This window comes from Papaver somniferum, chromosome 5 (assembly GCF_003573695.1).
Source record: "Papaver somniferum cultivar HN1 chromosome 5, ASM357369v1, whole genome shotgun sequence".
Classification (NCBI taxonomy): Eukaryota; Viridiplantae; Streptophyta; class Magnoliopsida; order Ranunculales; family Papaveraceae; genus Papaver; species Papaver somniferum.
The window spans coordinates 162,402,208-162,463,155 of NC_039362.1; the positions used below are offsets into that span (position 1 = coordinate 162,402,208).

Consider the following 60,948-nt stretch of genomic DNA (forward strand, 5'->3'; position numbering starts at 1 on the left):
GTAATTAATTGATTAATTCTTTCTGCATTATGTAGTTGGTAGTATGTCATTATAATAATGCAGTTACAAGCTAGTGACTGATGTTTAATGTTATTTTGATTCACTGTTAATTACTTTTTTCTTCTAGTATCATTAGATTAGACGATGTCAAAGTCTTAAAGGATCCAAACTGTGCAGCTGGGTTCCATGTAGCTGTACCCGCCGGGAAAAAAAAACACGCTTTATCAAGACTATACATTATCAATTATTTCTTTGACAAGCGAAGCAAAAATGGTAACCGAGAAGTCACAAGAGACTACACTATACGCAACTCATTTAAATATGCTGTAGTTTTAACGAGACCCCTGACCCCACGTAACTTTGGCGTCAAAAGAGCTGCCTAGCTCTATATATAACTCCAACAAGTAGGACAACATCTAGCTAGCTAGCTAGAGCTAAAGAAATTGGACGCGTGTAAACTAGGACGTCAATAATATGCATGGTTTTTGAATGATTTGGTTGGCGGTGCATGCACAAGCTCGTCGACGACTCAATTTGATTTTGCCATCCTTTTCATGATTAACAAACCAACAATGAAAACACCCATCGACCTGAAAAACCGGATCAGCTCATGAAGATATCCATGCAATTGGCTAATAATATATTCATCCAACAACTAATCCAATTCAGCAGAACGATTACGCGTATAAAGATAAGTCAACAAAGAATGATGAGATGAGGCTTATGACCTCGTGAACTTGTACACCTAGACTGTAGAGACCCATCCATCCATCCAATAATAGGACAGGAAGTATATATATCGCATCAAAATATACCACTTTACAAAAATGCACATTAAAGCTTCCGCATGCTACAACACATACGCCTTTAAAAATTCTTTTACTTTTCTTTTTCCATTTTTTCGTTTTTAGTCAATAATGCAGACAAATTGAAGGCGGCCATGAAAATAACCTTAAGATTATTTAACTAATTGTAAAGGAAGAACTTTTCATTACTGTAGATAATTAAAGATTCTAAAGCTAACTATAAATATATCATATTTTCATTTAAACTTTTCAATCTCATCATAACTCCCCCCTCCTTCATTTTTCTTTATCTCATATCTAAAAATTAATATATTCTTTTCCATTACAAAGATGGGAAAGTTCAATGGTTACTGTATAGTTATTTGTATGATATTAGTTTTGAATTTTGATCTTGGTTCAGCTCAACTCAGACAAAATTTCTATGGCAGCACTTGTAGAAACGTGGAACAAATTGTTCGTGGTGTTGTGAATACGAAGTTCCAACAAACATTCGTTACTGTCCCGGCTACTCTTCGTCTCTTCTTCCATGATTGCTTTGTTAATGTATGCTTAGTTCTTTTCTTTTTCTTTAAGCAATCATAATTCTTCGAATTCTAATTGGAAATAATCGTCTAGTATTGATTATTGATTGCTAATTATGTATATATCTTCAAACAGGGTTGTGATGCATCAGTAATGATTGCATCTTCTGGGGGAAATACTGCAGAAAAAGATCATGCTGATAATCTATCATTAGCTGGAGACGGATTCGATACAGTGATCAAAGCTAAAAAAGCTGTTGATGCTCAATGTGGTGCTAATAAAGTTTCTTGCGCTGATATTCTTGCCATGGCGACAAGAGATGTCGTAGTTGTGGTTAGTAACTTTGTACTAGTAGTAATTTATTAAAGGCACCGAATACTACCTAATCAATTAAGTAACTTTATATAATTGATTACGTACTTCTACTTTATCGGTCAAAAAAATAATAATTATGGCACTCAACTTTTTTTCGTATAATGTTCGAATTACAGTCTGGTGGACCGAATTACCCTGTGGAACTAGGACGACGAGACGGATTGGTGTCAACTGCATCAAGTGTTGAAGGAAACTTACCAAAACCGACGTTTAATCTAAACCAGCTCAATTCCATGTTCGCTAAACATGGTCTCTCTCAAGCAGATATGGTTGCTCTATCAGGTAACTACTAAAGTACTAATTTAACGCGCACTAATCTTTGTTTTAACAGGACTTCCATAGAATTATTTATTGTGAACTACAATTATTGACACTTTCTTTGATAAATATATATACCTCTGCTCTATCCTGTCATTACATGAACATATTAGGAAATATACGGCTGTCATGATTCGACCAATATATTGTATACTACTGTTTGTTAGACTCTGTGAAAGAGACCGATCTTGGTCTAGGATGGAGTATTTATTTGGACACAATCGTTTTATTCCAGGAGGAAGGATCCCCTGAACCTAAACTTTAATAATAGTCTGTTACACGTGTTTTTGTCGTCTAGTTTGTACGTACGGGTCTATTAACAGAGCAAGGATTTTACTTTGTACTGTGCTAGTTTAACTGACTTTCATACCCTGTTTGTCTAGACTTTTCTACTTAATTAGGCTTCTTAAATGTAGCCCACATTTTTATTAATTATAACAAATGAATTTCAATACAATTAACTCTACAAATTTATTGATTAGACCGATTTAGGTAATCGGAAACCTTACGAAAATTGTTCAAAATTATAAATCAGTCCTACATATTGTAGTATCTACACAAATTCTTGTCTATCAAATCTATCCTTTAAGGTCTAAAAACAATTTCAGAAAACCTTCCCTCTCGCAAAGGAGAGTACCAAACAAACAGGGCCAAACTGATTTTGAAAGCAAAACCAGAATGTGTCAAGGCACAAAGCGATGACTGGATCAGGTCCAACCCAATGTTCTCCAGATCATGTAGATAACATGTACTGGAGTTTTTAAAGTTTAGATTGCCTAGTGTAATCAAGGCAACAAAGACCCAACTAGTAGTAACAGTATCCAAAACGTAACCAAAGTGTCTCAAATAGTAACCAAAGTGTCTCAAGTAACGGTGGTAGTCTGAATCGATCTTTAGATGTCTGTAACGGATAGTATCGGGCTGACTCGGCATTCGAGAAGTGGTAACAGTTGAAGCAGAATATGAACCGGTTGATAATCTTGATAGAGGTGTTGCTGTCTATGTTTTCATTATTACGCCTAAAACAGGTAAAACTAAAACGAGAAGGGCTAACGAAATAACCATACATACTAAATCTAACACAAGAGATAAAAGACATCCTCTCAACACCAAAAACAGGAAATATAGCAGATATGGACCTTTTTGGTGTATTTGAAGTCGATGCATGATTTGTTGCTGAGACTTTGATTTGCTCCAAGATTAGAAATGAAGCTGATGACAAGCTTTGATTCTTTCTCTGCCAAAAATGCCCACCAAACCCATGAGGAAAGTAGAAGCAACCCACGACGTCTCAACAAAACAAAGGATGTTGAACCTAGTATTAACTCTAGGATTAACTCTACAATTAAGACCTAACATTGTGGAAAACAACCTTATGCTGAAATCAGACCTTGAACCTAGTATTAGCATACTCAAAAACACAAGAAACCAGCACCACACATAGCACTACACTTCATATGATTCATACTTAAAACAGATTGAGTACAAGGAAAGAGAAACACACAAAAGACACTTGACTTTTCATGAATTGTTATCAACTTCTATTTCCTCACATTACTTCATGATGGAATGAAAACAGATTTGCTTTTAAGGAAAACTTGTGAGGCTAGAAGAGAGTCCTAGTCATGCTTGCCACATGTCCACCAACCTTTCCATCATGAGTTGGATGACACCTCATGGCTACATTGGACACCTCATATGACATGTCAAACTAAAGGACTTGTCATGCTTAGACTCAACCTTATCTAGCATTAACCTTAAGCTAGTCTTTATGCATGATTAATACCATAAACATGCCTTAATGCGGATCCTGTCTTAACTTAATCTAAACAAGCATTACTTTAACCACCAAAAAATTTAAGTTAAAATGGAAAATCAAAGTTACCAAACATGTTTTAATCTTTTTACTAATAATCCTATTTCTTCCCCAAAATCAAAATATAAAACCTAACGTTTTCTCTTTTAGATCTAAACTAAGTTATACTTCAATTTATTTCTAAATGTTCTCTCATTATTCTTACAATTTGCCAAATTATAAACTATCATTTTTAGTTTTCCCTCAAAACAAACTACACCAAACTTTTTACCTTTTCTTTAAAATGATGTTATTTTTTCTAAATCATGATTACAATATGGATTGAAGTTAAATATTTATTCCCTTAAAAACTCTCCATAACAATATCAATCGGAAACCGAAATGAAATCAACTAAGATTTTGATTATTTTCCAAAAAATTAATTTTCAAAAACTCCATAAGCACTATTATTCTATAAAAAAAATCGAAGATGATGTTCATTTCTCCCTATCATGATTACATTAAATGGAGTATTCTTAAGAATCATCAATTATGCCATAGATCTTACATAATTTTAATTATGAAAATATATAATTAACTTTATTTTATTTTGTTTATTTAGGGATTTGATAATTTATTTTCCGTTATATATAAAAATTGTGCATAATTTAATGAGTTATGTTAATAATTATAAGAATCCGTTTGGTTAGATTAATAATTTATTTTATGTGGGTTATAGTTAATAAAAGCATGGGCTATGTTTAAGAGAAGCCCTTAATTATGTCGAAAAATTACTTTCCATGTTGTATCCAAACACCTTCTTAGTTGTTCTTATCCTGCGGTGTGTTTTTCTTTGCAGCTGCCCATACTCTGGGATTTTCTCACTGTACCAAGGTCGCACCCCGTATATACAATTTCAGTCCACAGAACGCAGTCGACCCTTCACTTGATAGAAAGTACGCAACTGAACTACAAGGGATGTGCCCCAGAAATGTTGATCCACGAGTGGCCATAAACATGGATCCAGTGACACCAAGGAAGTTCGACAACCAGTACTTCAAGAATCTTCAACAAGGTAAAGGACTATTCACATCCGACCAAGTTCTCTTCAGCGATGGTAGATCCAAATCTACTGTTAATACATGGGCTGCAAATTCCACTGCTTTTAATCAAGCTTTCATCACTGCCATGACTAAACTTGGTCGTGTTGGAGTCAAGACTGGATCACAAGGGAACATTCGTCGTGATTGTGGTGCGTTTAATTAGGACATTTTCAATAATCAATTAATTGGTCGGTCGATTACCTTAGTAAACTATTGGACGTGAAAAAGAGTTCATCTTTAAGTATGCAAAATCATTGGATGTGAAAAAACGTTCATCGTTAAGGATGTAATTACAATAGAAGATGTAAGGATGATGATGATGTGCTCCATGGATTTTTGATTTGTTATTCACATCTAATAAGGTTTTAAAGCATAACCTTCACCAAATTTTGTTCTTGTTAGGAGGGTATGTCATGCCATACAACATGTTATTCTCCATTTCACTCTCCAAATCGAGAATGTCCTAGATACGTATATTTGAGAACTATCGAGTAGTCTGATGGTTTTCATGCTCCCTTTCATAGGAGGAGGTTGGAGTTATAATCGTGTAATCACCTTTCAAAGCGGAAAATGTAGAAAATAGCCTTCAGACCAGTAATTTATGCTTTAAAAAACAGCTATTATAGGAATCATAAACAATAAACAACAATGTCTATGATCTTTTATTAAAACCAAATGAATTAGAGGGAAGGGGATATCTCACGACAGTTAACAGAACAAAGTGAGATACTTAACTAGAGAGCAAAAACCTTTTCACCAAATGAGAGTTAAAATAATGACACAGTACAAGATTCTTTTAATCAATTTTAAATATTATCTACTAAGAAAAGTTATCATAAGCAAGCAAGAAATACAACATTCCTAATTCCTATACGATTGGGTCTATTGGGAGGCCTAATTTTTCAAGCTGTTGTACTCAAATGATTTTCGTAAATATCTTTTTTTATTTTCGAATCAATCTTTTATCTTAGGAAAAAAGGAAAAAGAACCTATCCCTACCACGATCCGCATAAGAAAGGAACATTCCCGAAACAAAAACTGATTCCAGTTTACAAATTACAATGATATTATGTGTAATTATATGACTATATATTTTTCCCCTGAAAGATAGCTGATTATAACAACACACAGAAATTACAAATAGGGAAGAGCTTTCCTCAAAAAAAAAAAAAATCAGGAGGTGGATAAACCAAGACAATGTATACGTGAGTATCCCTAGCTAGCATAGCTAAAGTATATGACATTATTGAAATTTCTCTTAACATTTTACATGTTTCTCAAACTCCTTGTTTCTGTACCAGAAGTAAGCTTCAGTTTTCACTTGTTTAATCACTATATCTTTGCTAGTCTAGCAGTGGTAGAACCAAGATTAAATTGTAAAGCTAAAATAATTTATGTAACCGGTCGATCTTTTTTAATCAAGAAAAACACATATAATTTCGATAATTTTTTATTTGAAATCGATTTTTTAGAGTGTTTAGTTGTAACATACCACGGGTAGTACTATAGCATCGTAAGTTAAAGATATGGTACAAATACTTGGCCTAAGTGTGGTAAACTATAGAACAAAATGGTTAACATAATGATAAGTTTCTTATGAGGAAGAGCTGTAAATTGGACTGTGCCAGCGCAACATGCTAAAACTTTATCCAAGCTAAGCACGTGAGTTATCCCCCCAAGACACATCACGGTAATTTCGTGGACTATGCTGGGCCACACTAATCGACACAATGGAACACCACAACACGCGATATGGATAAGCACGTGGCACATCATAACATGTTAAGAAAACACGTCATGATATGCATAAAACACTACACAACATGCTAGAATACACCACATTTCTTATATATTTCAACAAGATAGTCTTTATTCTGGCCAATTTTTGATATTTTATCTTTGTTATGTTATACTAGTTTTATAAAACACATACAATACCTAAATATTTGGAAAACAATATTTGGAAAACATAAAGAAATGTGTCTGGCACATCACAACATGACATATTACATTTATTTTTCGGGCACAACAATGCACATAATGCCATCTAGCATGACACAACATGACACGCCTTAATTTATGGCACATCATAATACGACAGACAATATGCTAAGCACGTGAATTCGTGGGATGGTCTTTGCTATGCCGTCACGGTTTACACCTCTGTTGTGAGGTACAAAAGAAAACCAATTGAATACGTATGGGGTCTCATGGGAAAACATCTGCAAAGACAAAACTATTGAAGGGTTGGGCATAAAAAAATTGAGATTAATAAATAATACATTGCATTCAAAGTGGATGTATACATATACAAAGAATAAAAAAAAACTTTATGGAGAAAGGTTATCCAATAAAGAACAAGTAGGAAGGAAAACATTATCATACCTGTGGACATGAATATTTGTAAGGGTTAAAATCTCTGGAAAGATATACTAAACACAAACCTTCTCTATCATATCATATGAGTATTACTTTGGGCAAAAGAATTTCTTTTAACTTCTGGCATGATAACTGGAATGGGAATGATAATAATAATAAAAAAAAAATTCCATATGTATATTGAAAATCTAGAACAAAGTGACACACAATAAAATAATGCATTGATGTTCAAGGGAATTGAAGATGGAGTTATGCACACGTATGAAATAAAACAAAGTTAATTCAGTTAATAAGGACTCTCGATCCACCTCTAGATTCATTAAATAAACTTGTGCATAATTTGGAACCACAAATGTAAAATTCCCAGATAAAATCTGCTAGGAAGCTGTCTCAATTATCATCACTTAATTAACAATTACAGATCAAATTCATTTGGGGTTTTTTTCCCACCAAAGATATCTATACTGGTCTGCATATCATAACTCGTTACTTATTAGCAAGTTTAGGAAATTTTCTAGAGGTCTACCTTGAATGTTTGCACAACTGTTTTCTTTATGACCAAATATCAGACAGTGGTAACATAATTTAGAAGGGAGATTGTGATAGTAGAAGAAAATTTATGTTACATGGTACTTTTCTACCTTCACTAGGGGTTTATCACCTAGGGGTTTTTCCAAATTCACCCTCACCATATAACTATTGGAAAATAATCAGGAGCAGAAACTTCACTTCCTACACAGACGCTACTTACCTGTTTTATTTTACTTGCAATTAAATTAATCATTTGTTTGCCCCTGTCTTTATGCATGGCATTTAATATGCTAGCCCAAATGGGGATTTCTTTGAAATTTTTTGGTGAGATGTGCATTCCAGGATAAGCTTTTGTTTCCGGAAAAACATTACCAAATGGATACCACAGGCCATTTGTTGAGATCCACATAAAGTTTTCAGCAGAATGGAAAAAAGATTAAATATGTTGGGATCTACTTTTCTTTTTTGAAAGCTAGTATTTGGTCCCCAGAAGTGACTCGAAACTCTTATTACTTTCTATTTTTTGAGGTAAGTTAGTAGAGAAAACCCTTGCTAGAATACTATTATTTCTAATACGAAATATCTTATAAACTCGGATGGTGTTGGTAACAATCGTACACTACTATGATTTACATACTTTTGTGATAGAGATAACCCACTAAGATTCCTATACATATTTTAATTATTTTCGATGAAGAAATACCAGAGTTAAAGAATAGAAGAGGAGTCAGGTATGAGGTGGTAGGTTCGGAAACCTACAATTATATACTGCATGTGCACAACGTCTAACTAGTAGACAATGGCAAGTACAGGTTTTTCCCACGAGGAGTGTGAAATACTTTACCAACTGATTAAAGTTTTTGATTGTGGTTTGTAGTAATGAGGTTCAAACTCTCGGACTTGTGAAGGATAATTTCTTAGACTTAATAGAAAATAAATATATACAAAAAATATTAACAATGGGCGAGAGTACTGGGACTAAAGATTCGGCCAATTTTTTTTCTTCAAATGGTTCAGAAATTAATTCTAGCAATTATAGTTCAAAAACAAAACAAATATTAACTCTAGTTTATTGCCAAGATAGATTTTACAAAATACTACTTGTATTTCTTAAGCATGGTATATCAAAAATCCCGAGGACTAAGCATACTCCATCAAATGAAATCACAAGTAATTAAATTAAAATCTTAATTCAATTAAAATTAGTGCAAAAAGTAAATAAAAGAATTAATGAAATTACCACATGGATGAAATTCGACCTCCTCCGTCGTCCCAGTGTTGGGTTTAGATCATCATGATAAAAACACGCTCAAAATATTTATTTATTGATCAAAGGGTGTTTACAAGGATGAAAATGGAGATGAAATAATAAAACAGTGAATGTGTGACCCACAGAAAGCGTCCAAAATGAACGACACAGAAGAAGTGATATTGTTACTGTAGCTCTAAGACCCACAACTACGACCCACGCCTGTGAGTCTGTTTCACTGTTGATAAACGACTGCTGGTGCAGGTCCGTTCTTCGTGTTCTTCATGTTCATCATCAGCAGCAACAGCAGCAGAAACCGAGTTTGGGAAAACTCGAATTTCTTCTTCTCTGGCTCTCCTCAGCCACCCAGACTCTCGACACCCTCTCTACTCAACCCCAGCAACCTATTTATAGCCAACAGACCCATCGAATCTCGCTCATTCACTCCATATAATTCTCTTTAACTCGGCAGTAAAGAAAATATTTCTGGGAATATTTTCTTTCCTGTTTCATCTTCTCACGCGTTTTCAAGCCTCCAAATTACCATATTTAACTCCTTCACGCTCCAACAAGTCGTTCAAGTCATTACACATCATCAGAACACGTACAAATTCTTCCATAACCCGTGGATATCTTCTCCCTGTACGTGTTTTCCCTGTTTGCAACTCGTGGATTGCCTAGCCGATTCTAGCTATTTCTGATCGAACCAAAAGCCCAAAACGTGTTTGCTAGGCCATATCACAACTTCCTACCAAAAATCAGCCATTGAATCTCCCTAGAACACGTTCAAAACTTCGATCAAAAATCTGCCAGTGAAGAGGGAAATTTTCCCGCCAAAAATGAAATTTGAATTTTAGAAGAAGGACCCCCTTATCCAGTGGTCGCCCCTTATCCGTTGTTGGAGTCCGAATAACACATGTCCTTTGGGTTCATTAAGTAATTTTTCTGGGGTGTTTCCAGCATTTTTTCTGGGTTCCTCCGGCGCATTTATGGGGTGTTTTTAATCTCTATCCTGGGGTGTAAAACACCACTTTTCGAGCCAATTTCGCCGCAAGAGCTTATTTTTCCAAAAACATCTACAAAAACATAAAATAACACAATAAGTATTTAATCGAGTCTAACAATACAGAACATTGAGAACAAAATAGACACATAAATGCGTCTATCAAATACCCCCAAACTTATTATTTGCTAGTGCTCGAGCAAAACAAAAAAATAAAACCGAGTTAATCTCGGGAGGGTTTACCAGAGGTGTACCCACAAAAACCATGACTTCTGATTGGTAACAAGTATCTAAAGAGCTATGAGGACATACATATTCTCAACCTATCTCCAAGTAACCAGAATTCCAGAGAAATTAAAGGTGTCAACTCTAAAGCTAACTGAAGAAAAGGGGAGACACATCCACACGACTGCTAGATAAAGAGATATCCGCTACACAGCTAGATAAACATTGTAAGATGCGTCCGCTGCTTTACAGCAGGATAAGATTAGGAGAGAGATAAAAATGAGAGGGACATCTGCTACATAGCTGGACTAATTACGTGTGATGAGTTAAACCAGTGCTAGAAAGATCTTGTGCCATATTGAAAGCAGACTAACAAAGCAACCAAAACGCATCATTCTTACTCTCTCACAGTGCTCAGTAGAAACAACGCCTTCTTCGGTCTTGAACTGTTGATGATAAACTCTCGAGCCTCATAGAACCTTGAAAATTAACTCTTCTCTTCGATTTCTTGCTTGACTTATAAATTTCTTCTTCCCTATGGCCTTATTGAACAAAAAGAACGTAATGATGTTTCATTTTTTATTTTATTTTTTTTCATTTTTTCATTTTTTTTTTCAATTTTTTTTTTCATTTTTTTTTTCATTTTTTTTTCTTTGTCTTTTTTCCTTCTCTTTTAGCTTTAAGCTTTGATTCCAAGGTCTTTAGTATCCAACTTCAAACCTGTAATACAAAGACACAACCAAAGAGACGTAAAAAGAACAAATTGAATAATAAAAAATAATAAAAACCTAAAAATTCTACCTAAGCACAAATCCGCGTCGGCGGCGCCAAAATGATTAAAGTTTTTGATTGTGGTTTGTAGTAATGAGGTTCAAACTCTCGGACTTGTGAAGGATAATTTTTTAGACTTAATAGAAAATAAATATATACAAAAAATATTAACAATGGGCAAGAGTACCGGGACTAAAGATTCGGCCGTTTTTTTTTCAAATGGTTCAGAAATTAATTCTAGCAATTATAGTTCAAAAAAAAACAAATATTAACTCTAGTTTATTGCCAAGATAGATTTTATAAAATATTACTTGTATTTCTTAAGCATGGCATATCAAAAATCTCTAGGACTAAGCATACTCCATCAAATGAAATCACAAGTAATTAATTTAAATTCTTAATTCAATTAAAATTAGTGCAAAGAGTAAATAAAAGAATTAATGAAATTACCACATGGATGAAATTCGACCTCCTCCGTCGTCCCAGTGTTGGGTTTAGCTCATCATGATAAAAACACGCTCAAAATATTTATTTATTGCTCAAAGGGTGTTTACAAGGATGAAAATGGAGATGAAATAATAAAACAGTGAATGTGCGACCCACAGAAAGCGTACAAAATGAACGACACAGAAGAAGTGCTATTGTTACTGTAGCTCTACGACCCACGCCTGTGAGTCTGTTTCACTGTTGATAAACGACTGCTGGTGCAGGTCCGTTCTTCGTGTTCTTCATGTTCATCAGCAGCAACAGCAGCAGAAACCGAGTTTGGGAAAACTCGAATTTCTTCTTCTCTGTCTCTCCTCAGCTACCCAGACTCTCGACACCCTCTCTACTAAACCCCAGCAACCTATTTACAGCCAACAGACCCATCGAATCTCGCTCATTCACTCCATATAATTCTCTTTAACTCGGCAGTAAAGAAAATATTTCTGGGAATATTTTCTTTCATGTTTCATCTTCTCACGCGTTTTCAAGCCTCCAAATTACCATATTTTAACTCCTTCACTCTCCAACAAGTCGTTCAAGTCATTACACATCATCAGAACACGTACAAATTCTTCCATAACCCGTGGATATCTTCTCCATATACGTGTTTTCCCTATTTGCAACTCGTGGATTGCCTAGCCGATTCTAGCTAATTCTGATCGAACCAAAAGCCCAAAACGTGTTTGCTAGGCCATATCACAACTTCCTACCAAAAATCAGCCATTGCATCTCCCTAGAACACGTTCAAAACTTCGATCAAAAATCTGCCAGTGAAGAGGGAAATTTTCCCGCCAAAAATGAAATTTGAATTTTAGAAGAAGGACACCCCTTATCCAGTGGTCTCCCCTTATCCGTTGCTGGAGTCCGAATAACACATGTCCTTTGGGTGCCTTAAGTAATTTTTCTGGGTGTTTCCAGCATTTTTTCTTGGTTCCTCCGGCGCATTTCTGGGGTGTTTTAATCTCTATCCTGGGGTGTAAAACACCACTTTTCGAGCCAATTTCGCCGCAAGAGCTTATTTTTCCAAAAACATCTACAAAAACATAAAATAACACAATAAGTATTTAATCGAGTCTAACAATACAGAACATTGAGAACAAAATAGACACATAAATGCGTCTATCACCAACTAATACCAAAAATTAAGTAATCAACAAGATAATGTTTTAAGGATTTTTAGAAATTCGGAACAAATTGAAATGATAAATAATTTAAAGATAAACAAAATGAGTGTGGGTTATTAGGGTTTTCGGTTTCCACCAATTAATTATGCAAATTCTACTATTCGCTAAAAATAAATTCCATGCATTTTCAAATATTGTTTCTACGCTATAGTTTTTTTCGCTTCAAGGATAGCGATTCTAAAGCATTACCTATCAATCCTAAAGCATATCACGTCAAGGGATTTAACCAAAGCACGCCATATCAATTGAAAAACATAAATAATCAATGAAATCACATGAACAATAATATATGAAGAAAAACTACTAGTCATTCAAATCATTATTGAGCATATAAATATAAAGCTTACACAATTTATTGGTTTCTACCTAAACCCTAACATAACACTAGCTAGAAATGGCTTTCTCAAAAGCCATAAACATATTAAAATTAAACTCTAGCTTACAAAAAATGAAGAATCGAAAACAAAACTTCAAAACCCTTCCTTTGTTGCGGCACTATGGCCGGGTGCCTCTCCTCTCAAATATTCGACATCCTTCTTATACACCTTCCCTTTCTTTTATTTCATTAAACAAAGTATCAAAATAAATTATTCTATGAAATACTTACACACAAGTTGATGTCGTCATCAGTATCTTTCCCCAAATGGTATTGCCACCTCGTTCTTCCAATGAAATAATAAACTCTCCTTATTTCCAAAATCTCCCAAATGAAGAAAGAATTATTTTATTTCCAAAATAATCTCACGTGTAAATATTCCTTAATTAATTCTTCACATGGAAAATAAATTATCTTTCCCGATGGAATATATATGTAATAAAGTAAGAAAGATAAAATACTTCTCATTTTCAGTTTGCATGTGCCAACCCCATTTTGATTTCAATTCCTTTGTTGCGTTTGTGCCTCGCCTATGAAACAATTTTATGCTGCTTATATATATGGAGATACCAGGCCAACTACATTTTGTCATTTTTTTCATTGTGGTTGCTGATATATGGAAATACCAGGCCAACCCGGCTGCTGATACATGGAAATACCAGGCCAGCATAATAAGTGCTGCTGATATATAGAAATACCAGGCCAGCATAATTGATCATTGTGGTTGCTGATACATGGAAATACCAGGCCAACCACATTTCATCATTGTGGTTGCTGATATATGGAAGTACCAGGCCAACCACATTTTTCCATTTTCGTCGCAAACACCATTAAGTCTCACATTTTGCTGTTTATTCGCTGGATGATCAAATTCACTTGTACTTTCTACAAAAGAACTAAAATAGTATTAGTAATTAAAATATTGTATCATAGATAATATAAATATGGGTATAAAATGTAGCATATACATGCTTATCAACATCCCCACACTTATATTTTGCTAGTCCTCGAGCAAAACAGAGATATTATGCAATTGATTTTTTTTCTTAATTCTAAGAAAAGTGAAAACCTGCAAAAATATGGATAACTACCCACTCCCCCACACTTAAACATTACATTGTCCTCAATGTAATTGAGTCATCCAACGTAGAAATTAAGATGGGAAATACAAAAATAAACAATAAAAATAAGAGATAGAGTAGAGGGAACAAATCTGATGGGTTGACTCCCATGAAGCGAAATGTATTTGTTTCCCTACTTGCCAATAGCATGTAGTCTCAAATAAGGTGAGGTTGGTACCCCAAAGTAGACATCCAATCATATATATAGAGTCTAAAAAGTTGAGGATCATCCCAACTAATCCGGTCAGCTGAAGATATGTCCCTGTGAACACTATAAACCTCCAAAACGGTATGTGATAGACACATTTTTGTGTCCGATTTGTCTCGATTCTATATATTGTTAGGGCTCATTTTTGTACTTATTATGGTGTTTTATTTATTTGTAGGTGTTTTTGGCCAATAAACATTTTTGGAAAAAATTGGCTCGAAAAGTTGTCGGAAAGCACCCAGAGGACATTTGTTATTCGTACTCTCACTTTGGATAAGGGGTAACCTAATTACTAAGGGGAATCCCATTTCCAGGTAGTTGCTAATCGCACCCCTACTCTGGATAAGGGGCAACCATCTTCAACATTTAAAAAAACCAGGTTTTGGCGGGAAAATAGTGCAGTGAAGAACAGTTTTGGCAATCGTGATTTGGAGGAGTTTGAGGTCGATTAAACCTATGATTTTCATAGGATAGACTCCTTATGGGTCTAGGAATCTGATATGGGTGTTTAAATCGATTAGACTGGGCTCAATCAACGGATTTTTCTCACAACAGAAAATATGGAAAGTCACGTGTGTGACCTGTTTTAGGGAATTTTAGAGAGATTAAAGCGCTTTAAACCTTCCCAAAGATTTGTATCTATCTAAGGAAGAGTTTAGAATAAAAAGGAAAGCTCAGAAACGCGTAAAAATTCTAAAACAAGAAATTGCCGCAACTTGGCCGTGAAGAGAATGAAAGAGATTTTGGAAGATTTTGGAGAGATTTAATCGGTATTTTTGATATAAATAGATGTCTTGGGTCATATAGAAGAGGTGTCGAGAGTTTGGGAACCTAAGGAGAGCCAGAGAAGAGGAAATCAGAGCTTTACCAAACTCTGTTTCTGCTGCTACTGCTGTTGCTGCTGAAGAAGAAGAATGCGAAGAACATTGACGCACGGTAAACAGTCGCAGAACAGTGTCGTTGTTTAACAGCTGAAGAACATTAAGCTGTGCAGGGCAGTCGTATTTTAGGGTCTTAAAATCAGCGACAAAGCAACAGTTTTTCTGTAATAGTTCCATTGTAACAGCTGTTTTGCAACACCAATACACTGTTGCAAACAGTCTGTGTTATTACTTTTCATTCTTCTAATCATCTTTTGAGCAACAAACACATATTTTGAGATCATGATTAATATGAGGATCTAAACCCCATTGTTGAGGCGATAGAGGAAGCTATTTTTCCAACAAAAAGTGGTATATTCTATTTTATCTTTTTATTTGCAATAATTATATGATTATTTGCCTTGAATTATTATTGAATATGATTTTTATTTGAGTGATTGTGATCTATTTTGATGGAGTATGCTTAGTTTTAAGACTTTTGATGCTTCATACTTGGTATTTACAATTATTACTTTTGAAAATCTACTTGTTGCAATATTTTAGAATCAAATTAAACAAGAAAATTGCATAAATATAAGTATTACTTTAATCACTTTGAACTTGGAAAATAGTGGAATCTTAGCCTCAGTGTTTCTTTTTTTGAGTTTGCTATAATTTTTAGTGAGTTTTCTATTTTAATATTAGAATTTAAGTCTAATTAATATCCTTCACAAGTCTGAGAATCGAACCACTTTTACCACTATCTACAAATCACATCAATTTTTGGCGCCGCCGACGAGGACTTGTTTTTAGGGTTTTAGATTTATTTTATTTTATTATTATTTTTGTCCTTTTTATGTTTTTGGGTATTTATCTTGTGTCTACAGGTTCTGGATCATAAAGAAAATTGAGCCAAGGAGTTTGGTGATTTCATGAAGACTTGGAGCTAAAGATTTAAGCAAAAAGAACAGAACAGAAAAGAATACAATTTTATTTTAGACAATTTTAGTTTAGGGTTTGTTTATTTATTTAAAAAAAAAAACTGTATTAGGGTTTATTATTTTTGTAATTTTTCTTTATTTTTTTGGACTTTGGGACATTATTATTTTTATTACCCTACGGAAGGGTACTTTAAATATAAACTGTTTGCAGAGAAGGAGGACAATTACGATATTGTCTCTGCACCTGGGGGTTGTACACTAGACATCGGAGTCAGTGGCCCGAGTCGACTACAACCGATTCATCCCCCGTCTGGAACGGGAGGTAAGATTCTAAACACTCGCGAATCCCCTGTCAGCGAGTTACTGGACTTCTTCATATGCATATATGTTGAGGACTGAATACGGACATTTATTTTTCTAGTAAAGGGCAAGGCCTGGCCATACAAGATAAGGGTTCGGATTTCATCACCGTTCTCTTCTTGCCCGCTTTAGGAACACATAACCTACGCGAACCTAAGCCTAAAATTTTGACTAGAACGAGACCGCTAGGGTAACGAGCTTAACAGGAAAGTCATTCGAAAAATATTGGTTACTCTTTTAAGCATACTTCGAAGTTCTTGACGGTTTCTGTAAGTTGAATGCGTGATTGCGCCGCCTTGTAATACCGGTGAGGCCTTGGGTATCAAAGCTCCACCGAGCTTCCCTCGCCTCTATTCAACTTACGTTAACTCGGATTGATTCCAGAGGGGTTTGCTTAAATTGTAACGAATTCCCGTTCGAAGGATTAGAAGCTGGTCTAGAAACAATCTAAGTGGAGCCATCATGCTTTTTGTTTGCTAGAAATCAATAGGTTTGATTTGGTTGAGTCGGCCTTGATCTGTGTTTGCTTACCCTTCCAATTTAGAAAATTCTATTGTATGCCTGACTGAAGTAAAAGAGACGCACTAGGTAGATTTGTTAAAGAGAAACCTAGTAGTTCGAAGCGTCTCGATTACCTTAATCTAGAAAGTCCGGCTTTTGAAGAGTCTGTTTTTGAACGTTCTTTGAGAGGAGAGAATCCTGTTGCTCCGATAGCGCCAGAAATGGCAACTTTGAAAGCTTTGTTGAATCCAACTAGGACTACCCGTCCTTCGTGTATTAAGTTAGCTGAAACGGAGGCACCCTATGAACTGAAACCTGGGACCTTACAGATGCTCCCAATCTTTTTAGGGAAAGAAAATGAAAACCCTTATTACCATGTTAGGGATTTTGAGGAAATTTGTAGTACTCTAAGAATTAGAGGCTTAGATGATGATGCTTTGAAACTTAGGTTATTCCCATTTTCCCTGAAAGATAAGGCCAAGTCGTGGCTGTATAGTTTGGACTCCGAGTCAATTGAGACATATGAACAACTTACATCTGCCTTTTTCAATAAGTTTTTCCCTAGGCACAAAACATCGTCTATTAGGACGCAAATATGCACATTTTCACAACAAGAGGGAGAATCTTTATATAGGTATTTGGAAAGGTTCAATGATTTATTATCCCAGTGTCCTCATCATGGTTTAGAAAAGGTTAGGCTAGTTCAGATCCTTTATGAGGGTTTAGATTATTCCACAACGACCATGGTTGAGTCTCTATGCACTGGTGGATTTGAAAACCAAACTGTTGATGCGGCGATGGAATTTTTTAATGAAATCGCCGAAAAAACCCAGCAATGGGAAAATAGTAGGGCACCCCAGAAAACAATTCTTTTAAGTAGAGGAAACGTTAATAGGGTAGAAGGAGGCTATGAATCAGATGCCAAAATTGTTGCTATAGCAAAAAGGTTAGAAGCCTTAGAAGTGGGCCAGACTAGTGGTAGAGTGGAGCCTTTTTGGGAAGGCCAGAATATTGAAGAGCAGGCCAATGCTCTTTATAATAACACTAGATTTGATAACCGTCAAAAGATTGACCCATATTCAGAAACCTATAATCCTGGTTGGAGAAACCATCCGAACCTTTCGTGGTCTAAGGGCCAAAGTCAAGGTCAGTTTAGTAATTCTAATGCTCCCCCAGGTTTTGGCTATACTAAGAATCCTTCAGGACTAGCTCAGTTTCAGAATCAGTCAGATAAGAAAATCCTAAGTTTAGAGGAATCTCTCGCCTTGTTAACTCAGCAAACTGCAAAATTCCAGTTATCCGTAGAACAGAGTCTACAAGCTAGTAACAGGATAGGACAAGAAAATAGTCAGGCTATTTCCGAGTTAAAAACCCAGGTTGGTCTGATAAGTGATTCTTTGAGAGAAAAAGGTAAGTTTCCTAGTCAAACACAACCCAACCCTAGAGGAGTTCATGAATTAGGTGCAAAACCATCGAATCAATTGAATGTTGTTAGAACCCTTAGAAGTGGTAGAGTTGTAGACAATAAGGTAACCATGCCCGATAGTGAACATACTGTAGTTCACCCCTCAGGATCTCACCTCTCAGGACCAGTAGCTGAAGAGACTGATAAAGTTTCTGATGATGTGAATTCGGTTCCTGAAAGGTCTGATTTTAGGCCTAGAGCCCCATTTCCTCAGCTATTAGTACCAACAAAGAAGGAATCGAACTTTAATGACATAGTGGAGGTTTTTAAGCAAGTTACCATAAACCTTCCCTTATTAGATGCAATTAGGCAAATTCCTGCTTATGCCAAGTTCCTTAAGGATATGTGTACGCGAAAGCGAAAACTTAGCGTCCATAAGAAAGCCTTTTTAGCTAGTCACGTAAGTTCAATCATTCAGAACACCACAACTCCAAAGTACAAAGACCCAGGTTCTCCTACCATTGCTTGCACAATAGGTAACTTCCGGGTAGAAAAAGCTTTACTTGACTTAGGAGCCAGTGTGAACTTACTGCCATTCCATGTATACTTACAGCTAGGACTTGGTGAAATGAAACCTACTCAGATGACACTGCAGTTAGCTGATAGGTCTGTTAAAATCCCTCGAGGTGTTATCGAGGATGTTCTTATTGAGGTCGACAAGTTTATTTATCCAGTGGATTTCGTGGTCCTAGATACCCAACCTGTCCCTGACCCAGAGAACCAGATACCTGTGATTTTAGGTCGCCCATTTTTAGCTACGTCTAATGCGATCATTAACTGTCGAAATGTGTGTGATGAGTTTATCTTTTGGTAATATGACTATGGAGATGAACATTTTTAATGTCAGTAAGCAACCTCATGAGCTAGATGACACATGTGTTGAGGAGGTGAACATGATAGAAGCCTTAGTTCAGGAGTCATTACCAAACATCTTGTCTGAAGACCCATTAGAAAGTTGTCTATCCCATTTTGGTTTAGATTTTGACGACGATAGCACTATTGAACAGGTGAATGCTCTATTAGATTCTACCCCTGTGTTAGACACTGATAGATGGAAAGCTAGGTTCGAACCGTTACCAGTTTCTGAGACTACCCTAATTCCTTCTTTAGAAGAGCCCCCAAAGTTGGACCTTAAACCACTACCCGATACTCTAAAGTATGTGTTTTTAGGCCCATCTGAGACTTTACCTGTGATTGTAGCTTCCAATTTGGATAGTGATCAGGAAAGTAGGCTAGTAAATGTACTTCAAGACAATAAGGAAGCTTTAGGGTGGACTATAGCAGACATTAAGGGTATAAGTCCTACTGTGTGTATGCATCAGATTCATTTAGAGGAAGACTCCAAACCTTCTAGGGAGATGCAACGTCGACTGAACCCTAACATGAAAGAGGTAGTTCGAAAAGAGGTGCTTAAGTTGTTAGATGCGGGTATTATTTACCCAATTTCAGACAGTAAGTGGGTCAGCCCTGTTCAGGTTGTCCCCAAGAAATCAGGTATCACTGTAGTCCAGAATGATAATAATGAATTAATCCCAACCCGAGTGACCACGGGATGGCGTGTGTGTATTGACTATAGGAAATTGAACAAGGTCACAAGGAAGGATCACTTTCCCCTTCCTTTTATCGACCAAATGCTAGAGCGATTAGCTGGACATAGTCACTATTGCTTCTTAGATGGCTACTCCGGTTATAATCAGATCGTTATTGCCCCAGAAGACCAAGAGAAAACCACTTTTACCTGTCCCTTTGGTACCTTTGCGTATAGACGCATGCCTTTCGGGCTATGTAATGCCCCTGCAACTTTTCAGCGTTGTATGATGAGCATTTTTCTGATATGGTAGAACGGTTCTTAGAGGTCTTTATGGATGATTTTTCAGTGTTTGGTTCATCTTTCGATGAGTGCTTGCATCATTTGACATTAGTGTTGACTAGGTGTAAGGAAAAAAATTTAGTGCTTAATTGGGAAAAATGCCATTTCATGGTTAAATCAGGAATTGTATTAGGGCACATCGTCTCTTCAAAGGGTATAGAGGTAGACAAAGCCAAAGTTGACCTTATTAAGACTTTACAGGTCCCAAAAACCGTAAAAGATATTAGGTCATTCCTAGGGCATGCAGGTTTTTACCGTCGATTCATTAAGGATTTTAGCTTGATTTCTAGACCTCTTTGCAATTTGCTTGCAAAAGATGTTAAGTTTGTCTTTGATGATGCTTGTTTAGAGGCTTTTGAGAAGCTTAAAACTTTACTCACTACTGCCCCGATAGTCCAGGCACCTAACTGGAACCTACCCTTTGAGATTATGTGTGATTCTTCAGATTATGCTATAGGCGTCGTTTTAGGACAACGAGAAAACAAATTACTTCATGTGATTTATTATGCTAGCAAAACTCTGACTGATGCCCAAATGAACTACACAACTACCGAGAAGGAACTTTTAGTCATCGTGTTTCCTTGGATAAGTTTAGGTCCTACCTATTAGGATCTAAGATCATAATCTATACAGATCATGCTGCTTTGAAATACCTTTTATCTAAGAAGGATACCAAACCTAGATTGATTAGATGGATCCTATTGTTACAGGAATTTTCCCCAGACATTAGAGACAAAAAAGGGTGCAGAAAATGTAGTAGCAGATCACTTGTCTAGGCTAGTTGTTAGTTCCCCTAGTGATTCCCTTCCTATAAGGGATATCTTTCCTGATGAACAATTGTTCTCTGTTTCCCAATCACCTTGGTATGCAAATATAGTGAATTATCTTGTTCCTGTCGAACCCCTCATTGGTACAAGATCGTTTAGGTTTTTCTCCGAGGTTAAGCATTTCTTTTGGGACGATCCTTATCTGTTTAAGTATTGTCCGGACCAGATTATTAGGAGATGTGTATCTGAGAGTGACCAGTCTAGTATTATCTCCTTTTGTCATGAACATGCATGTGGGGGTCATTTTAGTGCTAAGAAGACTGCTGCTAAGATTTTGCAGTGTGGATTTTACTGGCCTTCGTTGTTTAAAGATTCCCATAGTCATTGTGTTTCTTGTGAGCGTTGCCAGAAGTTAGGAACCATTTCCCGTAGAAATATGATGCCTTTGAACCCTATTTTAGTGATTGAGGTCTTTGATGTGTGGGGCATTGATTTTATGGGTCCATTTCCTATTTCGTTTGGTTATCTTTACATACTTGTCGTGTAGACTATGTGTCTAAGTGGGTTGAGGCGGTTCCGTGTAGAACGAATGACCACAGGGTCGTAGTCCAGTTTTTGAAAGAGAATATACTTACACGTTTTGGTACGCCGCGAGCTATAATTAGTGATGGAGGTTCACACTTTTGTAATAGACCGTTTTCTCTTTTAATGAAACAATACGGTATTACCCATAAAGTAGCAACCCCATATCACCCTCAGACTAGTGGTCAGGTAGAGGTTTCCAATAGGGAAATTAAACGTATTCTAGAGAAAACAGTTAATCCAAATAGGAAAGACTGGTCGTCGAGGCTTACTGATGCCTTATGGGCTTACCGTACTGCGTTTAAGACACCCATTGGAATGTCACCTTATCGTTTAGTGTTTGGCAAGGCATGTCACCTGCCTGTTGAGTTAGAGCATCGAGCCTATTGGGCTATTAAGAACTTAAACTTTTCACTTGACAAGGCAGGAGCTCAAAGAAAGCTCCAGCTCAATGAGTTGGACGAGATTCGTAGAGATGCATACGATAGTGCTAAGGAGTATAAGAACAAAATGAAACTTGTGCATGATAGGAATATTTTACGAAAGTCATTTTCTCCAGGTCAAAAAGTTCTTCTGTATGACACTCGTTTGCATCTATTCCCCGGGAAGTTGCGCTCTCGGTGGACCGGTCCTTTTGTGGTCCGTACTGTTTTTCCTCATGGCGCTGTTGAGATTGAGACACCAGATGGTAGTAGTTCTTCGAAGGTTAACGGTCAGCGATTGAAGCCCTTTTTAGAGCCTTTTCCTACAGGTGATGTTGAGGAGGTCCCTCTGGAGGACCCTGTTTACCTTGATTGACCATCGAGGCGATTTTGTATGTTGTATAATATTTTTGTAGGTTTTTGGTTACACTTCACCCAGGTACTATCTTTCCGACTTCTCTCTTTACTATTTCCTCATGTTACTTATATTTTTGGTACTGTTCTTTGATTAGAAACATTGAGGACAATGTTAGATTTAAGTTTGGGGGTGGGGTAGAACTTTTTGTTACCTTTTCGTTGCAATAAATAAACTCCAGAGCCTAGAAATTTATCCCTATTAAGGATGGCACTAACCAATCTAAGTGGATGGAAGCATTTTGGTTGTAGGAGTTGAGGAACCAATCTGACTAGATGGCAACATCTAAAGAGTCTATTCATAAAAGCACAGAGCTCAGGTGTTAGAAATAACATGATAGTTTCACACATATCTCGTTGAGTCCTTTTCACTTCTGTTTTTATTTTGTTTTGTTTTTAAACTATGTTTCTCTAAGTGATTAGGTGGGGCTCACGATTCAAGTTGTTACCAATGCTAGGGTGAATTAGAGTGATTGAGATACAAAAAAAAAGAAGAAAAAGAAAAAGAGACCAGACCATCAGACCAACTGGAATAAATTCAATAAAGTCGACCACTGTAACCCTTGTATATGCCAGTTGTGTTGACCTAGAGTTAGGATTATCGACCACTGGTACCCTTGTATATGCCAGCGTGTTGATATTAGTCAGACCGGTATCTCAGTCCATTAGGATAGGTTCATTTTGGCGGAGGCCTTCAGACAGATATGAGAAACACCGTTCACTTAGTAAACATCAAAACCATCTATGTTTTTCTATATCCATCTTCTTGATCTATCCATGTGATTAGTTTTGACTCCGGATATTGATGTCCATAGTGCGACTATCTGAGTAGAGCTCTGTCACTTCATATGAATTTTAGTATGCTTGAGTGCAAACTCGTGTACAACAATTGGAATTTCGCATCAGGGTACTTCCTCCTGTAGTCAATAAATATGCCAACCAAGGAGATTCTTTAGTGCCTTCCAAGGTTCTGTATAAATAGCTAGGGTCTGGAGTATAAAGGTTTTGTGGGTATACCTCTGGTAAGCCCTCCAGAGACAACACTCCGCCACTAGGGACACCTAGGGGTTTAAAGGCTTATTGCATACGCTAAATGCAATCGACGATGCCTGCGACAGTGAGTTAGGATTTTATTTCTATTTTATTTTTGCTCGAGGACTAGCAAATAATAGGTTTGGGGGTATTTGATAGACACATTTTTCTGTCTGATTTGTCTCGATTCTATATATTGTTAGAGCTCATTTTTGTACTTATTATGGTGTTTTATTTATTTGTAGGTGTTTTTGGAAAAAATTGGCTTGAAAAGTTGTCGGAAAGCACCCGGAGGACATTTTATATTCGGACTCTCACTTTGGATAAGGGGTAATCTAATTACTAAGGGGCATCCCATTTCCAGGAAGTTGCTAATCGCACCCCTACTCTGGATAAGGGGCAACCATCTTCAACATTTAAAAAAACCAGGTTTTGGCGGGAAAATAGTGCAGTGAAGAACAGTTTTGGCAATCGTGATTTGGAGGAGTTTGAGGTTGATTAAACCTCTGATTTTCATAGGATAAACTCCTTATGGGTCTAGGAATCTGATATGGGTGTTTAAATCGATTAGACTGGGCTCAATCGACGGATTTTTCTCACAACAGAAAATATAGAAAGTCACGTGTGTGACCTGTTTTAGGGAATTTTAGAGAGATTAAAGCGCTGTAAACCTTCCCAAAGATTAGTATCTATCTAAGGAAGAGTTTAGAATAAAAAGGAAAGCTCAGAAACGCGTAAAAATTCTAAAACAAGAAATTGCCGCAACTTGGCCGTGAAGAGAAGGAAAGAGATTTTGGAAGATTTGGAAGAGATTTAATCGGTATTTTTGATATAAATAGATGTCTTGGGTCATATAGAAGAGGTGTCGAGAGTTTGGGAACCTAAGGAGAGCCAGAGAGAGGAAATCAGAGCTTTACCAAACTCTGTTTCTGCTGCTGCTGCTGCTGAAGAAGAAGAACGCGAAGAACATTGACGCACGGTAAACAGTCGCAGAACAGTGTTGTTGTTTAACAGCTGAAGAACATTAAGCTGTGCAGGGCAGTCGTATTTTAGGGTCTTAAAATCAGCGACAAAGCAACAGTTTTTTTGTAACAGTTCCATTGTAACAACTGTTTTGCAACACCAATACACTGTTGCAAACAGTCTGTGTTATTACTTTTCACTCTTCTAATCATCTTTTGAGCAACAAACACATATTTTGAGATCATGATTAATATGAGGAGCTAAACCCCATTGCTGAGGCGATAGAGGAAGCTATTTTTCCAACAAAAAGTGGTATATTCTATTTTATCTTTTTATTTGCAATAATTATATGATTATTTGCCTTGAACTATTATTGAATATGATTTTTATTTGAGTGATTGTGATCTATTTTGATGGAGTATGCTTAGTTTTAAGACTTTTGATGCTTCATACTTGGTATTTACAATTATTACTTTTGAAAATCTACTTGTTGCAATATTTTAGAATTAAATTAAACAAGAAAATTGCATAAATATAAGTATTGGTTTAATCACTTTGAACTTGGAAAATAGTGGAATCTTAGCCTCTGTGTTTCTTCTCGTATTGATATCATCTTTGATTGAGTTTGCTATAATTTTTAGTGAGTTTTCTATTTTAATATTAGAATTTAAGTCTAATTAATATCCTTCACAAGTCTGAGAATCGAACCACTTTTACCACTATCTACAAATCACATCAGTATGTAAATTCATTCTCAATCGAAAACTATAAACGATATTCAAATAATGCATAGATGGGATAAGTAAATCATTCCCATACGCAACAAATACAGATTGTTTGACAGTTTTTATTGGCGGAACACGCTCTAAATCAGGTTCTAAATTAGATGAAATAATTTCCGCTGAACAAGAGCTCAATGGAGCAATAATATCATGACTCATAGACCAATTATCATCTAAAACGGTTTCATTATTAATATCATCAAGACAAAAAAATTCAGAACTTAATGGATTAAGGGTCAAGGTCGGATCTTTCTCGACTGATGAAACTAGTCGAGACTCGGACAAAACTAGAGGTTCTAATTTGGGGTTCCATTTATTAGTGTCTAGCAACGGTGCAGAGTCTAACAAGGAATTGACTTCACAAATAACACTATCATCATCAAAACCAAACCAAAATGAGCTAAGCAAACCTCTAATGGATCTTCCAAATGGCTCTTGCAAAAGCTTGCCCAGTACATACTTGTTTTTCGCCCGCAGCACTTCGGACTAAGATACCTAAAAAAAAATCAAGTAAACTGGATAAAAAGACTAAAAAAAATTTAAAACAAATTTAAAAGAAAAAAAAATTATGTACAAAAACTAAAAATAAACTATATACAATGATATCAACTAGAGAACATTTTGCAACCACTCCCCGGCAGCGGCGCCAAAAACTTGGTAGGTTTGGAAACCTACAATAATATACTGCAAGTGCACAGGTCTAACTAGTAGATAATGGCAAGTACAGGTCGTTCCCACGAGGAGTGTTAAATACTCTACCAACTAATACCAAAAATTAAGTAATCAACAAGATAATGTTTTAAGGATTTTTAGAAATTCGGAACAAAATGAAATAATAAATAATTTAAAGATAAACAAAATGAGTGTGGGTTATTAGGGTTTTCGGTTTCCACCAATTAATTATGCAAATTCTACTATTCGCTAAAAATAAATTCCATGCATTTTCAAATATTGTTTCTCCGTTATTGTTTTCTTCGCTTCATGGATAGCGATTCTAAAGCATTACCTATCAATCCTAAAGCATATCACGTCAAGGGATTTAACCAAAGCACGCCATATCAATTGAAAAGCATAAATAATCAATGAAATCACATGAACAATAATATATGAAGAAAAACTACTAGTCATTCAAATCATCATTGAGCATATAAATATAAAGCTTACACAATTTATTGGTTTCTACCTAAACCCTAACATAACACTAGCTAGAAATGGCTTTCTCAAAAGCCATAAACATATTAAAATTAAACTCTAGCTAATGAAAAATGAAGAATCGAAAACAAAACTTCAAAACCCTTCCTTTGTTGCGGCACTATGGCCGGGTGCCTCTCCTCTCAAATATTCGACATCCTTCTTATACACCTTCCCTTTCTTTTATTTCATTAAACAAAGTATCAAAATAAATTATTCTATGAAATACTTGCACACAAGTTGATGTCGTCATCAGTATCTTTCCCCAAATAGTATTGCCACCTCGTTCTTCCAATGGAATAATAAACTCTCCTTATTTCCAAAATAATCTCACGTGTAAATATTCCTCAATTAATTCTTCACATGGCAAATAAATTATCTTTCCCGGTGGAATATATTTGTAATAAAGTAATAAAGATAAATACTTCTCCTTTTCAGTTTGCATGTGCCAACCCCATTTTGATTTCAATTCCTTTGTTGCGTTTGTGCCTCGCCTATGAAATTTTTTTGTGCTGCTGATATATATGGAGATACCAGGCCAACTACATTTTGTCATTTTTTTCATTGTGGTTGCTGATATATGGAAATACCAGGCCAACCCGACTGCTGATACATGGAAATACCAGGCCAGCATAATAAGTGCTGCTGATATATAGAAATACCAGGCCAACATAATTGATCATTGTGGTTGCTGATACATGGAAATACCAGGCCAACCACATTTCATCATTGTGGTTGTTGATATATGGAAGTACCAGGCCAACCACATTTTTCCATTTTCGTCGCAAACACCATTAAGTCTCACATTTTGCTGTTTATTCGCTGGATGATCAAATTCACTTGTACTTTCTACAAAAACACTAAAATAGTATTAGTAACTAAAATATTGTATCATAGCTAATATAAATATGGGTATAAAATGTAGCATATACATGCTTATCATGAAATGTTTAAGAAAATTCTAGAACTAAGAAGTGTATGGTTGAAAATGCAAGGCAAATATATAAAATAAGTTGCTAAGTAATTTCAGGCAAAAATATAAGCACACCCATGATTGAGGTGTAACTTTCGTACTGATGGTATTTAATTGTTTACCAGTATATAAATAATAGATTGACTCTTATTTATAATAACTATGATACGAGGGTACAAAGTTGAATATTTTGGGTTCTCTGAGGTAGTGACAATACTAGGTTTTGGGAAAAGCAACTTAACTAGGATCAGACCATCCAACTAGATGGTTCAGGCAGACGATGTTGAAAAATCAGACTGATAGATTAAAATATAAATTTGAAATCATAAAGAATCAGATAAAAAATTCTAGAGTAATTCATAGACCGACTAGGTAAATTACTAGTATGACCTTTAGGCAATTAAATTCAGAAACTGTTGCAAATGTCATGTATAAAATTATAATATGTTAAATGCCTACTACAGTGTCACACGGCTAAATACGTGCAAAAATATATGATGGAAACTGAAAAGACTTGTGGTGTATCGAGTTTCTCAAATACATAGACTCAAATTTAACGGGCTGAGGGAATAAGTGAGGAAATTAATGGGTTGTAATGACTAATATACAGGAAAAAAACCAGAAGATGAAACGGTTTAAGAATTTTTTAGGGTCGAAAAGCTTCTAATTATTATAGAATTATATTAATATTAACTATGGCGTGTGATCACACTAGGGTACCAAAAGATGCAGTAATTTCATCCACAAGGGTAATGAGATACAAAGAAGGAAAATTACATCGAATTCAATAATATTATTGTTCCAATAACTACTCTGAAGTTTTTTTACATCAAATATAGGCTAAGATTTTGGCCTACTGCAACATTAGTGAATAGGAGAAGAAGAAATTGATTAATGGAACTAAGGATAGAATTCATGCTAAGCTGGAGAAAGGTGGCCTACAGATGTGCCAATTTTTCGATGTGAAATGCGACCTGGGATGGATTGCTCATATGTTCAGATGAACTAAACTAAGTATTTGCACAAAAGAACAACATTATGAAGAATCCGAGATCAATGATTAGATGGTAAAATACACCAGATGGTGGTAGAATATGTGTTTTCAGTCTGTTTGTTTTCTTATTTATGGTTATGTTAATGCATGAATATTTTTGTTTTTAAATGTTTTCCTTATGTTTTTAAAAGACCAGTACTATTTCCTAAGAGGATATGAATTGATGTTTCTCTATTTAAGGTAGTTTTTATTTCTGTATGCATTTGAAGTGTTGAAACTTCTAGTATATACTGTATTGTTAATCCTATTGGTTTCTAGAATTCTTATTCAAAATCGAAGATAGGTGGAATTTAGAGATGGATAGAATATACTTTCTAAGGATGTTAGAGAACATAGAGTAAAGACACTCAGATGACTCTATTACACAAACATAATCCGGCGAAAGAAATGGCCACTAAAAGATAGAGCACTCAGACACTAAAAAATATGAACTTAGATTACCATTAGATTGCAAGGAGACAGATCGTTGAAAATTTCACTTCGATTTGGTATATGAACATATGAATACCAATAGAAAGGAGTCAAACTATTGAAAAATTCCATTCATAATTGGAACTACTAAGATCTGGACTTTAGAAAACCATGGAGATTTAGAACTCCATAGAGATTTCCTAAAAAATATAAAAGGCTTCATGAGAATCCTTTAGGGTCAGAAAAGATTGATTGACAATCATCAGAGAGATGCAGCAAACTTAAGATTAAGAATGCAACAAAGAAGTATTTATATCAAAAACGAAATTGGGTTATTTTAAATCAAAAGCCATCCATAGAGACAATGAGAAAAACTATCAATATAGTATACTATGGGTAAATATTATAAATTGAAGCGGAACATGATTAAAATTGATTGACATAAAAACATAACAGAGAAAATTGAAAATGGACTCGCAAAAAAATTAACTTGAAAGAAACTATCTCAATTTTTCTCCTCCAATTTTTCTCAAAAATTGTTGGTTCAATGAAATAACCCGACTGGATCACTAACTCACATTCTCACTATCCCATCCGGCTAAGGAATCACCACATATGGGAGATTACTCGGGAAAACATGGTTTGAGAGTCGTCTAAAAAATATTTTAGGAGAGAGATTAGAGAAAAGGAGCGGTTGTGATATTAGCCAAATCTTTCTATACGTCATGTAGGTGTGAATCCAAAATTTGTATCCGGTACTTGAAATGAATTTCATTTTACTATTATATAAGAATCGTATTTCACTAATCTAACTATAGTAAATACATGAGGTTGTGATTGTCTGGATTATGCTCGTCCCTTAGAGTTCTGGGCCATCCCCAATTAAGAAGATAAAAAAAAAAAAACTTCTTTTTAGTTGGAGGCTCTGAGGATCGGGCAACTATATCGAGTCAGCTCAGTCTTCTTTTTCACGAAATTTCTTTCGATTTTAACTGGGTTTTTGTGTTTTAAATCTTAAAATTCCCTCAACTGATTTGATTCTTCTTTTTTATTATTATTAAATAAAATTTTACTTATTAAAAATTATTGTCATCGGTTTTATTATTGTTTTTGTCAGAGTTTGAATATTATGATTAACTAAATCTTTTTCTTCCTAATGTGTTTGCAGTTGGTGATATCCCAAATGGTGTTTACCATGTTTACAATTGTGATTCAAGCGTTTGCAAAAGTTGTGCTGATGCTTTTTAAAGATATTGTGTTCTCACAGTTTGTCAATTTTCATTAGCTGGAAAATATTCTCTGCTGATTCACTTCAGCTACTCAGTGGGTTAGAGAATGTCGCGTCTCAAAGAAATTCAAATTTCAAAAAGTCTGTTACAAGTTGTTTTCGTTAATCGCTCTTGTTATTATTGGAGGTTCTCACAACTATGCATTTTCCTTTTGTGAAACAGATTTCCTTTTGAAGGAAAATACTCAATCAAGATTTTCTCTCAATTACAAGATACTCAGTTGAGTATCTTTTATAATCAACTCAATTCCATGTTTTTCTAGGGTTGCAGTCCTATAAAGTTTTCCTCCATATGCTATACCTCAACTCAATAATACTTTTATTTTTTAGCATAAATAGGCTCTGAGTCAACTAATTGCAGAGGATAATAGGAATTCAGCTTCAAACCTAGCAACTAAGTTTACACAAGCTTTTGTAGATCTTGGTGATGTAAATGAAGTAGTTTATTATCAATCTGAAAATGTAGAAGAGAAATAAGATGGAGAAAAGGAGATCAATCTTATTGGTAAAATCATTATTGAAGGAAAAATGGGTTTGAAGACGGTGGAAAAGTTTATTGGTTTTACTTGGGATTTCATTCCAGAAGAAGACTTCATGGTGTTGGGATGGATACTAATATCATGGAATTTTGGTTTAAAGATCATGATACTCATAAAAAGGTTTTTGATACTCGTCCTTGGAATATTAATGGTTATCTTGTTAATCTGCGTTACTACAATTAAGAAGTGATTTATCAATATCTAGATTGGGGAAAACAATGTTTCTGGATTCAAATAAAGAATATTTTTCCAGAGCATATGAATGTGAAGGCTATTACTAAAATTGGAAAGATTATGGGTGATGTTTTGAAAATTGAACCTGAAGATGGAGTACTAGTTGGAGGAGATCCTGTCAAAGTTTGTGTACAAGATATCAACCATCCTTTGAGGAGGGGTGTTATGTCCTAATTGTTTTATTCTAAACCATACTAAGGGAGCTTATAATGCTGCATATTACAATTTAGTTAAGGATCATGCTAAGCCTCATTTTTTTGGAGAAGCTAAAAAGGGGGAAATGAAGCAAATTGTAATTTCTAGAGGAGGTGATCAGGTACCTAAATTTACTCAAAAGAGTTTTTGTAAGGGGAATAAGTTTGTGCCTCCAAAAAATGGATATGTAGTAGGTACTAGTTTTGTGAATGAAGGAAACTAGCTAGATGATCTTGCTGCAGGAGAAAGACTAGGAAAAAGGCAGAGAAATGATTTTCCAGAGTCTCATGTTTTGGAACATGCTGGTACTAGCTCTGAAAAACTTATGAACACACAGACAATTCATATGGTCATAGCAAGGGATATCCAAAATGGAAACACAATGGAAGCTAAGGTAATTTCTAAAAACACTAATCTTTTGTTTGATTTTAGTATATTCTCATTTAAAATGAAAACCATATCTTGGAATTTGCAAGTATAACAAATAACTTTATTAAACAACAATTTCAAATTTTGATTAGAACACAAAATCCTGATTTCATTTTTCATTGTGAAACTAAAACTGATCAAAATAGAATGATTTCAGTTGCCAATCAGTTCATTATCTCAACTTTTATTGCGTTGATAGAGTCAGATATGTTGGTGGTCTTACACTTATGTGAAAAGATGGTATTGATGTTGAAGTAAGTGGTTGTGAAAACAACGCTATTCATGCCTTGATCCAACTGGGTCCTAATAAGCCTAAAGTCCTTATATCCTTCATGTATGTATCTACCTATACTGAGCCCAAGAAAATTCAATGAAATTTTTTGTCTGAATTTAGTAGAGGTGTTCAACACCCACGGTTAGTTTTAGGTGATTTGAATTTTCATTTGGATAAAAATAATAATAGTTCTAATTCATGGGTTCAAAACAAAGTTAATGATGCTGGTCTGATAGATATTGGTTATAAAGGTAGATTACACTTGGAATAGTTTCTCCTATGGAACATGAACTAGGAGAGCTAGGCTCTTGTTAATAATGATTGGTCCTTGAATATTTCAACTGCTAAACTTCTTCATGAAATTTATTTCTTATGATCATTGTCATGTGTTTCTTATTACTGATCATATTCCTAAGCATTTATGGAGGCCATTTAAATTTTTCAGAACTTGGATAGGACATAGTAACTTTAAGGATACTCTGGAAATGTCTTGGAATCTATATTTTCAAGGTAGACCTTCTCATAAGTTGAATAAGAAACTACATAGTGCTAGAATTATGTTATCTCAGTGCAAATAGGATGGAGTTTGATGACATTCAAAAGAACATCAATCTTCAGAATATGTTGGAGCCTTCATAAAATGAGTCTACTTATGATGAACAACATGTTAGAGTCAAGTCTGTTATCAGTGAAATGGAAAATTGGTGTAAAATACAATCTGATTTATATAAGGAAAAATGTAGAGATAAATTTGTTTTTGATGTGGATAATAACATTAAATATTTTCATTTTATGGCTAATAAAAGAATGCATACAAATAATATTAAGGCTCTCTGTGATTCTAATGGCAATTGGTATAGGGATATGAAAGATATTAGTAATCTTCTTACTAATCATTTTAGTGCTTTGGGATGTACTTCTAACCTTGTTCACCTGATGACGCATTTGATATTATACCTAGAATTGTTTCTGATGCTGCTAATGTTATGTTACACGGTATTCATACTGAACATGTTGTTAAAAATATGCACGCTTGGAGTTTTCCTGGTCCACATGGATTTCAAGCCGGTTTTTATCAAACTCAGTGGTAACTTGTTGGTAAAGATGTTATTGATGTAGTTCAAAGATTTTTTCAGAATGGCCATGTGCCTAGGTGCCTTAACATGACTTATACCTCCCTTATTCCCAAGTGTAAGAGTCCTAAATTTCCATCTGAGTTTAGACCAATTGGTCTCTGTAATGCTTCTTATAATATTATGTCTAAAATTTTAGCCAATAGAATTAGACCTTTACTTAAAAATTTGATCTACCCTTATCAGGATGCTTTTGTACCAGGTAGAGCTATTCATGACAATATTATTATTGCACATGAAATGATTCATTCAATGAAATAAAAGGAAGGTTTCAATGGAATAATGGCTCTTAAGATTGATCTGTCAAAATATTTTGACAGATTGGAATGAAATTTCTAAATAAAGTCTTAGAGAGTTTTGGTTTTAGCAAGGAATTTTGTAACCTTATTATGCAGTGTGTTTCCACCACGAGCATAAGTGTGCTACTTAATGGCTCACCATGTGACCAACTTAAACCAACTATATGAATTATACAGGGGGATCCTTTATCCCCTTATCTTTTTTTTAGCCATGGAATGTCTTTCTAGGTCTCTATTAGCTGCTGAAACTAATAAATCTATTAGTGTAGTCAAAGCCTCTAGGAAAGCACCTCATATTTTTCATTTGCTTTTTGTTGATGATTTTCAAATTTTTGGTAAAGCTAAGGTGCAGCATATTGACAATATTTTACATAATTTTGCAGGATTTTGGAAAGCTTTTTGGTCAGATGTTTCATAAATCTTCTTTTTATTTTAGTAAGAATCTCATCCTTAGTGCTTGTGATGATCTTGCTAAGGCTCTTAATATGTCTATAGTTTCTGACCCTGAGAAATATCTAGAAACCCCTCTGTTACTTGGTCACTCTAAGTTAAAGTCTTCTGGTCCAATTGTGCAATCTTTTGAGGCTAGACTTAAAAATTATGTTAGTACCACCCTTCATCAAGCTGGAAGATCTACTTTGATCAAAGTTGTTTTAAATTCTTTTCCCACTTATCAAATGTGATGTTTTCCTACTACTTTGATTAGTAATCTTGATACTCTGCAGAGAAACTTTTGGCGGAAGCACAAGGTTAGTAAAGATATTAAATTCATTGCTTGGGATAACATTAATAAGTCGAAACATTTTGGAATACTAGGATTTACATACCTAGAGACTTTCAATACTGCTCTTATATGTAAGCTTGTTTGGAAAATTGTCAATGAACATGATGAACTGTTGGTGCAAATTTTGAGTGTTAAATACTCTAATAACTATAGTATTCCTCATTTGCAGAAGCTTAATGAGAATTTTTCATGGATTTGGAGAGGAATCTATAAGTTATAGAAATCATTAAGAATAATAATGTTTGGGCTATTATGTGTGGTACTAAGACTAAAATTTGGTTAGATTGTTGGATTATTGGTATGGATCATCCTCATGTTCCAGCTGAGGGATTAGTTAACATTATATCATATATCTATGTTTCTGAGCTTTTTTATGATGGTACTAGAAACTGGAATGTGAACCTGATTAATTATTTATCTTCTCCTGATTCTGCTGCTAGAATTCTAGCAGTGAATATTCATGCTATAGGAAATGGACACCTAGTAGGAAAGGCCAATTCTCTGTTAAGAGTGTTCATAATATTTTGTTTAGTATACCTAACTCTTTTGCAGGTTCTCAATCCATTCATGCTTAGGTATGGAAATCTCTTTGGAAGGTTAATTTACCTCACAAAGTAAAATTGTTAGTTTGGAAGTGTATTAAGAATATAGTTCCAACTAGGGACAAAAATTTTAAATACAAAAGTGATTTTAACTTAGGATCAAATCTTGGAAGACTATTTTCTTAGCTTATCCTGGTAGAGCTTTGCTCATCAAGGTTGTCTTGGCTGGAATGATTTATTTATGGTGTTCTTGCTTTGTGCTTCCCAAGAGAGTCATTAAAGAGCTCAATACTAAGTTTAAAAGGTTTCTTTGGGATGGTCCATATATGGGGAAGAAGCATAGTCATATCAGTTGAGTTAATGTATGTCATCCTTATGAGGAAGTTAGCTTAGGTGTCAAAGATTTAGAGTTTACTAATGCTGCTTCTAACTTGAGGCACATTTGGGACCTTGTTTCTGGAAAAGTTACTATTTGGACTGAATGGGTAAAATGTAATCTAATCAAGGATAAATATTTTTGGAGCTTAACTATTCCTCAAGAAGCCTCTTGGTGCTGGAGAAGAATTTTAGACCATCGAGATCTTGTCAGATAATTTATTGGAGTGATTATTAATGATGGGACTTCTTTGAATTTCATGAAGGATAATTCGCATCCCAAAGGCAGAATTGAAGATTGGATTGAGACTCATGTGCTAGAAGCTTTAGGTATATCTCAGTTGATTAGATTTGCTGACTTCATAAAAGATAAAAAGTGGGATTATCCTGATAGTATGAAAGAAGATGTGGTGCAGGCAGTGACTGAGCTCTCTTCTGTAGATTTTAATGTTGCAGAATCTGATATTTACATATGGAAACCAGGATTATTAGGTTAGTTCTCAATGAAAGAAACTTACAGTTACATTTCTTCTCATAACATTAAACCTCCTTTGAACTATCTTGTTTGGTTTAAAAATCATATTCCTCGGCATTCTTTTATCTCTTGGCTTGGTATGCAAAAAAGGCTGAAAACTAGAAGTAAACTTCTAAAGTAGGTTTTGATTCAAGATGATAGCTGTATTTTATGTAATAGTATTTTCCTGAGACTGAGGATCACCTTCTTCATGATTGTACTTTTACGGCTATTATCTGGAAGAGTCTTCTACTTAAAATGGGTTATGTTAAGGAGATGGAGAATAGCTGGGATGAGGAGATTGCTTGGTGCATTGGTGATTTAAAGGGGAAAAGATGTAGTTCTACTGTTAAAAAACTTGTGCTTAATGGATTTATGTACCATTTGTGGAGGAAAAGAAATAACAGGGACTTTAGAACTCAGTTTGCTTCAACTGATGTTGTGAGTTTCCTTATTGTACAAGAAGTCAGGTTTAAAATGTTAGCTTCTAGTCATCAGGAGGTGGAGAGTAATCATGCTAGAAGTTTTTTGCATATATGGAGTAGTGATTGTTCTTTTATTGTTCCAGACTTTATAAAATGTGCTTGGCAGGGTCCTTGTGAACCAGATATAATGATAAATTTAGATGGGTCTCTTAAAGAGGAGTCTAGAGGCTTTGGTGCTATTCTTAGAAAGGAAGGAGGTGCAATGATTGCTGCTGTTAGTGGTGGTGGTCCTCCTATGTCTGTAATTGCTTATGAGATGCAGGGTTTGGAATTAGGCCTTAAAATGGCAAAAAAGGAAGGAGCAGTCAGTGTTCATATCTCTATTGATTCTATGGTTGTCTATAATATGCTCACCAAACCTGATTTGGTTCCACCGTGGCTAGTATTACAAATATGGAGAAGAATAAAGTCTTTGAAGACTTGTTTTCATGGTTGGAAGGTCTCTCATTACTACAAAGACTCTAACAGGGCTGCAGATTACCTGGCTGGTTTACATTTTACTAGTCAGTGGGAAGAGCTGAAGAAAGATGATTTTTCTTCAGAGCTTAAGGAGATTTTGGCAGATGATGCTTCTCAGAAAGAGATTTTGACGATGAAAAAAGTCAAGAGTGGATAGGTCTTTTTTTTTTAAGTATTATTTAAGAGAGCTTATTAAATAATATTACACTAACTAGTTGGAAGCCTAACAAGTTAAGCTCCAATAACATACTACTACATTAATTGAACAGGTTGTTGTGCTAGCCTACCAACGAGCCTTATGGGTAATCTAGTCAAGGGAGCCGAAGCGGATGGGGGCTGAGATTGTGTCACAAGGGGGGCAAACTAACTCTACCTTCCATGTTAATTTCTGCAATATTACGCCATTGGTGGCTCGAACCTGGGACCTCCTGTAATGCATGAAATTTTGGGGAACGAGGATGACCAACTGAGCGTGTCAAAACAAAAATAAAATAAAATAATAAAATACAATACAATAAATTACAATAAAATACAAAAGATTACAAAAGATTCAAGTATTTCGCTATATCTGTCCGGGGTTTCAAACTACAGTCAATCAAGCTACGGTAAGAGATTAGCTAGCTTGTTTCCACCATTGCTAGTTCCCAAGATGTGCCATACAGGTGTGTATCAGAAATTATTTCGAAAAATGGCTCATTTTTTCAAATATTTTTAAAACATAGTTCAAATGGACGAGTAAAAATTAGTATGAGTGAAACGGACACCAAAAAAAATAGCAAGGATAAAACTGAATTCATCCTCACTTAAACTTAAAAAATAGCAAGATTGAAACTGGATGCATCCTAATGTAAATTGAAAATAAGAAAAAGTATTTGAAAATGGGTAGGATGAAACTGTTTACATCCTGGCTATTTTTATATTTTTGTCCATTTAAACAGTATCAAAATCTAAATGTCATTTTCACCCAGAAATTGTTGATTTTGATCTTTTTAACCAATTTTATGAAATTATTTCCGATCCACTAAGTCGCAAAGAGATTAAATTTGTGCCTCATTGTATGTTGAACAAAAATGTCAGAAATTTAAATTATACATCCCAGAAAGTTGATTGCAGCTATCATTTCCTATCCTTCGGCTTCCCTTTAAGCAAACAACTTGTTTCATGATAGATATCTCAATCGGTAGATTGCTCATTTCAGGCATCAAATAGCTTTAAGTTCAAAATATTTGTTGAAATAAAATCAGAAATCAATTTAATTAACGTATTCCTACAAATTAATCCAACTTAATAATTAACTAAATGAAGCTTTGATTTATCTCGGATATTCCATAATTTTTGTCGCATATTTCATTGACTTGGTTAGAGATCATTAGTTGCTTCCTTCGACGGCTTTACTGAATTTCTAAAACATAAGAATGTCAAACCCAAAAACAAGTCAACAATTCATGAGGTAGTTAGCTTGTACCAAGTGCCAATAATTAGTCGAATCAACCACCCAAAAAACTAAAAGGAAATTCGTGAATTAAGCGACGAGCAAAGCAGTAACACAGAAAGAGATGAGGTGTAGGAGAGAAAAGTCGACGTTGATCTAATGGCTGCGGAAGAACCAAACATGTTCATAACTAAATTAAGATACGTACATCTACCAATAATTAATTTTATATCAATTTAAATTGTGCACTTGTTAGATCGTGAAACCATGTAAGGTTCTCTTATTTGCAAACTAACCAGCTAAATAATACGATTATCAACATTATCACGATTACTATAAATGCATACATTTGTGGAACTTATAATCTCACCCATCTGCATTTCTTCTTCTTCCTTTTGTCTTTCACATTCATTTTGCAAGAGATGGGTAGCTTCAAGGTTTTTTCTCTAGCTGTTCTTTGCGTGTTAGCTTTGAATTTCTATGTGGGTTCAGCTCAACTTAAGACTAATTTCTACTCCAAATCATGCCCAAATGTGGAAAGTATTGTCAAAGAAGCCGTTGCTAAAAAATTTAAGCAAACTTTTGTTACTGCACCCGCTACTCTACGTCTATTCTTCCACGATTGTATGGTTAATGTAAGTGAACATGGAAAATATTTGTAGTTGTTAAACTACTACAATTAGCAATTTTTTTCTTCTTTTTTTTTCTATGAGAAATAAAGATGTTTTAACTTTGTAATTTTTCTGAATTGAAATATCCAGGGTTGTGATGCATCAGTGATGATACAATCCACACCGGGTAACAAGGCGGAGAAGGATCATCCTGACAACCTTTCATTGGCTGGAGATGGATTCGATACAGTAATCAAGGCTAAAGCAGCCGTTGAAAAGAAGTGCAAGAACAAAGTTTCATGTGCTGACATCATGGCCTTGGCAACAAGAGATGTTATTGTTCTGGTTAGTTACATGTTTAGTTTTTTATCTTTTAATTTAGGACATTCCTTTTGGTGATACTCAAATTTTACAATTCTATTTGCATCTTAAATGTTTCATATGTTTATGTGTGCAGACCGGAGGACCATCGTACCCTGTTGAATTAGGAAGAAGAGATGGATTGAAATCAACTGCATCAAGTGTTAACGGAAAGTTGCCAAGTCCACACCAAAACCTCAACCAGCTTAACGCCATCTTCAGTAAAGTTGGCCTAAATCAAAATGATTTGGTTGCTCTATCAGGTAACTAGCTAACTGTCAGTATATGAATTACTCATCATGATGATACAATAGGCGAATCAATAACATCTGAACATTTTGTTTTGCTCAAATTGCTCGTAAGACAGTATCAGAAGAAACCTTCAATTAATTTGATTTTATTTGCAGCTGCACATTCAATTGGATTTTCTCACTGCAAGCATGTTGAGAAACGTCTATACAGTTGGAATAGCAAAAGCAAAGTTGATCCAACTTTAAATGCCTTCTATGCAACTCAACTAAAACAACAGTGCCCTAGAAATGTTGATCCTAGAATTGCCATTAACATGGACCCAGCCACACCAAAAAAGTTCGATATCCAGTACTACAAGAATCTCCAACAAGGTAAAGGTTTATTCACATCAGACCAAGTTCTCTTTACTGATAAAAGGTCTAGGCCAGTTGTTAATGACTGGGCTGTCAATGCTGGTAACTTTAACAAAGCCTTCAAACTTGCCATGACTAAGCTTGGACGTGTTGGGGTTTTGACCGGTAAACAAGGAAACATTCGTCGCATGTGTGACGCTTTCAACTAAGCAGAAAAAAAGTTTCTCGTGCTTGGTTCCTTGTTTGGGAGGTGCTTATCGTAATCTACTGTTACCTGTTACATTTTCTTATTGCAACCGGTAGGAGGTGATAAACTTGGTTGTTTATGGGTATGTCTTTTGATGTAAGCACAACTACGTATCCAATGTCGGTGATGTAATTGTGTTGCTTAATTATTATTTTTGTTTGTATTGATTGTTTTTTTTATCATTAAGAATTGATATTGGAATTGTCTAATATCTTCTTCACTGCATGAATTTTAATTTTGGAAACCTGGAAATTTTGTTTTATTTTGGTAATTTATGTTATTTTTAATTTTTACTACATACAGTCGATACAAGTTTTTTTAGCTATTTTATTGTTATTTCTTTTTTATTATAATCAACGGCCTTCAGAAAGGCTAATGATCCCCTCAACAACTGGCAGAAACCAAATTGAAGGAACAAATCAGTATATCGAGAAATTGTTTGACTTTGCCCATTGAGCTAGCTCATGAGCAACAAAATTACAAATGCGAGGTTGAAAAGTAAAAACACAAACCACTAAATTAGAAGAGAAATATTGAATGTCCTTAAAAATAGCATCCATTCTTGAATCTCCATCGAACACGCCTGTTGAAAATTAATCAATGAGATCCTTAACATCACTTTGAATGGTAATGTGAGTGAATTTTTGCTCTGTAGCTTTCTTTAAGACTGCTCAAGTAGCTCTGGCTTCAACTTCTTCAACAGACTTTACTTCAAAAACTAAGGATGCACAAAAACAAGCTTTGCTTGAGAAGTCCCTCATCACATAGCCTACACCATTATCTCTAGAAATGTCATCATCAGCTCCATCAGTATTACATTTTATCCAGCCAATAAAGGGGGCATCCACTTGTCACATAGGCCAAGAGGAATAGAGGGAGAAATATTTAAGTTTGGCTTCCTAGTTAAAAGCATAGCTCTAGCCCTACATAAAACTGCCGTATAGGTTTCTTTAAGATTTGGAAAACCAGGTTATTCCTACTCCTCCAGAGTAACCAAAGAACAACAACAAAAAGGCATTGAGCCTCATCAGGAAGTTTAGACACATGATCAGTAATCCAAAACATCAACCAATCAAGGAAAGAATTGTTTTGAAAAGCCTGAGTGTTAACACAAAGATAAGAAATAAACCAGACACGACTAGAAAAGTGACAAAGAACCAAGGCATGCATAACAGACTCATGAGGATCATTACATCCGGAACACTCAACACTATGCATGGGCATTCTAGTATGTAAAACAGTTTTAGCAGGTAAAGCATTTCTAGCATCTTTCCAGGTAAGAACTTGGATTCTATAAGGAACCCTAATTTTCCAAATGCTCTTCCAAAGATTGTTACAAGGGGAGGGTCTAAGTCCTCTAAGTCCCAAGTAGGCAGATTTAGAAGAAAATTTACCATTCTTTGAAAGTTCCCAAGATCTCCTGTCAGGAGTGCATAACTGGCTTAAGGAAATTTTCATAATCTTCTTAACAGAAGTATCATCAAAGCGAGTATTCAGTCTAGTTACATCCCCAGATCTAATAGTAGCATTAATAAAATAATAGACTTTGATATTAGGATCAGGTGGAACAAGGGGGTTAGGTGTGGCAGATCCCAGTGATGGGATCCATTTATCACACCAGGGATCAATAAATTGTCCATCCCCCACTATCAAAGAAATAAAGGGCTTAATCAATTCCTTTATAGCATGCAGAAACATCCAAGTACAAGAGCACCTGTTAGAACACTTAGTATTTAAGAAATCAGTTCTAGGGAAGTAGTTAGCTTTAAGGACAGTGGCTAACATGCAATTGGGATTTTTAATAATTCTCCAAGCATTTCTGGCTAGCATAGCCATATTGTTTAACTCAGCTTTCCTAAATCCCAAACCACCTTCTGACTTAGGGGAACACAAAATATCCCAACTCAGAAGGTGGAGTTTCTTATCTTTGGGGTCAAGAGTTTCTCCCCACCAAAACTAGAAGATATGTGAGTCCATTTTTTTGCAGAGGTATTCGGGAAGGAGGAAGGCTCCCATTTGGAAAAGGGGAATGGCTTGCCATATATGTTTAATTAAGGTAGTTCTAGAAGCTTGAGACGAGAGCTTATGGAGCCATACAAAAATCCTGGGGTCAATAGCTTGGAGAATACCCATATGGGTTTGAACTTTAGAAGCTTGGAACACAGTAGGAGTGGCAATATATTTTTTTCCTAAGTCCCTGTTCTGAATATCCAGAATATCAGCTAGTTGATTCTTCATATAATCGGGAATTTTCCTACTAAATAGAATGGCAGACTTATCAAAATTGATTTCTTGACCAGAGACCAGGCAGTTTTTCAAGGTACTCTTTAATAGTCTGAAAATCCTTGACGGTATCTTTAGAAAACAGTAAGGAATCATCAGCAAACAAAAGATGTGTCATAGCAGGAACATTTTTACACACTTTTATGCCTTCAACAAAACCTTTCTTAGAAAAGGAATCTATATAGGAAGATAAAGCCTCATAACAAATAATATAAAGGTAAGGAGATAAAGGATCTCCCCGTCTTAATCCTCTCTCTGGTTTGAAAAGGCCAGTAGGGCTTCCATTGAGGAGGATATAGTAAGACACATAAGAAACACACTGGTTTATTAACTTTATCCAGTGGTCAGAAAGACCAATTTTGGGTAAAAAATTCTCAAGCAAAGACCATTCCATCTTTCATAAGCTTTAGACATATTAAATTTTATGGCAGCAATGCCTTCTGTTTTGTCATTGTGATTAACAACAAATGTAGCCTCATTAGCTAGAAGAATATCATAAGAGATACTCTTACGAACAAAGGCACTTTGATTATGGGAAATAATATTATTCATGAAAGGTTTTAGTCTATTAGCTAGAGTTTTGGACAGAATTTTATAGACAAAATTACAAATCTCTATGGGTCTGTACTGGGAAACTAGTTCTGGAAATGGAACTTTTGGGATGAGAGCAATATTAGTATGATTGAAAACTTTAGCTATATGCCCAGTTCTAAAACAAGTCTGGGTCATATCAATAACAACCCCTCCTAAAAAGGGCGAGCGTACCCAAATATACCTCAAACTAAAACTTTTCCTACCAATAAGTCCTTTCTCCGAAAGTGATTGTTTATGGACTGAGTCGAGACAATACAACTAATCGGTTCATACTTCGTGTGATTGTCTATGGATACGAGATCGAGACAATACAACAACGAAGTATGTTTACTTGATACAAAGGTTCGGACTTAACCAAACACAATAGGATTGCTTATCAAGTAAATAGGAATTAACGTTTGTGTAATTTACTTTAATTATAATAAAACAATTATAACGCGGAATATAAAAGTAAATGACACAGCAATATTTTGTTAACGAGGAAACCGCATATGCAGAAAACCCCTGGGATCTAGTCCAGAATTGAATACTCTCAGGATTAAGCCGCTACACAAAATTACACTAACTTCGTATAGTTGACACCAAGTAACTGACCCTATAGTTCAACTCGTTCCTTCTGTATTTCCACGCCTCCAACTTATAAATAAGTCACGTACTTGGAACAATTCCTTTGGTTCGTATTCCAAACATTAAAGGAAAAACAAATCTGTTTGATATAAACTCTATTCAACCAAGTAATATGAGTCGGACAAAGGCTCTTCCGTTTATCTCAACATAAACTACTTTGTCGGGTCCTTAGATATATCTTGTATTCAATCACCCAAAGGTAATCGTTTAAGATTAAGCCAACAACACTTTTAATCTGAAGAATCCTGTTGCCGATCTAAATAATTAATCAATCCAATCTACCACAAGGATAAACTTATTATTAATTGGATACTCTTTTATCGAAACAAGTATTGTGCACACCAAAGATTATAAAACCCAAGTCAGATCTTCAATATCTTCTTTGTTTTCAAATCTTCTTAAATCTTCAATAAAAACCTGCACACAATCACTTGAATCTCTTGTGATCAATCACGCACAGAGCGGAGCCTGTTAACAATAGATTATCACAAGATCGTCTTTAAAACTAACAACAGTCTAAAGATCCATGTCGAAACTCTGAACTAGTTTGAGTGAATCTTATATCAGAAGAGAAGATTCTCAAGAATAAACAAACTAGGTGCAATCAGATTTAAACCACCGTTAGTCAATCAAATCAATTGAAAACAAAAGATAAACCGCAATTATCTAGTTTCCCACCAACGGTACACACTAGAGATTCTCAATCCCAAAGAAGACTTTAAACTGAGGGGCCGTAAGAGATTTCTCCTAATTAGGTTACTCTCCTCTCCGAATAGGCGGCTACACCAGTAACAACAACAAAAGAGTACGTTGTTACGAAGGATTAGTTTGCTAGAAAGGAAAACTTTGAGTATTCATAGACAAGGAAGTTTGGACACCAATGAATTTCCAAAACCGGAAATATTCTCAAGATATTCATTAAAGCACAGATTCGGTTTTCATAATTCCTGAAAATGCTCTGTCCAAAAATAATGATCGAAATCTCTCAGAAAATATAATTAGTAAATGCACATTACTAGTTCTGTAAATTCCTTACAAAATGAAATTAATAACCTTAATTAAAAGATTCTTAACTTACTTATGTTTCGATCCTGGGATTCTCTTCCCTTAGCTGTTAAGGAATATCTTTGAACAGTTAAAGAAATAAACATTCACAGCACGTGTTCAAAGTTTGTCGACATCTTTACTTTGTAAGTTCTCTTTCACACTTACAACCTTGAAACCGATTTGCCACACTTCCAAAGAAGTTTAGAATTGGTTCATATGATTTTCAAGAACTATGTGATTGATCAAACCAACATTCAATCACAATCATGGGTTTACGGTTCTACAAAAACAAGTTTCGGTTCTACCTCCATGTGAGTATTGTGCATAGTCACACTAGCTTTCCAAAAGTCCGGTTGACTAGGTACTAGAATCGGTTCCCCACATATATATTGTATCTAACTTATATGTGTTGCACATGTCCATAGGATCGGTTCCCCTTTGCCTAAAAACATGTTGCGCATGTCCATATGATCGATTCCCCTTTCTGCTATAAACCTTGATGCACCCCATACAAGGATCGGTTCCCTTTGATGTATTTCACCCCTTACAAGGATTGGTTCCCCTTTCCTTTTAATTGGTCAGACATACAAAATCCGATCATACCACAGGTGATTACTTAAGATCGGTTTTACTAATAAAAGTTATACCAATACATAAGTCGGGCCTTTGTGAATAGTTCTACCAAGAACACAACAAGTTGTGAGCGGTTATACTGTATCACACATATTGGTTGTTCATAAGATATGGAATGAATAAAAAAACCAATAAAACCTGGCAATTTCCTTTTCGGTCCACAAACAAGTTTATGAACTTACTTCCTTAGAACACATGTAAACATTGTTCCCTAGAATGAAATCCTCACCTCATACCCATACATAATCACAATAGCATTCAAATGATTATGGCGATGTCTTATCTACAAAGTTTAATGGTTAATCAATAAACCTCGTATTGTATTCCTTAATACTATGTCTATGTAGAGTTCAAATATGCTTCGCAGTTATGTTTTCATTATGCACGAATTGAAAGATACGTTAGTGAATGAAACAGTTCAAGTCAAATATCACTAACCTCAAGTGGCATGATGATTGTTGTCGTTGTAGCTCCTTGATTCTTCACATCTTCAAGACTTCGCAATACTTGTAATGTATCATATCCTAATACTTTCAAGTTAAACTATACGAAGTTGACTATAGTACATAATCAAGCGACTCTTAACATGAGTTTTGATTCACTAAAATATGACAACTAAACTTGGCATACCAACGCTTGGTGGGTTCAACCGAGCAATGCTCTAACAATCTCCCCCTTTGTCAGTTTTAGTGACAAAACTCTTACATCATATGGATAAACAAATTACAAGAATTCATTACAATCCGCTTGATTCCCGATTCAACAGCACAGTAAAACTGCTTACATTCAATCCTTGAAAATGCCGCTGTTGACATTATAATAACAAAGCTAATACTCCCCCTAAGGAAGATAGATAGATATTCAATCCACACGTCTTTGTTATACCAATTTATATGACATGTTACTCCCCCTTAGTCTGTGCTTTCACTCTTTCGTTAGATAAAACTTTCAAGTACCAGTGTTCTTTTCCCTAGCGATTTCAATCAATATAAAATCAATGCCAGCATCACCTGTTTACTCCATATATTTCTCCCCCTTTTTCTCACAAAAATGACAAAGAAACGAAAAAATAAAGGACAACACGAAAAGAATCTTACAAATCTCAGAATAGACTTGCAAATCTGTAGAGTTAGGCACGAGGGTTCCACACATCACGTTCTGATAACCAATATCAAAACCGAAACTAAAAGTAGTCTTATTTTGATGTGTTACCAAGGAAACAATTGTACGAAACAAATTTTCCAATTTAGTTTAGCAAACCAAAAAACATAGTCCCTTTGCTAAACCGATTTTTCAAAAACAACCGCTTAATTCGATAAGACCAAAATAAAGATAAACTCCATTTTTCTTATCACGTTCTAATTATCCATAAACTTAGACCTTTCAATTTTAAACAAGACAAGTACTAGGTTAGTTAACTAGCATTCCTTGTTTAGGCATTCGATTAGACTTGAATAACCGAAACCTCACTTTGATAAGACAAACTAAGATCAGAATTAACTTAGTTTCTTATCCGGAATCGAATTGGACTAAACAACTCATCCCGTACACAAATTATTTCGTTAAGCCATAAATAATTCATACAAACCAAAATAAATCAATTTGCATAATTATTCACCTCAACCGGAAGCAATTGAAACAACATAGACATTAAAAGCACCGCAATTGCACCGTAACTTTGTAAACCTAAACAATTGATACCATACAAAAACAAGATAACAACAGTTTTTCTTAACCGGAACCAATTGAATCACACACACATCAATTGTACTGAAATTTTGTAAGCCTAAACAATTGATACCACACAATAAAGCAAGATAACAATAGTTTTTCTTAACCGGAACCAATTGAAACACACATCCACACACACATTATGGAATAAATATCAAGAACCAAAATTTTATTAAGCAAAAGCAATAAATATATATAATATAATCTCAGGCTTTTCTTAAACAGGAAAACAATTAACTAACAAGATTGTTACCTCAAATTTTGCATCCACTTCTCCAATATGATAGCATCTTCGTCCAGGGAGAATTGATATCGAAATATCACCACGTTGTCATCCTTATGCATAAACAAAAGAATGACAATACACCCCAACCTTTACCAGAGAAAGGTTGAAATTCGGTTTTAATAATTGCAAGTAAAAGTTGAAAACCGTCGAAACACATATGCTTTTATGCTAAACCAAAATCGATTCAATATATTGTGCATTTTTCACAATTTAGGCCTCCGTCATTTTTAATACATCATCACAATATCAACAATTTTCACAGAACGTAGCAGCAACTTATCTTGTTGGGAAACGCGGATATCATGGACCAAAACTCGACCCAAAAACTTTCCAGACTCTAGCTGTTTCTCTTGTTCCTTCATATACGTCCGACACCTCTCTTATCCTTCGTTAACGATTTTTCGTGTGCTATATGTGGTCCTGTGAGCATCAGAGGGTGATGGAAAAATGGCGCTGATGCACTTGAATGACGCTGATGAGCTTTACATAAGCTTCTACTCGCAGGTTGATGATGACAGGTGAAGCTGAAGTGCAATTCCCTAACGACAATTCCAGGCAATTCTTAGCCTCCCTTTTGATCTCGATTCTTTCACAAGTGCTGATGACAGGTGATGCTTCTCTATGAGATTTCAATTCATTGAAACATCAGTTGGTAGTCCTCATTGGGCAGCAGGTTGAAGTTTCATTCAAGAGACCTTTGTTACTGGTTCTGGGCATAGAAACCAAACTTCCTAGATTAGTTATTGCAGTTCATCATTGAATGCTTCATTTCAGCTAGGGAAAATAATTAGTCATGGATGTAAGTATAGATCATGTGAAATATCAATAGTATGTCTAGTTCAAAACGATTTCAAAATTGATGTGTAGTGATCATAAACTAGACGTTTGATTTAATTGTCATTAAGAATCGAAACATCGATCAAATCTTAGTTGTAAACCCCTAAAAATTTGGTAAAATTCATAAAGAACTCTGCAAAATTCATAACGAATTGAAGATCACATATCTGAATTTCAATTGTAAATCGAATGAAGGATTTGATTATAAATCAAAGCTATAGACCCGTTAAGATATAAAAAGAAACTTATCTTTGTTGTGTTAGCCACGCGGTTGTGTACAAGCGAATGAGAGGGAGGCAATGTTGATGTAGCTTGATGCAATCGGAGGAGGGTGAGGCGGCTCCAGTGTCACTCGGCTTAGGTGATCGAAAAGAACAAAGCTGCTCGGAAGATTGGAAGATAAAACGCGTAAGTAACCGCTGATCATGGGTTAAGCGGATAGAGAGTTGTACAAACAGCTTGAACACTGGAAAACTCTTCTCCGTGGAATTTGTACAAATATTTGGTGTGAGAGCATCAATTCCTCACTGTTCCGGCTCTTCTCTACTAAATTGAGACTAAATGTTGTCCAATCATGAATCAAAAAGGTATCAAAATCAGTGAAGTGATTTAAAGATTACACTCACAATAAATTTAAACAAGAATCACTAGTCAACACAGATTTTGTTTTTTGAAATTTGTTTTAACAATCAATTAATAATCACAATCTGATTGAGAGATGAAGGAAGAGGGTGAAACTCATCTTTATATTGTTTAATCCTGACACCCTCGGAATTTGTTTTCGATGAAAGATCACCCGGCTTGATCTTGGTGTAGATATTCTCCGAATTCAAGGTGGTAATGGTTGCGGCTGCTCTTGTAGCTTCTACTGATGTTGGGAGGCGACGATTTGTTGCTAAGACTGTGTTGGCGGAGCTTCGAAAACTATTGTGGATGGTTGCGGATAAGAGTAGAATGGGAACTCCGGATATCGTGGTCTCGAGATGTACTGGTAACGACTACGGACGATAGACACAGGTGTAATTGTAATTGCCGGCTGGGAGGGATGACGCGGCTTGCGGTTGTTGGTGTAATTGTCGGCTTGGGATGACGCGGCTTGCGGTTGTTGGTGTGATTGTCGGCTGAGAGAGATGACACGGCTTGCGGTTGTCGTTACAGATTAAACTAATAGCGCCTGAGGATGATAGATGAGAGATAGGCTCGGATGTGGAGAGTAAGGGGAGACTCGTGAGAGAAAAGAAACATACTGTGAGAATTGAGCGGATGGGTCTTGCTGGGCGAGAAAGTATACCTCTTCCAGTGTGGTCCCAATGTTGATAGGGCAAAAGTGGAAAGAAGAAGCAAGTCCAAGCCACAACAAGCCCATCCCCTTGGAGATAAAGAGAGAAAATAGATCCACCAATAATGTATTTCTAAATATTATTTCGTTTCTTTTGTAATAATCTCTCCTCCTCCTCTTATGAAGAAGCACTCATAAAATCAATATATTACAAAACTACCATTAATAAATCCTAAGAGGCTGTCCTTCTTCCTCGGATTAAGACCCAACTAAACCAACATTCTCTCTTATGGGCTAGAGCTATCCCAACCTTATGGGTTAGGTCTTGTCCCCAGATCTCTCTATCCTAAAAGGAATCTTTAATAAGTTAAGGGAACTCATTTTCTGAGGATAATTATTTTCATGTATCAACAATCATCTATAGTAGCACTTTTTGAATCTTAAGATGTGAATGATATTTTGCTCCATAAGAGTTTCCCATAACGCAACCGAAGGTTACATTTTGTCACCCGCTTGTTCATTAAATTATTACGTATGCAAATTTAAAGACTATACATAACACATTCACGCCTATAGCTGATTAATTCGTGTTATGCAGTATCCAAAGCCAGTTCTTCGTTGTCGTTTTTTCGGCAGACCAAATCAAGCCTACCCAAAACCAATCAGATTAACTATCTCATTTCTACGAATTAAGCCCGGTCTTATCCAGGCTAATTTCATTTTCGTAATGTTGTCACGTATTTGCAATGACTTAGTTCAAGAACATTAGGGTGCTTCCTTCGTGGCCTTTCAAATTTCAGAACCTAAGAAAGTCAATCCACAGCAAGTCAACAATGAACAATTCATAAGGTTAGCTTGTGCCAATTGCCAATAATTAAAAGAAAATTTACAATCATCCGACGAGCAGAGCAGTATTACACACATACAGAGAGAGAGGATGTTTCTATTAGAAAGTCGACCATGATCTAATGGATGCGGAAGAACTAACTTGGTCTTAATTTCATTTTTTTTTATCAATTTCAATTATGCACTTGTTAGATCGTGAAGCCCTGTAACATTCTCTTATTTGCCAACTAGCTATGTTTCAGGATTACTATAAATGCATACGTTTATGGAACTAATAATCTCACCCATCCACATTTCTTCTTCTTTTTTGTCTTTCATTTTGCAAGAGATGGGTAGCTTCAAGGTTTTTTCTCTAGCTGTTCTTTGCGTGTTAGCTTTGAATTTCTATGTGGGTTCAGCTCAACTTAAGACTAATTTCTACTCCAAATCATGCCCAAATGTGGAAAGTATTGTCAAAGAAGCCGTTGCTAAAAAATTTAAGCAAACTTTTGTTACTGCACCCGCTACTCTACGTCTATTCTTCCACGATTGTATGGTTAATGTAAGTGAACATGGAAAATATTTGTAGTTGTTAAACTACTACAATTAGCAATTTTTTTCTTCTTTTTTTTTTCTATGAGAAATAAAGATGTTTTAACTTTGTAATTTTTCTGAATTGAAATATCCAGGGTTGTGATGCATCAGTGATGATACAATCCACACCGGGTAACAAGGCGGAGAAGGATCATCCTGACAACCTTTCATTGGCTGGAGATGGATTTGACACAGTAATCAAGGCTAAAGCAGCCGTTGAAAAGAAGTGCAAGAACAAAGTTTCTTGTGCTGACATCCTTGCCTTGGCAGCCAGGGATGTTATTGTTCTGGTTAGTCAAAGATCTTATGGGTTGTTTGGTAACCATTATTTTAATGTATTATCTTCCCATAATTCATTATACAGATTATAATATATTTTATATGTGTTTGGCAACTATTATAATAATTGTTTACATTAATCGTGATTGAAAAAATCCATTATTTCTATAAACAGAACAAAATTGTTTTGAAAATTTATTATAATCAATTATTTTTTCTAACAAACTCAAACCGAATTTTTTCTTCTTATTTTCTCTAAACTATCAAGAGAGAGACAAAAAGAGAACACATGACTACAAAAAAATCCTTGATCATTATTCTTTTCTCTCCTTTTTGAAATCATCATTTAAATCAATTATTTGAAAAAATGTGTTTGAGAAAAATTATTTTAAAAATGATTATATCAAAATCATTTATCAATTTATAATTATCTATAATCATAAATTTTATCAAACAAGACCTATATATTTTTACTTTCAATTTTGGAGATATCTCTTGATGATATTTAAATTTTAGAATTGTATTTATATCTTGAATGTTCAATATTTTCATGCATGCAGACTGGAGGGCGATCGTACCCTGTTGAATTAGGACGAAGAGATGGATTGAAATCAACTGCATCAAGTGTCCACTTGCCAAGTCCACACCAAAACCTCAACCAGCTTAACGCCATCTTCAGTAAAGTTGGCCTAAATCAAGATGATTTGATTGCTCTATCAGGTAACTAGCTAGCTGTGGTATATGAATTACTCATTTTGATGATACAATAAGCGTAATATGTTCAAATCAATAACAGACATTTTGTTTTGCTCAAATTGCTCGTAAGACAGTCTCGGAAGAAATCTCTAACTGATGGATTGGTTTGTTTTTATTTTTATCACAGCTGCACATTCAATAGGGTTTTCTCACTGCAAGCATGTCGAGAAACGTCTATACAGTTGGAATAGCAAAAACAAAGTTGACCCCACATTAAACGCCTTCTATGCAACTCAACTAAAACAACAGTGTCCTAAAAAGGTTGATCCTAGAATTGCTATCAACATGGACCCAGTCACACCAAAGAAGTTCGATATTCAATACTACAAGAATCTCAAACAAGGTAAAGGTCTATTCACATCAGACCAAGTTCTCTTTACTGATAAAAGGTCTAGGCCAATTGTTAATGATTGGGCTATCAATGCTGGTAACTTTAACAAAGCCTTCGAAATTGCCATGACCAAGCTTGGACGTGTTGGGGTTTTGACCGGTAAACAAGGAAACATCCGTCGCATGTGTGACGCTTTCAACTAAGCAAAGAAAAAAAGTTTGTCGTGTTTGTTTCCTATTTAAGCATTTCTCATTATTTTTCAATATAACGATTTGTTAAATATTTTCTAATTACAATCGACGAGGAAGAGATAGTCATGGTTGTTTAGGGGCGTCTTTGATGTAAGTCAGCAACAATTGATGTAATTGTATTACATTGTTCGTTTTATGTTTGTATTGGTTTGTTTTACCATTAACCATTAATAACGTGGTGATTTGTCCACATTTTTGAAATATATTCCAGTATTTTGTTTGATTTCTTTTTCTTATTTTTTTTTTAACATTTTTTTTTTTGATAAATTTCATAAAATTTCATTCATGATAAAATAGAAATATATGAACTTTAAAAACATCAAGATCAAAAATCAACATTTAAAAGGTACTAACAAAGAGTAATTCTTGAAGAAAAGTAACGAACTACCAACAAGAATACCAAGCAATTCGAAGATTGAAAAAAATGATTTTGGACTTATAATCCAACCATTTTGATAGGGTTTTTTCTTCTTGAAAAAGATTTCTTCTCATAAAAGTATGAGAGTAATATGGCTAAAGTCTTGAATCTTGATCACCACACTTGAACCTCCATCCAAAATTTCCATTGAAATCATAAAGAAACATCATGAGAGAGCATAAGGAGAAGACATAAACAAAAAGGAAAAAACACCCACAAGAACACCATAAAATCTCCTAAAAACAATGGAGCTTGAAACAAATACTTAAATAATATCTAACATAAACTAATAGCTATCTAAGAAAACAAAGAAAAGGAAAGAAACATGCTCAAACCTAGCCCAAACTGGACTAGATATGAGCAGAAAGCTTTAATGGTGATGAGTTTTTTTTTTTTAGTTTTGAAAAGGAGCTAGAGAGGAGAGAGAAACTTGGGAAAAAAATTTATCTGTTTTTTTTCCTTTTTCTAACTGATGTTTAGCCAATAGTGGTTGTCCATTAATTAAGTCTTGTCGGTCGGGCCTGTTTTCTCTAAGGTCATTTTTCTAAAAACAAAAATTCTATCAGGGGGTTAGTCCTCGAGTGATTTCGGGAGAGTTGAGTGTATTTTAAATCTTAGGGATTTTGAGAGAGTTTGAGAGAGTGTAGGGAGTTTGAGAGAGTTTTGTGTTTTTGAGTTCAGGGAGTTCGAGGGAATGTAGGGAGTTTGAGAGAGTTTTGCGTTTTTGAGTTCAGGGAGTTTGGGGGAGTGTAGGGAGTTTGAGAGAGTTTATTAGAGGGAGTTTGGGGGAGTTTGAGAAAGTTCACTCCTAACTCATTCTCTTTTAAGAAACAATAAACCGTTATTTGAAAATAACATTGATCTTGAATCAAAAGAAAAAAATAAATAAAAATGATCATATCTCTTTATCAATAGTATGTTATTTTGTGCAGCGAGATATTTTTTTTCCCTTCAATTTAACGGTCACCATACAATTCTAACTCCCTTTGTTCACGAACATTTTCCCACATATCATCCGCTATACTCTTTCTCCATGCATTAGCTTCTTGACGTTGTTGTTCTTGAGTTTTTTATTTCAAAATTTCATCGTCATTTACAAGCGTTGATGGATGGCTATCTTCCTCTTCCTCGACCGGAAACTCATCTGAACGGCATTCTTTTTGTAAGAAGTTGTGTAGGCCTGCACAAGTTGTCATTATCTCCGTTTGCAGTACTAATACTTACCTGATCCTCTTTAAATTTTTATGGTACACTTACAACTCAATATTCCATAACAAACTCAAAAATCATAGCATTCCAACGGTTCATTAAAAAGATACATTACTCAGAACCCGACTACTTTCAATACGTGCATACAGAATTCAGTTCCGGATTTCTCACACTTTGGTGTACCTAAAGTGATCAGAAATTCATGAAATTTCTACAGTAGGTAACCTTCATATATACAAACATCATACTAAAATTTCAGCTTTGTCCGATAAGCAGAGAATGAGATAAATAGAAATCCGTCCCCTATTCGGGATTTAAACTCAGCAGACCATAGTCATATATTGTGCAAGCTTTGCAGTAGCAAACGTGACCTGATCCGCGTGAAAAATTTTATTGTACTTCTATAACAAGGAAAAATACGACATACTCAAATTTCATCATATTCCAACGGTTGAATTTAAAGATATAATTATAATCAAGTCATGCAATTTCTTACCAAGATCTTTTGAACCACAAATTAGGGTTTTGACAGAGAGAGTACCCACAAAAAAAAAACTATACACACAATCAAAATAAAAAATCATGGAGATCAAAGATATGAAAAACAATCAAAATAGTACACAAATCAAACTATTATAAACAATCATGGAGATCAAAGAAGAAAAAAAACATACCTGAAAAAAAACGTTTCCTCTTCTTTCTCCTATGATTTTCTACGCACCAAACTCCTTCCCAAATCTCTACTCTTTTGAGAGATTTGTTGTGAGACCAAAATACACTAAAAACTCCTTCGAACTCCCCAAAGAAACCAACTCCCTAGTATTGTAGGGTTTTATGACTAACAGGGAGTTCAAGAGCTTTTTTTAAACTCCCCAGCGACTAACAGGTGTTTTCTAGAGAGTTTAGGAGACTCCTCTAAACTCCCCCACGACTAACGGAGATTTGGAGAGACTCCCTCAAACTCCCTCAGGACTAACAGGAAAAAACCTAAATACATTAAAATCTCTCGAACTCTCCCACGACTAACCTATATATTGGTCCTCGAAACACAGGATGACGTTATTATTTGATATAATGCCAAAATGTCTTTTTGTGTAAAAGTAAAAAAGTTTAACCCATTTATATATTTAGATGCAAGATTAATATATGGTACTAACATTTGCAGTGTTCTTTGATTTTGTCGTAGGGTTCGTGTATTACTTTTACTGTAATTTGTCTTTGAGCATTGTAATTCATTTCTTAGTCCAAGCTGTAATAGCTCTTGTAGCGTTTGTTTTTCCTTCTCAAGCTCTCATAAGTTTAAGTAGTGTAAGGTGTTTTCTTGAAAGCTTTTTCTTAGTTTTTGTAACTGTTATCTTATAAAGCACATTTTTTTTGTCTTAGTCGTAAACTTCTAGTCTCGTTGTAGCTTAACAGTCTCTAGTATGTTTTTAGTAGCACTATTAGTAGTAGTAACCTGTGTTTTCTTTGGGACTCACCACATGATGGATCAATAAGGAAAAAAAGAAGATATTAAATTTTTAGCCGGTCGGTTCACCTTAGCATATAACGTATTTGCCTGACTAGCACCTTTGATGAACGCATCGAGCATCCCTACAATCAACTACACTCTTATGTACCATGTCATATCCATCAAACGTGCAGTTTTTTTGTGGAAAGCATTGAATGAAAGACTTCGGATCTTCGACTCCAATATCTCCCCCTGGTGCAACTCTGATCCAAAGACTGCTGATCACGCTCTGCTCCATGGTTTTTCTATTTTAGATTCATGGCTTATCATTCAAAATGTAACTGATAAATCTTCGGGTATCATATACTCTTGTGTAATAACCCGTTAAGTAATTTAATCAAATGCATGCTTCAAAAAATAAATCTGGTACTCCTCGAGATAAGTGCGCTTGAAAAAATAAATTAACAGTGCAGACCTGTAAAAGAAAAGAAAAATTAATAGAAATTTTTTTATGCAAGTCAGAGAGATATTAAGTTGAAAGTGTGTGCTTTTTTAGTTGGAATTCCGCCTATATTTATCGGTAATAGCGGGATAAGTATTGGTACATGTGTAATTCCTCTCTCCGGGAACTAGTGATCTTTAAGACGGATTGAGAATAAAATTGTAATTTGGGAAGGAATACTGACTTTTAGGAAGTATTCTTAGATAAGAAAATATTCCTAGACAATGTAATATTCCTAGAAAAGGAATATTTTCTAGACAAGGTAATATTCCTAGATAAGGAAATATACCTAGAAAAGGAATTATTCCTAGATTAGGAAATATTCCTAAGGCAAGGTATTATTCCTAGATAAGGAAATATACCTAGAAAACGAATTAGATTCCTAGAAGGTTCGGGAAACCGTTAAAGCTATAAATAGAGATGTATAGATCATAGCTAAGACATCTAGATTGTGGTCTGTGATACAGACACACCTACATTAAAGGAGGTTTGTGAGACAAATCACCTAGAGAGAAGTTTGTGAGGCAATACTAAATTATTTTAAAAGTAAGCTTAGCAAACAATTTAAGGTTGATCCACTGTTTAGAGAAATTGTGAGCGTAACAAAGAGAAAATTGTAATAGTTTTCTTGTTCATAATCTAGAGAAGATATATTTCTTTTCGATTTACTTTCTTTGTGTTCTTTTTTCTAGTTTTCGTCTATTATTATTCTGAATTCTGCCTTTATAATAATAGTCACCAAGGTACAGAGATCAATATGTATCAAGTATTGTTGATGGTGGTTTTCAGTTCAGGGTTAAAATTGTAAAACCTAGAATTTAATGTGCCGTCACTCTGCAAAGAAACGGAGCCATGTAAAAGTGGTGAGTGATTTAACCTCTCTACTGGCGCATTTATTGAGCAACTCAATATATATTCTCATGAAATTTATCCAGACTGGTGCATGTAGCAACAATCCCAGACATTCTGTAAATTTCGGCACCTTGCATGTGCTATTAAATTAATATAAGTTTCTTTGAATGCTTTCTGTGCTATGTTCCCCGGCCGAACCTTTAATATTGATATGGCATGACAATTTGTGTTCACTCGCAGCAGAGTAACACGAATTTCAAAGTATCAAGGTTAAGGTCTTTCCATAAAGTATTCAATCGGAAAGCATATTGTTCTCTGGCAATAAACTTAAAGAACTCTATATCAACACACAAAATTCAATCAATTTTGTGAAAATTCGCAAAATTCAAATATTAACCTAATTTGCAAAATTAGGGTTTTGCGCCCTGCGCCATATATTAGACCCCATTGGTGATAGACACATTTTTGTGTCCGATTTGTCTCGATTCTATATATTGTTAGGGATCATTTTTGTACTTATTATGGTGTTTTATTTATTTGTAGGTATTTTTGGCTAATAAACATTTTTGGAAAAAATTGGCTCGAAAAGTTGTCGGAAAGCACCCGGAGGACATTTGTTATTCGGACTCTCACTTTGGATAAGGGGTAACCTAATTACTAAGGGGCATCCCATTTCCAGGCAGTTGCTAATCGCACCCCTACTCTGGATAAGGGGCAACCATCTTCCACATTAAAAAAAAATGATTTTGACGGGAAAAAAGTGTAATTAAAGAGCAGTTTTGGCAATCGTGATTTGGAGGAGTTTGAGGTCGATTAAACCTATGATTTTCATAGGATAGACTCCTTATGGGTCTAGGAATCTGATATGGGTGTTTAAATCGATTAGACTGGGCCCAATCGACGGATTTTTCTCACAATAAGAAAATATGGAAAGTCACGTGTGTGACCTGTTTTAGGGAATTTTAGAGAGATTAAAACGCTGTAAACCTTCCCAAAGATTTGTATCTATCTAAGGAAGAGATTAGAATAAAAAGGAAAGCTCAGAAACGCGTGGAAATCCTAAAACAAGAAATTGTCGCAACTTGGCCGTGAAGAGAAGGAAAGAGATTTTGGAAGATTTGGTAGAGATTTAATCGGTATTTTTGATATAAATAGATGTCTTGGGTCATATAGAAGAGGTGTCGAGAGTTTGGGAACCTAAGGAGAGCCAGAGAATGAGAAATCAGAGCTTTACCAAACTCTGTTTCTGCTACTGTTGCTGTTGAAGAAGAAGAACAGCTGAAGAACATTGACCCTCGATAGACAGTCGCAGAAAAGTGTCACTGTTTAACAGCTGAAGAACATAAAGTTGTTCAGGGCAGTCTTATTTCAGGGCAGTCTTAAATCAGCGACAAAGCAACAGTTCCACGTAACAGCTGTTTTGCAACACCAATACAATGTTGCAAACAGTCTCTGTTATTAATTTTCACTCTTTTAATCATCTTTTGAGCAACAAACACATATTTTGAGATCATGATTAATATGAGGAGCTAAACCCCATTGCTGAGGCGATAGAGGAAGCTATTTTTCCAACAAAAAGTGGTATATTCTATTTTATCTTTTTATTTGCAATAATTATATGATTATTTGCCTTGAACTATTATTGAATATGATTTTTATTTGAGTGATTGTGATCTATTTTGATGGAGTATGCTTAGTTTTAATACTTTTGATGCTTCATACTTGGTATTTACAATTATTACTTTTGAAAATCTACTTGTTGCAATTTTTGAGAATCAAATTAAACAAGAAAATTGCATAAATATAAGTATTGGTTTAATCACTTTGAACTTGGAAAATAGTGGAATCTTAGCTTCAGTGTTTCTTTTAGTATTGATATCATCTTTGATTGAGTTTGCTATAATTTTTAGTGAGTTTTCTATTTTAATATTAGGATTTAAGTCTAATTAATATCCTTCACAAGTCTGAGAATCGAACCACTTTTACTACTATCTACAAATCACAACAATTTTTGGGGCCGCCGACGCGGACTTGTTTTTAGGGTTTTAGATTTTTTTTTATTTTTTTTTATTTTTTTTTGTCTTTTTTATGTTTTTGGGTGTTTATCTTGTGTCTACAGGTTCTGGATCATAAAGAAAATTGAGCCAAGGAGTTTGGTGATTTCATAAAGACTTGGAGCTAAAGATTAAAGCAAAAAGAACAGAAAAGAAGAAAATTTTATTTTAGACAATTTTAGTTTAGGGTTTGTTTATTTTTTTAAAAAAAAAACTGTATTAGGGTTTATTATTTTTGTAATTTTTTTTATTTTTTTGGACTTTTGGACTTTGGGACATTATTTTTTTATTACCCTACGGAAGGGTACTTTAAATATAAACTGTTTGCAGAGAAGGAGGACAATTACGATATTGTCTCTGCACCTTGGGTTCGTACACTAGACATCGGAGTCAGTGGCCCGAGTCGACTACAACCGATTCATCCCCCGTCTGGAACGGGAGGTAAGATTCTAAACACTCGCGAATCCCCTGTCAGCGAGTTACTGGACTCCTTCGTATGCATATATGTTGAGGACTGAATACGGACATTTATTTTTCTAGTAAAGGGCAAGGCCTGGCCATACAAGATAAGGGTTCGGATTTCATCACCGTTCTCTTCTTGCCCGCTTTAGGAACACGTAACCTACGCGAACCTAAGCCTAAAATTTTGACTAGAACGAGACCGATAGGGTAACGAGCTTAACAGGAAAGTCATTCGAAAAATATTGGTTACTCTTTTAAGCATACTTCGAAGTTCTTGACGGTTTCTGTAAGTTGAATGCGTGACTGCGCCGCCTTGTAATACCGGTGAGGCCTTGGGTATCAAAGCTCCACCGAGCTTCCCTCGCCTCTATTCAACTTACGTTAACTCGGATTGATTCCAGAGGGGTTTGCTTAAATTGTAACGAATTCCCGTTCGAAGGATTAGAAGCTGGTCTAGAAACAATCTAAGTGGAGCCATCATGCTTTTTGTTTGCTAGAAATCAATAGGTTTGATTTGGTTGAGTCGGCCTTGATCTGTGTTTGCTTACCCTTCCAATTTAGAAAATTCTATTGTATGCCTGAACGTAAAAGAGACGCACTAGGTAGATTTGTTAAAGAGAAACCTAGTAGTTCGAAGCGTCTCGATTACCTTAATCTAGAAAGTCCGGCTTTTGAAGAGTCTGTTTTTGAACGTTCTTTGACTGAGGAGAGAATCCTGTTGCTCCGATAGCGCCAGAAATGGCAACTTTGAAAGCTTTGTTGAATCCAACTAGGACTACCCGTCCTTCGTGTATTAAGTTAGCTGAAACGGAGGCACCCTATGAACTGAAACCTGGGACCTTACAGATGCTCCCAATCTTTTTAGGGAAAGAAAATGAAAACCCTTATTACCATGTTAGGGATTTTGAGGAAATTTGTAGTACTCTAAGAATTAGAGGCTTAGATGATGATGCTTTGAAACTTAGGTTATTCCCATTTTCCCTGAAAGATAAGGCCAAGTCGTGGCTGTATAGTTTGGACTCCGAGTCAATTGAGACATATGAACAACTTACATCTGCCTTTTTCAATAAGTTTTTCCCTAGGCACAAAACATCGTCTATTAGGACGCAAATATGCACATTTTCACAACAAGAGGGAGAATCTTTATATAGGTATTTGGAAAGGTTCAATGATTTATTATCCCAGTGTCCTCATCATGGTTTAGAAAAGGTTAGGCTAGTTCAGATCCTTTATGAGGGTTTAGATTATTCCACAACGACCATGGTTGAGTCTCTATGCACTGGTGGATTTGAAAACCAAACTGTTGATGCGGCGATGGAATTTTTTAATGAAATCGCCGAAAAAACCCAGCAATGGGAAAATAGTAGGGCCCCAGAAAACAATTCTTTTAAGTAGAGGAAACGTTAATAGGGTAGAAGGAGGCTATGAATCAGATGCCAAAATTGTTGCTATAGCAAAAAGGTTAGAAGCCTTAGAAGTGGGCCAGACTAGTGGTAGAGTGGAGCCTTTTTGGGAAGGCCAGAATATTGAAGAGCAGGCCAATGCTCTTTATAATAACACTAGATTTGATAACCGTCAAAAGATTGACCCATATTCAGAAACCTATAATCCTGGTTGGAGAAACCATCCGAACCTTTCGTGGTCTAAGGGCCAAAGTCAAGGTCAGTTTAGTAATTCTAATGCTCCCCCAGGTTTTGGCTATACTAAGAATCCTTCAGGACTAGCTCAGTTTCAGAATCAGTCAGATAAGAAAATCCTAAGTTTAGAGGAATCTCTCGCCTTGTTAACTCAGCAAACTGCAAA

The 60,948-nt window shown here is 35.3% G+C and overlaps 3 protein-coding genes and 2 pseudogenes across 4 annotated transcripts; 3 read left to right on the forward strand and 2 right to left on the reverse strand.

Annotated features, from left to right (window-relative positions):
- Positions 1–1,136: 1,136 nt before the first annotated feature.
- On the forward strand, positions 1,137–5,295 carry LOC113283461 (peroxidase 51-like). Its single transcript, XM_026532730.1, has 4 exons — positions 1,137–1,349; positions 1,464–1,661; positions 1,820–1,985; positions 4,676–5,295. Exons 1-4 carry the CDS (start codon positions 1,137–1,139, stop codon positions 5,080–5,082), a joined length of 984 nt encoding a protein of 327 aa, XP_026388515.1. The 3' UTR covers positions 5,083–5,295.
- Positions 5,296–17,699: 12,404 nt separating this feature from the next.
- On the reverse strand, positions 17,700–17,799 carry LOC113284842 (annotated as a pseudogene).
- Positions 17,800–38,291: 20,492 nt separating this feature from the next.
- On the forward strand, positions 38,292–52,401 carry LOC113283462 (peroxidase 35-like). Of its 2 annotated transcripts, XM_026532732.1 has the most exons (5): positions 38,292–38,444; positions 50,337–50,549; positions 50,677–50,871; positions 51,421–51,580; positions 51,744–52,401. In XM_026532732.1, exons 2-5 carry the CDS (start codon positions 50,337–50,339, stop codon positions 52,148–52,150), a joined length of 975 nt encoding a protein of 324 aa, XP_026388517.1. In that variant the 5' UTR covers positions 38,292–38,444; the 3' UTR covers positions 52,151–52,401. The 2 variants fall into 2 exon arrangements, with proteins under 2 accessions (XP_026388517.1, XP_026388516.1); XM_026532731.1 differs by lacking the exon at positions 38,292–38,444 and having other exon boundaries at positions 50,273–50,549.
- On the forward strand, positions 38,405–40,097 carry LOC113283463 (peroxidase 73-like). Its single transcript, XM_026532733.1, has 4 exons — positions 38,405–38,657; positions 38,784–38,978; positions 39,091–39,256; positions 39,401–40,097. The coding sequence occupies exons 1-4, from the start codon at positions 38,445–38,447 to the stop codon at positions 39,805–39,807; spliced, it is 981 nt and encodes a 326-aa protein (XP_026388518.1). The 5' UTR covers positions 38,405–38,444; the 3' UTR covers positions 39,808–40,097.
- Positions 52,402–60,247: 7,846 nt separating the features above from the next.
- LOC113284844 lies at positions 60,248–60,347 on the reverse strand (annotated as a pseudogene).
- Positions 60,348–60,948: the final 601 nt, after the last annotated feature.

Bases quoted from the DNA above. Each gene is read 5' to 3' on its own strand.
- LOC113283461 (XM_026532730.1), top strand. From the start codon at position 1,137: ATGGGAAAGTTCAATGGTTACTGTATAGTTATTTGTATGATATTAGTT. The intron at 1,350-1,463 runs GTATGCTTAGTT...ATCTTCAAACAG, and splicing joins TCCATGATTGCTTTGTTAAT to GGTTGTGATGCATCAGTAAT. The intron at 1,986-4,675 runs GTAACTACTAAA...TTTTCTTTGCAG, and splicing joins AGATATGGTTGCTCTATCAG to CTGCCCATACTCTGGGATTT.
- LOC113283463 (XM_026532733.1), top strand. From the start codon at position 38,445: ATGGGTAGCTTCAAGGTTTTTTCTCTAGCTGTTCTTTGCGTGTTAGCT. The intron at 38,658-38,783 runs GTAAGTGAACAT...TGAAATATCCAG, and splicing joins TCCACGATTGTATGGTTAAT to GGTTGTGATGCATCAGTGAT. The intron at 39,257-39,400 runs GTAACTAGCTAA...TTTTATTTGCAG, and splicing joins TGATTTGGTTGCTCTATCAG to CTGCACATTCAATTGGATTT.
- LOC113283462 (XM_026532731.1), top strand. From the start codon at position 50,274: ATGGAACTAATAATCTCACCCATCCACATTTCTTCTTCTTTTTTGTCT. The intron at 50,872-51,420 runs GTTAGTCAAAGA...TCATGCATGCAG, and splicing joins CCAGGGATGTTATTGTTCTG to ACTGGAGGGCGATCGTACCC. The intron at 51,581-51,743 runs GTAACTAGCTAG...TTTTTATCACAG, and splicing joins TGATTTGATTGCTCTATCAG to CTGCACATTCAATAGGGTTT.